The sequence below is a fragment of the Amphibalanus amphitrite genome, unplaced genomic scaffold (assembly GCF_019059575.1).
Source record: "Amphibalanus amphitrite isolate SeventyFive unplaced genomic scaffold, NRLGWU_Aamphi_draft 000416F_arrow, whole genome shotgun sequence".
Taxonomy (NCBI): Eukaryota; Metazoa; Arthropoda; class Thecostraca; order Balanomorpha; family Balanidae; genus Amphibalanus; species Amphibalanus amphitrite.
In genome coordinates this window covers 138,186-208,332 of record NW_024881910.1, presented here as the reverse complement: position 1 = coordinate 208,332, position 70,147 = coordinate 138,186, and the positions used below count along the sequence as shown (strand labels likewise).

The window sequence follows — 70,147 nt, the reverse complement described above, 5'->3', positions numbered from 1 at the left end:
ACCAAGTCACGGTGTGTTCAAATTGCCCCACCGTGGGGTAATTTGAACATACTGCCTTTAACCGGTCATAAAAACGATAGTCTCGCCAGCACCGATGTTGTTTGACCCATAAACAAATAGGCAGAACAATTCTAAACATACCTTCACTTGAAAAATCAACCTAACAGCAAAAGTAACAGTTCCAGAGTATCAATATCTGCACGCTGCACACCGGTCAGTTGACAGAATTCGCCCCTCTTCAATTAACAGAACGTCTATCATTTTTGTTCGATAAAAACTCTCCCAACCGTACTACATCTGTTAAAGTGGTGCCAATCGAAACCTGGACATTTGGAGTTCTGATTTTGTCCAATGTCCAATTCGGAATTGGTTGGACAAAGGTAGCAGACTGGACAATATTGGACGATGGCTTGCTACACTTCAGCGCTTTTTTAAAGTAATCGTGCATAGCATTGATTGGCGAATGGAAAGCTTGTTAAGCTCTCAATATAATGAACTCTTTTCGGCTGGTAAAATTACATGATAAGCAATATAAATGACGGTTTTAAGTGTTGATAGCTGCATAATTTTCGGACATACTTGGACAAATAGTTGACTTTAACATTTTTGGACGGAAAATCAACAACAATGCCGGACATAAGACGGATATTAGACGTGAATTTTCTAAAACTGGCATCACTTATCTGCTACTGCCTTGGGTCGAAAATATTGGCAAAAAAACTGGGAGCGTTGTTTTTTCGGAGCTATCCCTGTCTTCATTCAAATTCTCACACTATGTTCAAATTACCCCACGCTAAAAGTTATTTTGCCATTTTAAAAAACAGGGTTCAAAAGCAAATTTCTTGGATTGAAGGCACTGATTAGGTCATTATACAACAAAAGCCGTTGCGTATTAGGCGCTAGCAATGCAAGATTTTGCGCTGCAATGAAGTTGCAATGACGTGTTGTTCGGCGTTGTTCCTTGCGAAATTGATTTTTTACACTGTGCGTCAACATCTTCATTCCCTGAAACTTTAAACCCCGTTCATATGATAGCCCTTTTAGTTACGATAATTTCTCACATTGGTCTTATTGTCATGCCACTTATGGATTTTCCGTAATTTTCTGTTATTCACACTATGTTCAAATTGCCCCACATGTTCAAATTACCCCACCCTACCCTACCGATGGTGGCAGTTGCTGTTATTTACGTGCTAAGCCGTTCACCTTAATTAAATCTGACAATATTATTCAGACATAGCGGTAAACGAGCTGATTCTTGTGTTAGGTTAGGCTCGGTCGATTTCAGAGTGGGAAGAATGACAGGAATTAGGGGGAGACAGGGGGCCTGGGCGGGAGTCCTGGACCTCATGCTCCGCTGGGGCCGAGCCCATCACGTGGGTTGGATTGCCCTAACACATGGATAGCCCTGGGCGGTGTTTCACGGCCCCGCGTTGTAGCACGCTGCGCTGCGCTGCTGCATTGTTGCGGCGGTTGATATGAATTCGGCTCCACGCTAGCGTTGCGAGCTTCCGAGTCTGTTGATGTTTCCATGGAAATTGGAAACCCAATGCACCGGTGCGCGCAACGCACCCTGTCCAAGCAAAATTTTACCACCGATGACCTCTGGTGCCATGACCTCTGGCTCTAACCCGATCTAAAATTGGCTGAAGTATTTTTCTTCTTCTTTTTGCTACTTTTGACGCTACTTCGAATGCCACTTGACTTAAATGTCCAAAGCTGAGTTATAAGAATGATGCTCAATCCCCATTTCCCCTCCAACAGGGCGTGAGAGTCTAGGCATTCCTGTGGGGCACGGGCTAACAATGAGTATCTCATAATCATTGTGGCCATGAACATCTACTGCCATTCTTAAACACTGGTTTCGCTGCGCTGAGCGGTGGCCGTCCCGTTTGTTGGATTCTACAGCTGGCTGGCGGAAAGCGTTACCGGCCGCCCGTCCACCGCCCGCGGGTCGGACCGAGCGGTCCCGCTGACCCTACCTGACCTGAGCCCGGCGCGATATTGGACAGGCATACGGGGGTTCGGCTCAGCGGAGACAGCGCCCACTGGTGCTGGGGACTTTTTTAATAGACCTACTGTACATTGTTATTAAATCGATTATGTTCAAATAGAAGTTATACACATTATATGTTGGTATTAAGCCGCTACATAAAGGCACTTTTCTTTTGTTTTACGTGATTATTGGTGCAGACGCGTGATAAGCGCAGTTCAAACATGAATCGTAAGGACACACGTTTCTTTTGACGTGCGCATTGGTCACCGCTGCTCTGACCTGGACGGTGTGGTGGAGAATGAAGGCGATGTGGTCCTCCTTCATGACGTGTCCGCTCTCCTTCAGACGCTTCACTAGGTCCGTGACTGACCCGCCCGAGCAGTACTGGAACGCAAGCACCGGTGACCGATGTCACAGCGGAAACCGGCAAATGAAGCGACATTATTCCTAACAGTATAGGATTATAGTGCGATGTATGAGTAGCACCAATGCCCAATGTAATCATATATATTTCTTTTAATCCTGGTTTAGATGCTTTGAATGCCGACATTTACTGTTCCGATAGTCGATACATATTTATATGCATATTTGTCATGCTTTTTTAACACTGGGCGATAGTGATGAGCCTTTTATGCATGATATTCTTACGAGTTACGACCTAGCTGCTCTCACCTCCATGACCATCCATATCTGTTCGACGCCGCTGCTTGAGGTCTTTTTGAAAATGCCGTGCAGTTTGGGAATGTTCTGGTGAACTGAGAGGTCCTTCAGAATTCGGTACTCCTCCTCAATGTCAGGGAAAGTCTCCTCCGTGTTGTCCACTATCTTGATGGCCACCTTGGTACCTGAAATAGATATAAAAATTAAAATAATTAGATCTTTTATCCACAGAACTGAGCAATATCTAGCGATAAAAGATGCTTCGCAAACGCACAATGCCTATCTATGTACCGCAAATAATTAATAAATGCATACAATGACAACATTTTAACCGACGATAGGCATATTGATTGCCCCGATGAATCGCAATAATTGTTATTGATCCCACATAATAATTAAACAGTGGCGGCCACAGCACCTGAGCTGTTCTCGGTGGCGGTGAAGATTTCTCCGTAGGTGCCCTCGGCGATGCGCTCGCCCAGCTGATACAGTCCATCGGGCTGGGCCAGCTCTTCCACGCGCAGGTAGCACCCGACAGTAGACATGGCGGCTGGTGGGGCTGCCGTCCGGTCACAGGCGCAGGCCGAGACGGGTCGCTGGAACAACAGTACGCAGACGCTCAGTACTGGCCTGACGCATCGCCAGACATGTTGAATCCCTCTCCGCATTTAATCCCAATTTTTAAGCAAACGCGTCAATGATGTGCTTCCAATGACCAAAACATCCAAATGCATCCAAAGAACAAAACATAAATAAACTTCATACAGTGTAAGGTATACACGACGACAGTGAAAGATATGGGTATGCTTTTTGTGGTCAAAATCTGGTCAAGATCAATTGTTAAGGCAATAGCGCGCACAAATACAGCTGGCGGAGTGAAGTTCTGCAGCGACAGTAGAAAAAGCCGTTTACTTATTTGACACCACAAAAGAGCAATTCCACCGATAATCAGGGAATATGCTGGCACTCGCTACTAATCGTGGCCGAAAGTGGCAACGTTTCTATTTCTACGTAATCCTTCAGAGTAAAACTGGACCAGGAAAGATAAGCTAAACATCCTCATGTCGTAAAGGCCTCAGCGCTACAACTCTACGGAGCGTAGCGCAAAGGGCTGCCCACCATACGCGTCGGAGGAATCCTTCGTCGTCCAACTTTCACTGTTCTTCGGGAGGGCGGTGAAATATTGTTGTGCGGGTGGGAAATAAAGATCGTTTTGGACCATCTTGCAGTATCCACCGAGGCTCGAGCACTCTTTCGGTTAGACCTTGTTACACAGCACACAAACTCAAAGGCGTCGACGATTTCAATGTGCACGTATGTAGGATTATGCAAGCAGATACGTTTGTGTGTGTTCCTCACCTACAGCAGGTGCCCTGGACACGGAGACAGGTGGCGAGCAGCAGTCACCGGGTGCTCGCAGCAGTCCGTCAGGTCTCTCCTCTCCCCTTTGGTGACCGACGGAGTTGGGCGGTCTGAGCCGCTCTCACTGACCCGAGGGGCCTGCGTCTTTAGGTGCGACCCGTGACTGCCGACGCCGGAGCGCCTCTGCCGGCCGCCGCCTCCGTCTGCCGCCTGCTCGGCTGGGGCTTCCGTGGCACACTAAGCCTTTGAGCTTGTTAGCGAAGCCACCCATCGGCGCTGAGCCGCAACTGGGCGCCACTCGCAGTGATTCGCCTGGAAGACCGCCGCCCGATCGGGCGCCCACTGCCGACTCTGATCAGGCAGTGGTACACTTCTGTCACATGTGACATGTCAGAGTGTAGACAGACGCGGAAGCTATGCCTTTTTATGCTCTCCCTCATTCAGTCGAAAATCAATTATATGAGCGCGATGGCTTACTGCTTAGGTATTTGATAGTCACAATGTGCTATATAGTCACAATCCCAATCGCATTTCCATATAAGTTCAGGCCACCGTCGTCCTATGACTACATCAGCGTAGCCGTGTGATGTGCATGGTTCAAAAATGTCAGATGGGTATGCATTATGCAATTCTCCGTCGTCTCTCAGTGTCTGCAAACCTCGCGCAGCGAGATGACACTTTCAGAAAGCAGTAGCACAGCTCATTTATCTCCGAAGCTATTAGTATTTACAAAATAATCAATTATACCATTCCCTGAAAATGTACTGACTCTATAGCCCCACGACCCTGGAACCTGCGCCCTATTTCTCAGCCTACAAAATGTAAATACCAAAAGCTTTCCACATTTTAACCCGGCGGCCGCTGGGCCTCCGCGCCACCCGCCAGCCGCTGGGGGGGGGGGGCATATAGTTGCCCCCCCTTTACTTCGCCGACGATATCGTCGCAACGCGAAAAGATAGAAAAGCGAAACTTTGCACACATATTCCTGAATACCTAGCCGAGGTTGTGTCCAAATTTAGTGTCGATCCCATTTGAAATGACGTCACAGTGACGTCAGAAGTCCAATCGTAGATTGGCGTCTCTTAGTTTCCTCACGATATATATATCCGACATATGAGACCGAGAATATAGGACCGATAACTGGTCAGGATATAGTTAACAGTGTATTTAGATGTTTCAGAATGACAACAGGTGCTGTTTACTTCATTTACCGCCGCGTTTCATGCTCAGCGACATCGGAAACGCTCCGTATTGGAAAACGACAAAACTTTATGACGTCACTGTGACGTCATCTTAAGTGCTACAACCACCAAACTTTCCTCAAATATGGCCTAGGTATTCATTTGAAGCTATGCCAAGTTTCAGCTTCGTATCTTATCCCGTTTCGGAGATATTCCACCAAACGTAAAGGGGGGGCAACTTTATGCCCCCCCCAGCCGCTCGTGGGTTAACCCGCGCCCTGATGGGGTCTGCCGAGCAACGCGGTCTGATGGGGGGGGGGGGCATTTTGCCCCCCCCCTAAGATCTCGAGAACCACGCAACATAGCGACAAGCGGTAAACAGCGTTGGATAGCCCTAACGGGGAACTACCTTGTGACCCAATTTCATTGACCTCGGTCAAACCGATGACGTCACAGGTCAGGTCAAAGGTCGAATTTTCACCGTTTACAGGCATTTCAAGAAATGCGTTGTAAAATCGAGTAAAATGCATTTCATTGAAAATCATCGATGGGGAAATGTTCTTCAAACACATATTTTGCTATTTGAGGTCACTGATACCGGGTCAGGTCACAGAGGTCAGGTCACTGGGGGGTCACAATATGAAAGTGTCGTGTGATACATGTTTTATGGTCCATTTTACATGACAAATGCGACTATGTGGGTCAGGCAGACTTTTGGACCAGCTTAGGTCACGTTTTGGTCAAGGTCAGGTCAAGGTCAGGTCAAATTAGGTCAAATTTCAAAGTTGATATGTTTGCATAAAATGGGTATCGATTCGATGCAGCTCATCACGGGGAGTTCAATGGTGGTCTCCGTTTTGCGCTACGAGGTCTAGAATTGCTAAAAATTGAGTTCAAAAATTTGACGTCATCAATTTTTAACAGTTTTTTCGCTATAACTTGGCCAAAAAAAGAGGTATCGATCTAAAATTTGGTATGTATATCGAAGAGCGTAGGGACTATCACATATATTCCGGTTTTTTTGCGAAATTCAAAAAAAAATTGGAAATTTTTTGAACAAAAATCTTTTTTTTTATTTTTGAGGGTCAAAATTCCAAAATTTCGAAAATCCGAGATAGCAGTTTTGTAGCGCCGTCTTTTTTCTACACAACCACAAAAAGAACTTTAAAATTGCTTGTTAACTGTAGAATTGGTGAGCGTTTCAAGATGTCATGTTTTTTGCTCATTTTTACTCGAACATGACCTCAGTTTGACCTCAATAACTCCTGACCTGAGGTGACCTGTGACTTGCAATTTTGTGTGAAGGTGTCAAATTGATGCCCGGTAAGGTACCCAAAATTTGGCGTCTCGCTATTTAAGAAAAACCACAGGGGGGGGGGGGTCAAAATGCCCCCCCCCCCCATCAGGGCGCGGGTTAAAGAAAAAAAGGATAATAGCGATGTTAACCCACGCATGACTAGGGGGGGGGGGTGGCTGTATAGTCGACTACAGAATGATATTCCACTCCTCAGAAGCTATCATTTGACCGGAGCGCTAAGTTGTGCCGTTTATCACGCAATTAAGCGTGTCGATTGTGAGCGTTGGGACAAAGCTATAATTTGTGAACTCAGCCCGTGTGATGCGGCACAGCCTACCACTCCAGGCAAATATGTAATTGCCTGTGAAAAGTGGAACATCATTCTGTAGCCGACTATACAGAGCCTTCCTCCCTTTTTCTGCAAAATCTTCTAAACTGCTTGACGTATCAACACGAAACTTGCAGTACCTTCAGCCCCAGCGAAATCAGTCTGGGCCGTATCTAGTTTTACTCTGGCTAGCTCCGGCACTCTTGACACCCTTGTCCGACCTTGATCTTGGAGCAGCCTTTCATCGTAACATGAACCACAAATAGAGGACATAAACATATATGTCAATAATATTAATATGCCTATTATCTACATAATATTTCAAAACATTTTGGAAATTAGTGTGCAAGATATGCGAAAAAGTGTAAAGTTTAAGGTTAACCCGCGCCCTGCTGGGGGGGGTGTTTGAACACCCCCCCCTGTGGTTTTTCGCGAATATCTCAAAAACGGCGGCGCGGAGCGCCGCCGTTTTTGGTACACCTTATCATACATCAATTCTACACATGTTGTGAAAATTTCAGACCAAGGTCATTCAAGGTCAGGTCACCAGGTCACTCGAAGTGACCTCACCTCATAAAAAGTTTCAATGTCTGTCATAGCTACACCGAGTGACCGATCGCTTTGAAACTTTCAGCGATTGCTAAGAGCATTAGCATGTACAAAATGTATATCTCAGAATTTTGATATCGATGACCTAAGGTCAGGTCAATTTTGCGACCTCACCATTATAAGTCAATGGGAGAAAATTGAAATGCGCCTGTTTTGGACGAAAGACATTATAAACACTCCCAAACACTGAATTACAAGTGGTTTAGACACACTGAACATGAAAATGGTGTCTGTGACCCCTGTTTATGCCCTGAGGTCATCTTAGGTCACGAATGGTATCTAACAGTTTTTCGCAAATAACTTTTGATAGAGGCATGCTAGAGCGATGAAAACGTCTTAGATGTGTTCAGCTCGACGATACGGATCGACTGATATGCAACATGACCCTTTCCGGTCAGGTCATGACCTTGACCTGAGGTCAAATTTTCAAGTTGACCTTTCAAGGTCAAATTATAGTTCGTTCGATGCGTCTTGACGAGAGGAACACGATGCCGGTAAAAGTAAGCTCGTACAATGCTTGGGTCAAAAGTTATTGCAGAAAAACTGTTTCCGAAAAAATCGGCTATTTTTGCAGTTTTTGCCCCCTGCAGGCAAAACCGTTGACGTTAGGTCAAATCTGAGAAAATTACTCAGAAAGGGCGTTAATAGGGCTATCGAATGCGCTTTTCCGCGGCGCTGTAGCTCTATTGGTTCCCGAGTTATGCGTTGGCTTCTTGGAAATTTTCGACATTCGACCTGGAAATCGGCGAAAATTTGCCTTCAATGACCTCTGGTGACCTGACCTTTGACCTGACCCAAAAATTGACCGAAGTGATTTCCTCATTATTTTTGACGCTCTTTCGAACGCCGCCTTCCGCGTATCGCTACGTGGCCCAGGAGCCGAGTTAGAAGGGGGGGTGTTCAAACACCCCCCCAGCAGGGCGTGGAAATCCAGGACCCCCAGCCGGGCGCGGGTTAATTTTGAGCATGACCCTGACCTTGGCCTGGAGGTTTATGTACAGTGGGTCTATTTAAGATCTCCAGAGCCACCACGTGGCGCTACGGTCGGGGTAGGGCGAGTCCAAATCCCGAGGGAAGTGAGGTCACCGGTCATTGTGGGGGAAGGAGGGAGGGGGAGTGACGCGGTATCACGGCGCATGGGGCGTGCGTAGCGCCGGGAGTGGGCCGCCCAGGGCCGCCCGCCACTGCGCCGAGGCTGAGGGGAGGGGATGATGGTTGCGGGTGCGTTCACTCCGGTATGGTGGTATCCTGTTCATGTGGAACCGGCAAGAACGCGACTGAAGGGAATCATTATCTCAAACAAACGGGCAAGCCAGAGGCAGCGCCAGTTCCAGCCAAAATGTTGAACAATGATAATTGAAATCTAGGACGTATTCATAGCATGCAACTTTTCAGTCGATAGTTGCATGATGCTTTTCATGATGCATGATGAGGCTTTTCTAAACTGTTATTTGAGTTCGATATTTTTCATTTGGCACGTTCAGTTTTGGTGGGTTTTATCGGGTCGAGAAGAATCAGAAAAGAAAAAAAGAGTTGAAATGGCTCCAGACAAATGACCAAAAATATTTTCCTAAATAATGAAACTTAGCTAAACGTTTATAAGCGATAATTTTGACTTTTGGAGAGGATATTGGGGAAAGATGTCATCGTGCTTAGCTGTGTTGCAGTAGAAGGAAAGGGTTTGGTTGTGTCTAGCTGATAAAACCAGACCCGGGAGTGGGGCTCGAACTCACGACATCGCGTTCAGCTCACAGGTTACCCAACCTCAACGCTACGAGCACCTATCGCCCTGCGCAGCTTGCTCAGTATTTCGGCTAAAGTTCGGCCAAAGTGTCTGACGTCTGTCAATGTCACGAGGCGAAACCCCGAGGTAAATGTCCGTCCCGGTAGCTCGGTCGGTAGAGCGTTGGACTCCATGTGCCATGTGGTGAAGGCGCACGTCCCGGTTGCAAAAGTCCGGGTTCGAAACACGACGTGTGCTTGACGTTTTTTTTAGCCTCCTGACGGGTATGGTTGTGGTTGGTGGCAGGCCGCTGCCAGGCGAAGTCAGTGAGGGGACCGGCCGCGCGCGGCTATGTGCGCACGTTAAAATTTGGACTCTAAACCATAGACCATTTTGCCATAGACTAAGCCTCAAAACCATAGTCTGCAATAGACCAGGAATTGCTTGATCGGAGGGTAGATGGCAGGGTCAACGCTTAACAAGCTCAGCTTAGCGGGGACTCTGTCCTTGTGATTCCTTCCATTCAAAAGGTTCGGGCCAAATTTATATTAAAAAGGGGGAGCCGAACCAGGTTGGGCCGAGTTGAACCAGGCTGGACCGGGGTCATACATGCAATCATGGTCAGACAAAACAGAAGTTAATTTCGGGTCAAATATTTATTACTGATCTTATTGTTTTTTAGCTTACACGTATAATAACTTTTAGCTTTTTATAACTCGAGACTTCATGCACAGAAATGTGGCGTTCGTCCACTTTTCCTCATCGTCTCTTAGCGACTTGATTTCATGTGGTGGCGGAACGGGGGGGGGGGGGGCATCGGGGCACCGTGCCCCCTGATTTTTGGCATTTTAACATTAGCCCTATGGGCGTTGCATGGAAAGAATGGGACCAAAAGTCGGCAGTGCCCCCACTTCATTAAAGGTGTTCCGCCGCTGCTTGATTTGACCCTAAAGGCGTCTTACCAGCAAAAAAAAAAAAAAAAAAATCACCTGCGTTATACCTAAATATTTGCCCAAGGGCGCTCTAGGCAAGAAACGCCAGCCGGTCAAAAAACTGGCGAACGAATACGATCTTTCTAGTGCTTGAATTATATTCAATGAAAATCTCAGGAGACATAGATAATATTAATAAGTAACAGTAGGTGAACCGGCCACAGCAAAACCATGCCTCATTATCCTTTCCTTCCAAGCTGCCAAGCTAACCGGCCGCCCGGCCCACCACCGCGATATGGAACAACACTGGAGTGCGCCATTTGCCTACGGCAGTGCCCCACCGCGCCGGGGCTGTTTGACAGGTCACCCGCACCGTGACCTCGCCACCCGCCCCCCCCCCCTCCCCGCCCACCTCCCAATCGGGCCCAGCTCGGTAGTGACCTCTCCTTGAATTTGGCATGGACTCGACTAAGGCTCAACGCCATCTAGTTACGTCTGGAGATCCTAATAAGATCCACTGTACATCACGGGATTTCTCAGAGTCTCTTCGAACTGTAAGTTAGGGAAAAGTGGGATAAGACGGTAAGACGGGCACCCCTTCTGCAGACCAAACCAATAGCGCTACGAGCGAGAAAAATTAGGACCAGAATTGCCTTTCCCACTGCACACCACCATTGACGTCAGGTGAATTTGTGTTCAGTCAATAATTTTTTTTTCTTTAAAAACATTCATTTCATTGAAAACATACATAATGTATTGTGCAAGCTTTTGTGTGCAGCACTATAGAGTTAAAAACTCGCAATCACTTATGGTACACACATATGCCACCAGTGTTCATTTACCGCGGATTTGCTTTGTCTGCATCAAATTGTCCACAGAGAAAAATCGCGCTGAACTTCTGACATTGAGTTTGAGGTAAGACAGGCAACTATGGATCCAATGGGTCTGTAATGGTGAAAATATTGTTGTTGCTGTAGAAAAAAAGAGGCATTTCTGTTAAGAATATGTTCGATTTCGATACTCACAGACATGTTAGCAATATTCCTTCGGCACATTTTATTCTCGAATAATTATGAATGTGATAAACGGCTCTACAAGGCTTCTGAACTAGGGCCTAAATACGAGCAGCAAACGCCTTCTGCACGAATCTCGTATACTGCCTTTTCCGAAGCACTTGAGACCAACGAGCGACTGTATCAATGCGGCTAATCTCGGGCATTTCTTGCGAGCTGCGCTGGTCGGTGAAAGAAGCTGGCCGTCTTGCCCTACCCATGTGACCGTCTTACCCCATGGGGGTAAGACGGGTTTTTGCAAGGTTTTGCAAAAATAGCTGTAGTTTATTTGTTGAATCAGCTCTAAGTCTCAATTCTGGCAAAATGAAGAAAAATCTCTAAAAAAAAGGTTTTCACTCATTTTCCCGTTTCTATGATGTTTCCAGTTTCTAACCGGCCGAAAAATGGCTCCAAAGTTAAAGTGCCCGTCTTACCCCACTTTCCCCTACCACCCGTTTTTACCTATTTCATGCATTCTGCTGTCCTCTGGAACACATAGTTTGAGATCACTACACATGTGCCGGTTTTTTGCCTTTGACCTTGACCTCTCACCTTGAAAGTTGACCTAAAGGAGTTTAAAAGTTTAGGTCCCTAAGAATCGTCTCGTAGAGACCTTTCGTTTGTTACCGTTTTTGTTTCGTAGCTCCTATTTTTACAGAGTTAGACGCGGGGGGATAAATATTGTCCCCCCAGGCTACGGTGGTTGGGATTACCCTCCGGGCCCGGCCGGGTTATCGTTCATTCGACGCGCCTCGACAAGACAAACGCGATGCCAGTAAAATCAGCGCTATACAAGCTTGGAGTCAACTATGAAGCATGATAGAAAAACCTTTTCCGCAAAACGTCACATTTTGATATTTTTTGCTCTCTGGAGGCTAAACCGTTGACCTTAGGTCAAATCTGAGATATTCAAAAAGGCCTTTGAAAGAGCTATCGAATGCGCTTTTCCGCAGCGCTGAAAAACGTGAAAATTTTACCTTTGGTGACCTCCAGTGACCTCAGCGATGACTTGATTTAAAAATGAGCTAGATGACTCTGAATGATCTTGTAGCGAGCTACGTCGTCCACTCCAGAAGTTTTGAGACTGGCCTCGTAAAATCCATATGAACAGTGCTAGATACTTATTGTTCTCACAAGTCCTTACCACAGTTGTTATAGACGTACTTGCGTAATTTTGTTTTTCTACGTTGCAAAAGACGGCAACGGTGTCACCCTGAACATGGCAAGTCGCACGCGGCTTGTCACAGTGACCAGTGTATAGCACAGTCAGGTTGTTCATGTGAAGACAACTTGGAGGGTCGCTGTGCAATAAAAGTTTGGGATTAGCTTGGCAAAAATGCCCGAGAAACATAGTAAATTGACTCTCAAGTGACTTGAGACGAAAGCTGGATGTATTTTTACCATCATGAGACCAAGAGACAGAAGGTCCTATGAAAACACACTGACTCCTTCAGACCCAATAAAGACAGACAGCGCAGATCAACTGGGAAGCTCAAATTAATCCCTTACTTAGAACAAAAAGGCAAAAACTTCATAACCTGGGTCCCCTACACGCACAGATGGTCAACAAGGAATGATGCGTGAGGGTTCTGAGGGAGTTGAAAAAAAAGAGATTTCGCCGCAAGAGGTCGGAACTCAATTCAACTGTGGCCAGGGGCTCCTGCACCAGGACAGCGCACACACCCACAAGTCCACCATGGAGACGAACTATCTGACACAGATGCGCGTCAAAACCGTCCGAAACCCTTCCCACAGTCCTGATCTGGCCCCCTGGCTTCTGGATGTTCCCCAGACTGACAGGGAAGCTCAGGGGCCGTCTTTCGGAGGATGTGGAGGAGATGAGTGAGGCTGTGACAGAGGCCCTGGGCACCTTCACTTTAAAGGCCTATCAGCAGGCCTTCAGGCAGTGACAGGAGCGCTAAAGCAGGTGCATTGGACTCGGGAGGTTCCATTTCGAGAGTCATAGAAGTTTCATGCTTCTCTGAAACAGACAACTGTCTCTACTGAAAAAGTCTCAAAACTTCTGGAGTGCACCACGATGTATTGCTTTTACCGCGTGGTAAAACTTTCTATAGCTTGCTTGATATTTTTTAGATTTAGATGTATTCGAATGAGATCCACGCAAAACGGTGGCTTTTCGCTCAGTCACGTCATACGGTAAAACAAAAATGGAAAGTATGACATAGGTACGGGACACAATCACACGCTCGACGGCATATACCCTGCGTGGCACGATGCCAGCTGTTTAGCTGTGAACCACCCCAGCTGCCGTATAGCACCAGACACATGGTCGTACCTCCTTTAACCCGCGCCCCGTAGGGGGGGGGCCGAAACGCCCCCCCCCCCTGTCCTTTTCCGTCGATATCTCCTAAACGGCTAGAGATACGCCACCAAACTTTCAGGACCCCTCCGGGCATCAATTTTACACATTGTGACCAAAAAAAAAATCCAGAGGCTATGATAGGTTGGCCACAAATGACGTCAGAATGACGTCATGTTCTGTCATTTTCGACCGAAAAAAGACCTTCGCGAGAAGACCTGTCAGGCCTACAGCTTTGAAGATACAGAAAAATGATCAAGACATAAAAGGTGTAGAATTGACAGGGCTACAAAACTGCTATCTCGGATTTTTTAAATTTTTGAGTTGTAACCCCCAAAAATCAAAAAAGCATATTTTTATATATTAGCCAAAAAATCCAAAAAGGTTTTTGAATTTCGAAAAAACCGGAAATATGTGATAGTGCCTACGGTCTTCTATCGGTCACCGATGACGTAACAGGTCAGGTCAAAGTAAAAATTATTAGCATTTTGGCTTGTTCACATTTTGGGCTCTGGCCGTCGTCTTACAAGTCAGATCAGGCTCATTTTTAGTTTACACACTCGTGAACAGATGCTTTAGATACCCGAAGGGTACCAAACTTGTACTTTGATTTTCAGGTCAGGGTCAGGTCATCACAGGTCACGGAAATATTATATCATGCGTCGGTCACGTGACACATGTTTTATGGTCCATTTAGGCCATAGACTTCGAATTTGATGTCGTTAGTGTCATTCGAGGTCATTTTGAGTTGAACTTAGCTAGGTCAGGTCACTTTCAGGTCAAAAAAGTTCAAATTTTGAAGTTAAAAATTTTTCAACAAAAAAGTTGTCTGATGGATGCAGTTTGAGCTCTGTAGGAACACGATGGTGCTATTTATATTGGTGTACGATGTCAAATGCGTACTGAAAAATTGGTTTGAAAAATTCATAATTGTGATTTTTTTTGCAATAATGCGTATAACCTATTGGCGATCTTTGAAGATATTTGGATAAAACTTGCCAGAGTAGGTAGGTAGGGAAGTCATAAGCATGTGTTCCATTTCATATATTCCGGTTTTTCGAAAAGTCAAAAAAAGTTTTTTGAAAAAAACATAAAAATATAAATTTTGAATTTTATTATATATAAGTTTCAAAATTTTGAAAATCCGAGATAACATTTTGATAGCGCAGTCTATTCTGAGTCCTCTCATGCAAAGAAATTGGATCTAGCTTAAAAACTGAGCTCTTGGGAGCGATTGCCGTGGTTCAATGTTTTGCGTCGAAATCGGCCGAACATGACGTCACTCTGACGTCATTTCCGACCGACCGATGGTAGCTACGAAGTTCATATTTTGACACAAGGTGTCCAATTGATGCAGCCGAAGGTACTGAAAGTTTGGCGTCGATACGTCAAGCGGTTTCGGAGTTACTGCAGAAAAACGGGATGAGGGCTATAAATAGCCCCCCCCCCCGTGGGGCGCGGGTTAAGAAATAAGTGACCCGACTGACCCCTTAGAGCCCGATTGGCCTGAGCTCTGACCGAAATAAGTCTTTTACCGTTATTCGCGGGAAGGGGCAAAAAGTCCCTCATATGTTTCCTGTACAATTACCAAACAAAACAAGTTTTCCACGCAAACTCAGTGAGTGTTTCTAAAAATTTGTAGCGCATATTCCGTGAATGAAAAATTGCCGGGTCATGTCTGATGTCAGGTCAGGCTGCCAGAGCAAGAGCAAGTTTGTCACATTTCAATCGACACCTAGGTATAATGTATGCATCATGACCTTCTCGGGTGAATACCATATACAAGACATGATGACACTTTTATCATAGTCGCCGGCCGCCGCCTGCTTCTATCAAGCTCACAGACTTATGTAGCTAGTAAACCCGGTAGTTTTTCTACGCTATTGAATCACGCCGCTGATTCTAGTTTGTATCTACTACGCAACCTTCTCACTTTAATTTTATTTTTCTGCAAGTGTTTTTTTGGGGGGGGCATAAGATATGCTGCCCCCTTCCAAGTTTCGGGGGGCATGGGCATTGGGCATGGCCCCGTTGCCCCCCCCCCCCCCCCCCCGGATCCACCAGTGACCCCAGGGGAGGGAGAAAGGGATTAAAAGGGGTGGGCCCGCAGCATCCACGGACCACGGACAGTGGCACTCGTAAGTCGTAGTCGTATCTTGACGATGCTCATCAGGGGCGCAGCCAGGAAAAAATTTCGGAGGGGGCTAGAATTGGTGAGGGCGCCAATTTTGGCTCAGGAGGGCGCCAATTTCGAGTCAAGAGGGCGCCTTAATTTCGGCTTAGGAGGATGCTATCAATGCCGAGCAAGGACGACAAAATGTACACTCGTTTTTCCCTTACATGGTCATGCGACCTTATTCCACTCAAACTACGGTTTATTCTAGGTATTCCAGATGAAAACTGCCTTTACTGACGTATTTCAAACGGAAGCGAGGCGCGGCAGTCTTGCAAGCAAACACAAACGGGCAGCGAATGTCTGCATTACTGGTGTAGGTATTTTTCGACACCATGGCTCAGTTTCTCCGTCCTTCGGCTCAAATTCAGGTTTCAAATTCTGGTGTCAAGCGTCGTCTGTATACGGCCGACCCAAAAAGGACGATAGTGATAAGTGAATGAGTTGAATGAGAGTGAATAAGATGAGTGAATAGTTTGCCGGTCGGGCCAGTGGCACTGACGTGCTCGATGGATGTTTGCCGAACTAGATGCAGTGAGCTCCAAATTAACCCGGCAGTTGCTGGGGTATTTCGCCACCCACCGTTTGCTGGGGGGGGGGGGCGTTAAACGCCCCCAGCCGATAACTCGAGAACCAATAGGCGCAGCGAAACGCACGAGGCGACAAACGAAAGAACGCGACGAAACGCTTCAGATGAGTACTTCAAAGTTGAATTTTGAGGTCACAGGTCGGGTCAAGGTCAGGTCAAACACCTGAAATCGGGCTTTCAGTAGCATGGACTTCAGGACTTCGCAATGGGCGCCTCTCGTCATAAACTCTGTCAAAACGGTGCACAATCCATCATATAAGGCCTACAAGGGTGTCAGCTCCATGTAGGGGTCAGTCAAGCATAGGTCAGGGTCAAGGTCAGGTCAACCGGGTAGGCACATATCCCCGAAAATCAAAACTGATATTCGCAGCCTGTGACACATGTTTTATGGGTAATTTGGGGCGTAGAACACGATGGTGACATTCATTTTATCATATGTGTACGTGTTTGGCTAAAAAAGTTCAATTTAAGAAATGCATGTATCATGGTCGTGAAGTAGTCATGAGAAATTGTCAAGATTCAGTTCAAGATTATGGAAAATGCGGAACGATAATCAATAATCGAAGATAGCCATTTGATTGTTCATGGTATTGGCAGTCTAATGACGTTTACGGCATGTCTGTATGTCTATTCTGTGATTTTATATGATTTTTTGAACATATGCCGTTTTTGGTCGAAAACTCAGAAATCATGACGTCACTACAACCTCGATATCTCAAAAATTTTCCGACCGATTTTTTTGAAACTTTGTCACAATAAACTTCAATCAATTCCCTACAGGTACCCAAAATTTGGCGCGCCTGCGGCGTTTATGCTATGGCCCGGCGAAAAAAGTGGGGGCGTTTAACGCCCCCCCCCCAGCAACTCGCGGGTTAAGGCGCTGGAAACGTTGTCATGCCTTTATTTTCCGGAAATTGCTCTATTTCTAATTGGCGCCTAAATCGTTTTAACCCTCGCACGACCAGGCCATTTCTCATAACACGAACGACCAGGGGGGGGGGGGGTTGTTACGACCCCCCCCCCTGGCGTTTCGAAACGGAAGGTCGTAGAGCTTAGCGGAAAAAACCAACGGATTGCTCTCAACGAGATCTCGCGATTGGTGGTATATTTTTTGGTCCTAGGTCAACATTTGACCTACTTTTGACCGGTCAAAGGTCAAATTTTCGGAAAAATAGACTTTTTCAACTTTCCGCGGCGATTGCGGCAAAACGGTGAGAGATATCGACTTGCAACCTTCACTATCGTGTTCCTTGATCAATTCTCTATCGTTTGGTATGTATTTCGTTTCCCTAGCTCTAAAAATGGCGCGTTGGGAGCGCCGGAAGTCGGCAAGGTCACAGTCGGCGGCAGAAATTCGAAAAATCAAAATTTAAATTTTTGAAATCTGATTGTATTTTCGGACTTGGGAGGTCCATTTGCTCCCTATAGAAGCTAATATTGCTGCATATTCCCATTGAGGTGACAAGAATTAGCAAAATAGTGGTTCGGGCGCTTTTCAAAAATAGTACCGGACGCTGTTCCTCTTATGACGTCATAACTCCGTGACCTGACCTGACCCGGTCAATTTTCTTGCACCACACGATAGCCAATGCTTGCCCCAACATGCATGGGAAGTTTCATCATGATCCATCAAACAATGTGGGTATCACCGGCAGAAAACCTAGGGATTCGGCGCACACGTTTGGTAACTGTCGGCCGGAGGCTGTACCTCTTATGACGTCATAACTCCGTGACCTGACATGACCCGATCAATTTTTTTTCGGCAAAAGATGCGCAAAGGTTGCCCCAGAGGGTATTGAAAATTTCAGCCCGCTACGACAAGCCGTTTAGCGTGCACTTCGAAAAAACCTCAGGGGGGGGTTGTATCAACCCCTCCCTAGGCGTTCTAGGGTTAATCATTGGTTCCCACGCTTTTCTTATTGTAAATAGTTGTAAAAAACTGGATGTTTTACGTGCAAGGTAACATTTGTTATTACGCGAAGCCAAAATTTTAAACAAGACTTTAACACGCGCACCGACGGGGGGGGGGGGCGGATATCCGCCCCCCTGAGGTTTTTCGCGAATAGCGGGAAGCGCTGCGAAATTTAGTACGACTATTCTCTCAACAATTTTACACATGTTGTGCAAGTTTGAACCTCCTAACTTTTAAGGTCAGGTCACCAGGTCACTTTGAATGACCCAACCTCAAGTCACTTTTTTGCAACTTTGTCACCGTGCCAGAGCTACAGTAGATGTCGGAGACCTTTGAAAGTCGCAGGATGTTATAAGGTCATTAGTAGCTACAATTTGTGTATCTCGGAATTTTGATATCGATGACCTAAGGTCAGGTCAATTTCTCGACCTCCCCATTATAAGTCAATGGGGAAAAATCAACTCCCTGTTTTTACCACTAAAACGGGTCGGAATGGCCCCATAAACCATACGTGACCTCATATACGATCAACCTTCACTACCTTGAGGTCTGTTTTGCTGTTGGGCAGCTGTAAGGTCATGTGACGTCATCAAAGGTCACCAGCGGTTTTTTGACAATAACTCCGTACAGGAACAAGATACAGCCGCGCGGATGGTCTCATTGTGTTCAGCTCGTCAAGGCGCATCGAATGATATATATGATGACCTCGAGGTCACGTGACCTGAGGTCAAACTTTGACCTTGACCTTTCGAAGTCAACATATATATCATTCGATGCGGATTGACTAGAGGATCACGATGCTGTCCTTAGTTTGTTCCTATATTGACTAGTTCGAAAGTTATTCGAGAAAAACTCTCTCCATACCTAGCGCCGCCATTTTGACTTTTTTGACCCCTGTGACGTCATCTTTGACCTGACCTGAAAATGACCTTCGTAAAAATTGTAGACCTTGTCCGTGCGTATCCCTTGCCGTTTACCGCTTGTCGCTATCTTGCTTAGTTCTCGAGATCTCAGGGGGGTCGGTCATCCGCCCCCCCCCCCGTCGGTACGAAGTTGGCGCAGACCCCCGTCGGTGCGCGGGTTAAACAAAATGAGTTTAAATTGAGCTTGGTTCGCTTTCAAGCTCACCTGTCAAGCTCAAGCTTCTACGGCAATTCACAAAATATGACGGATCATGGAAAACCATAATAGGTACATAACTAAACGCATCACACAGTGATCAGAACTTACCACTAACCACGGTCAGTAACCAACATCGGTAAGGTGGAGAGGGCGCTGACAGGTCCGGAGTGTATGGTGAGAAGAACGATAATTATCCGTGAGGAGGGCACTGTGATGTGAGGAGGGCGCCGATCAGGATGGTGCTTTACGGTGAAAAAAACGCTGACAGGTCAGGAGGACGATGTATGGTGAGGAGAGCGCCAGCAGGTCAGGAGGGCGCTGTATGGTGTTGAGGGCGCTATACATTGCGGAGGGCGCCGACTGGTCAGGAAGGCGCTGAACGCGAAGATGTCGACGACAGGCGAGGAGGGCGCCGACAGGTGAGGAGGGCACTGCACGGTGGTGAGGGCTGCGACAGATCTGGAAGGCGCTACGTGAAGAAGGCGCCGACAAGTCAGCAGGGCGCTGTATGGTGGGGAGAGCGCCGGCAGGTCAGGAGGGCGCCGTATGGTGAGGATGATGCTATACGATGATGAGGGCACTAAACGAGTGAAGAGGGCGCTAACAAGTCAAGAGGGTACTGGCTACTGTTTAAAGAGGAGGGCGCGGACAGGTGAGGAAGGCGATGTACGGTCGGAAGGCCGCCTACAGCTCAGGAGGACCCTCTACGGTGAAAAGGGCACTGACTTGTCAGGAGGGCGCTAAACGCAAAGGGCGCCGGTCTGGAGGGCGTTGTATGGTTAGGAGGCCGCTATACAGTGAGGAGGCCGGCGACAGGTCAGGAGGGCGCTATAATAGGTATGATAAGGAGGGCGTTGACAGGTGAGGAGGGCGCCGACAAGTGTGGAGGGCGCAGACAGATCAGGAGGATGCTGTGTGGTAAGGACCATGAAGGCGCCGACTGGTCAGCCTAGAGGGCGCCGAATGTGAAAAGGGCGCCGACAGGCCAGAGCGCTGAATGGCGAGAGGGGCGCCGACAGACCAGAAGGGCGCCGAACAGACAGAAGGGCGCTGAAGATGAGGAGGGCGCTAGATGGTCAGGAGATTGGGGGTGGATATCCGGCAGTTCAGGATTGTGGGTGCATCTTCACCCACAAAGAGATAGGTATAAAATTGTAAACCTGGGCGCCAGTGCCCCATGGTGTAACGCAATGGCTTACCGTCCAGGGCGCCTAGAGTGCTGGACATTAGAAAGGCGCCTTCGGCGCCCCGAAATGATCGTGGAGGGCGCCATCCAGGGCGCCCTGGATGAGGGCGCCTGCTAGATTTGGGAGGAGCTAAAGCCCAGTGTGCCCCCCCCCCCCTTGGCTGCGCCCAAACTGCGCCCCTGATGCTCATGCTCTTAGCTCTTGACGCGTGAACTGGCAGAACCGCTGGCAGTTTGTCGGTCATCATGGGTAGCAGTCCTTGTTCTTAAGCTTTTATAGTAATGTGCTTCTAATTTGCTTTCATCATTTGTTCTGTTTACGTTATAAATAGACTGTTTTTATGATATTATTGTGATGAAAAAAATCATTTTTTGGAGATTTAGAGATACTTAAATTTAGTAATGTCCATAAAGTTAGCGTCGTATTCGTATTCGGATTCAAATTCGAGTAGTGATTTCGCTCGAAATTGGCATACAGATAGCCCATGGCACGCTGAGTTCGAAAATGGTGACCTTTTTTTCCTAGGTCAAACCGTTTGACCTTGAGAGGTCAAAATACTGCGTACCCTGTAGAATCTTTGTTTATGGTCCGATTTGAAAAATTCGACCACCAGTGTGTTGGTCTCATCCAGAGGCAGTAGCACATTCAAAAAAATCCGAGGTCAAGGTCATAGGTCAAGGTCAAGGTCACTTTAAAAATCGCCGTACCCTATAAAATCTTCATTTTTGGAGCTATCGGAAAATTTCGGCCACCACTGTGTTCGTCTCATCGAGAAGCAGTAGCACATTCGAAGAAATCAGAGGTCAAGGTCATAGGTCAAGGTCAAGGTCACTTTAAACGTTAATTTTAGTCCCCGTACCCTGTAGAATCTTTGTTTATGGTCCGATTTAAAAATTTCGGCCACCACTGTTTTCGTCTCATCGAGAAGCAGTAGCACATTCGAAAAAATCCGAGGTCAAGGTCATAGGTCAAGGTCAAAGTCACTTTAAACGTTAATTTTATTCCCGTACCCTGTAGAATCTTTGTTTATGGTCCGATTTGAAAATTTCGGCCACCACTGTGTTCGTCTCATCGAGAAGCAGTAGCACATTTGAAAAAAATCCGAGGTCAAGGTCATAGGTCAAGGTCAAGGTCACTTTAAACGTTAATTTTAGTCCCCGTACCCTGTAGAATCTTTGTTTATGGTCCGATTTGAAAATTTCGGCCACCACTGTGTTCGTCTCATCGAGAAGCAGTAGCACATTTGAAAAAATCCGAGGTCAAGGTCATAGGTCAAGGTCAAGGTCACTTTAAACGTTAATTTTAGTCCCCGTACCCTGTAGAATCTTTGTTTATGGTCCGATTTAAAAATTTCGGCCACCACTGTGTTCGTCTCATCGAGAAGCAGTAGCACATTCGAATAAATCCGAGGTCAAGGTCATAGGTCAAGGTCAAGGTCACTTTAAACGTTAGTTTTAGTCCCCGTACCCTGTAGAATCTTTGTTTATGGTCCGATTTGAAAATTTCGGCCCCCACTGTGTTCGTCTCATCGAGAAGCAGTAGCACATTTGAAAAAAATCCGAGGTCAAGGTCATAGGTCAAGGTCAAGGTCACTTTAAACGTTAATTTTAGACCCCGTACCCTGTAGAATCTTTGTTTATGGTCCGATTTGAAAATTTCGGCCACCACTGTGTTCGTCTCATCGAGAAGCAGTAGCACATTTGAAAAAATCCGAGGTCAAGGTCATAGGTCAAGGTCAAGGTCACTTTAAACGTTAATTTTAGTCCCCGTACCCTGTAGAATCTTTGTTTATGGTCAGATTTGAAAATTTCGGCCACCACTGTGTTCGTCTCATCGAGAAGCAGTAGCACATTTGAAAAAATCCGAGGTCAATGTCATAGGTCAAGGTCAAGGTCACTTTAAACGTTAATTTTAGTCCCCGTACCCTGTAGAATCTTTGTTTATGGTCCGATTTGAAAATGTCGGCCACCACTGTGTTCGTCTCATCGAGAAGCAGTAGCACATTCGAAAAAATCCGAGGTCAAGGTCATAGGTCAAGGTCAAGGTCACTTTAAACGTTAATTTTAGTCCCCGTACCCTATAAAATCTTCATTTTTGGAGCTATCGGAAAATTTCGGCCATCACTGTGTTCGTCTCATCTAGAAGCAGTAGCACATTTGAAAAAATCCGAGGTCAAGGTCATAGGTCAAGGTCAAGGTCACTTTAAACGTTAATTTTAGTCCCTGTACCCTGTAGAATCTTTGTTTATGGTCCGATTTGAAAATTTCGGCCACCACTGTGTTCGTCTTATCGAGAAGCAGTAGCACATTTGAAAAAATCCGAGGTCAATGTCATAGGTCAAGGTCAAGGTTACTTTAAACGTTAATTTTAGTCCCCGTACCCTGTAGAATCTTTGTTTATGGTCCGATTTGAAAATTTCGGCCACCACTGTGTTTGTCTCATCGAGAAGCAGTAGCACATTCGAAAAAATCCGAGGTCAAGGTCATAGGTCAAGGTCAAGGTCACTTTAAACGTTAATTTTAGTCCCCGTACCCTGTAGAATCTTTGTTTATGGTCCGATTTGAAAATTTCGGCCACCACTATGTTCGTCTCATCGAGAAGCAGTAGCACATTTGAAAAAATCCGAGGTCAAGGTCATAGGTCAAGGTCAAGGTCACTTTAAACGTTAATTTTAGTCCCCGGTCCCTGTAGAATCTTTGTTTATGGTCCGATTAAAAAATTTCGGCCACCACTGTGTTCGTCTCATCGAGAAGCAGTAGCACATTCGAAAAAATCCGAGGTCAAGGTCATAGGTAAAGGTCAAGGTCACTTTAAACGTTAATTTTAGTCCCCGTACCCTATAAAATCTTCATTTTTGGAACTATCGGAAAATTTCGGCCATCACTGTGTTCGTCTCATCGAGAAGCAGTAGCACATTCGAAAAAATCCGAGGTCAAGGTCATAGGTTAAGGTCAAGGTCACTTTAAACGTTAATTTTAGTCCCAGTACCCTGTAGAATCTTTGTTTATGGTCCGATTTGAAAATTTCGGCCACCACCGTGTTCGTCTCATCGAGAAGCAGTAGCACATTTGAAAAAATCCGAGGTCAAGGTCATAGGTCAAGGTCAAGGTCACTTTAAACGTTAATTTTAGTCCCCGTACCCTGTAGAATCTTTGTTTATGGTCCGATTTAAAAATTTCGGCCACCACTGTGTTCGTCTCATCGAGAAGCAGTAGCACATTCGAAAAAAATCCGAGGTCAAGGTCATAGGTCAAGGTCAAGGTCACTTTAAACGTTAATTTTAGTCCCCGTACCCTGTAGAATCTTTGTTTATGGTCCGATTTGAAAATTTCGGCCACCACTGTGTTCGTCTCATCGAGAAGCAGTAGCACATTTGAAAAAATCCGAGGTCAAGGTCATAGGTCAAGGTCAAGGTCACTTTAAACGTAAATTTTAGTCCCCGTACCCTGTAGAATCTTTGTTTATGGTCCGATTTGAAAATTTCGGCCACCACTGTGTTCGTCTCATCGAGAAGCAGTAGCACATTTGAAAAAATCCGAGGTCAAGGTCATAGGTCAAGGTTAAGGTCACTTTAAACGTTAATTTTAGTCCCCGTACCCTGTAGAATCTTTGTTTATGGTCCGATTTGAAAATTTCGGCCACCACTGTATTCGTCTCATCGAGAAGCAGTAGCACATTTGAAAAAAATCCGAGGCCAAGGTCATAGGTCAAGGTCAAGGTCACTTTAAACGTTAATTTTAGTCCCCGTACCCTGTAGAATCTTTGTTTATGTTCCGAGTTAAAAATTTCGGCCACCACTGTATTCGTCTCATCGAGAAGCAGTAGCACAATCGAAAAAATCCGAGGTCAAGGTCATAGGTCAAGGTCAAGGTCACTTTAAACGTTAATTTTAGTCCCCGTACCCTGTAGAATCTTTGTTTATGGTCCGATTTGAAAATTTCGGCCACCACTCTGTTCGTCTCATCGAGAAGCAGTAGCACATTCGAAAAAATCCGAGGTCAAGGTCATAGGTCAAGGTCAAGGTCACTTTAAACGTTAATTTTAGTCCCCGTATCCTGTAGAATCTTTGTTTATGGTCCGATTTGAAAATTTCGGCCACCACTGTGTTCGTCTCATCGAGAAGCAGTAGCACATTCGAAAAAATCCGAGGTCAAGGTCATAGGTCAAGGTCAAGGTCACTTTAAACGTTAATTTTAGACCCCGTACCCTGTAGAATCTTTGTTTATGGTCCCATTTAAAAATTTCGGCCACGACTGTGTTCATCTCATCGAGAAGCAGTAGCACATTTGAAAAAATTCGAGGTCAAGGTCAAGGTCATAGGTACGGGGACTAAAATTAACGTTTAAAGTGACCTTGACCTTGACCTATGACATTGACCTCGGATTTTTTCAAATGTGCTACTGCTTCTCGATGAGCCGAACACAGTGGTGGCCGAAATTTTTTAATCGGACCATAAACAAAGATTCTACAGGGTACGGGGACTAAAATTTACGTTTAAAGTGACCTTGACCTTGACCTATGACCTTGACCTCGGATTTTTTCGAATGTGCTACTGCGTCTCGATGAGACGAACACAGTGGTGGCCGAAATTTTTAAATCGGACTATAAACAAAGATTCTACATGGTACGGGGACTAAAATTAAAGTTTAAAGTGACCTTGACCTTGACCTATGACCTTGACCTCGGATTTTTTCAAATGTGCTACTGCTTCTCGATGAGACGAACACAGTGGTGGCCGAAATTTTCAAATCGGACCATAAACAAAGATTCTACAGGGTACGGGGACTAAAATTAACGTTTAAAGTGATCTTGACCTTGATCTATGACCTTGACCTCGGATTTTTTCGAATGTGCTACTGCTTCTCGATGAGACGAACACAGTGATGGCCGAAATTTTCCGATAGCTCCAAAAATGAAGATTTTATAGGGTACGGGGACTAAAATTAATGTTTAAAGTGACCTTGACCTTGAACTATGACCTTGTCCTCGGATTTTTTCGAATGTGCTACTGCTTCTCGATGAGACGAACACAGTGGTGGCCGAAATTTTCCGATAGCTCCAAAAATGAAGATTTTATAGGGTACGGCGATTTTTAAAGTGACCTTGACCTTGACCTATGACCTTGACCTCGGATTTTTTTAAATGTGCTACTACTTCTCGATGAGACGAACACAGTGGTGGCCGAAATTTTTAAATCGGACCATAAACAAAGATTCTACAGGGTACGGGGACTAAAATTAACGTTTAAAGTGACCTTGACCTTGACCTATGACCTTGACCTCGGATTTCTTCAAATGTGCTACTGCTTCTCGATGAGACGAACACAGTGGTGGCCAAAATTTTTAAATCGGACCATAAACAAAGATTCTACAGGGTACGGGGACTAAAATTAACGTTTAAAGTGACCTTGACCTTGACCTATGACCTTGACCTCGGATTTTTTCAAATGTGCTACTGCTTCTCGATAAGACGAACACAGTGGTGGCCGAAATTTTCAGATCGGACGATAAACAAAGATTCTACAGGGTACGAGGCTAAAATTAACGTTTAAAGTGACCTTGACCTTGACCTATGACCTTGACCTCGGATTTTTTCAAATGTGCTACTGCTTCTTGATGAGACGAACACAGTGGTGGCCGAAATTTTCAAGTCGGACCATAAACAAAGATTCTACAGGGTACGGGGACTAAAATTAACGTTTAAAGTGACCTTGACCTTGACCTATGACCTTGACCTCGGATTTCTTCAAATGTGCTACTGCTTCTCGATGAAACGAACACAGTGGTGGCCGAAATTTTCAAATCGGACCATAAACAAAGATTCAACAGGGTACGGGGACTAAAATTAACGTTTAAAGTGACCTTGACCTTGACCTATGACCTTGACCTCGGATTTTTACAAATGTGCTACTGCTTCTCGATGAGACGAACACAGTGGTGGCCGAAATTTTCAAATCGGACCATAAACAAAGATTCTACAGGGTACGGGGACTAAAATTAACGTTTAAAGTGACCTTGACCTTGACCTATGACCTTGACCTCGGATTTTTTCAAATGTGCTACTGCTTCTCGATGAGACAAACACAGTGGTGGCCGAAATTTTCAGATCGGACGATAAACAAAGATTCTACAGGGTACGGGGACCAAAAATTAACGTTGAAAGTGACCTTTACCTTGACCTATGACCTTGACCTCGGATTTTTTCAAATGTGCTACTGCTTCTCGATGAGACGAACACAGTGGTGGCCGAAATTTTCAGATCGGACGATAAACAAAGATTCTACAGGGTACGGGGACTAAAATTAACGTTTAAAGTGACCTTGACCTTGACCTATGACCTTGACCTCAGATTTTTTCAAATGTGCTACTGCTTCTCGATGAGACGAACACAGTGGTGGCCGAAATTTTTAAATCGGACCATAAACAAAGATTCTACAGGGTACGGGGACTAAAATTAACGTTTAAAGTGACCTTGACCTTGACCTATGACCTTGACCTCGGCTTTTTCAAATGTGCTACTGCTTCTCGATGAGACGAACACAGTGGTGGCCGAAATTTTTAAATCGGACCATAAACAAAGATTCTACAGGGTACGGGGACTAAAATTAACGTTTAAAGTGACCTTGACCTTGACCTATGACCTTGACCTCGGATTTTTTCAAATGTGCTACTGCTTCTCGATGAGACGAACACAGTGGTGGCCGAAATTTTCAAATCGGACCATAAACAAAGATTCTACAGGGTACGGGGACTAAAATTAACGTTTAAAGTGACCTTGACCTTGACCTATGACCTTCACCTCGGATTTTTTCGAATGTGCTACTGCTTCTCGATGAGACGAACACAGTGGTGGCCGAAATTTTCAAATCGGACCATAAACAAAGATTCTACAGGGTACGGGGACTAAAATTAACGTTAAAGTGACCTTGACCTTTACCTATGACCTTGACCTCGGATTTTTTCAAATGTGCTACTGCTTCTCGATGAGACGAACACAGTGGTGGCCGAAATTTTCAAATCGGACCATAAACAAAGATTCTACAGGGTACGGGGACTAAAATTAACGTTTAAAGTGACCTTGACCTTGACCTATGACCTTGACCTCGGATTTTTCCAAATGTACTACTGCTTCTCGATGAGCCGAACACAGTGGTGGCCGAAATTTTCAGATCGGACGATAAACAAAGATTCTACAGGGTACGGGGACTAAAATTAACGTTTAAAGTGACCTTGACCTTGACCTATGACCTTGACCTCGGATTTTTTCAAATGTGCTACTGCTTCTCGATGAGACGAACACAGTGGTGGCCGAAATTTTTAAATCGGACCATAAACAAAGATTCTACAGGGTACGGGGACTAAAATTAACGTTTAAAGTGACCTTGACCTTGACCTATGACTTTCACCTCGGATTTTTTCAAATGTGCTACTGCTTCTCGATGAGACGAACACAGTGGTGGCCGAAATTTTCAAATCGGACCATAAACAAAGATTCTACAGGGTACGGGGACTAAAATTAACGTTTAAAGTGACCTCGACCTTGACCTATGACCTTGACCTCGGATTTTTTCGAATGTGCTACTGCTTCTCGATGAGGCGAACACAGTGGTGGCCGAAATTTTTAAATCGGACCATAAACAAAGATTCTACAGGGTACGGGGACTAAAATTAACGTTTAAAGTGACCTTGACCTTGACCTATGACCTTGACCTCGGATTTCTTTGAATGTGCTACTGCTTCTCGATGAGACGAACACAGTGGTGGCCGAAATTTTCCGATAGCTCCAAAAATGAAGATTTTATAGGGTACGGCGATTTTTAAAGTGACCTTGACCTTGCCATATGACCTTGACCTCGGATTTTTTTAAATGTGCTACTGCTTCTGGATGAGACCAACACACTGGTGGTCGAATTTTTCAAATCGGACCATAAACAAAGATTCTACAGGGTACGCAGTATTTTGACCTCTCAAGGTCAAACGGTTTGACCTAGGAAAAAAAGGTCACCATTTTCGAACTCAGCGTGCCATGGGCTATCTGTATGCCAATTTTGAGCGAAATCATTACTCGAATTTGAATCCGAATACGAATACGACGCTAACTTTATGGACATAATTTAGTAGTCTATTCCTTTTTTGCCGGATATCACGCCGTTTTGCCTTATATTATAAATTTGTGTAGAGTATTGAAAGCGAGGTGTTTTGCTGACATGTTACTATAATTTCATATTTCAAAAAGTTATCTTTTCTTAAAAACAAATAGAAGGTCTCACAGAAAATCCTCAAAATACACTGTCCATCTTTCAGCCATCTTGCTGATGCGTGCGTGTTTGGGCGCCGGGCCTCGGGCCAGAAGGGAGCGTTTTCATGTTCCCTCGGGGTTCAGGCGCACTACATTCTTCAACATCTGCTTGAAAATAGGTAAATTTGAGCTTTTGAAATCAATGTGTGCGGAAAATAGGCTTGCAAGGGAAAGTAGAGCATTGCTTCCGGAATGCAGCTTTCGCGCCGTTTTTGCCGAAATTTATAGGCATTCATTTATTGCAAGGTTGCGATACTCTTTATTTGAATAATGCTGGTTTTTTGTGGCATCAATATTCACATATCCTACTTGTTTCTCCCAAGACTGACTTGAATTTGTTCAAATTAATTTTGTGCGCCGTATATGCCTACTTTATGTCAATTTTTGGTAGATTTTTGATTTTTGTTTGCAAATTTTGGACATCCATACAAAGCAAAATTTCAGTTTAATTGGCCTCTGCCAATGTATCTACCCAACATATCATCTTCTACATCTCCCATTTAGCATGTTTTACATGTCTGCTAAACTGCATGTGATCCTTATTTGGTTGGGTGTGGTTAAATCTTTTGTCTGTTTTGTAATGGTGAACTGCTTGGATCATCTCTACACAAAATACCACCAAAATTATATATTTCTCAAAAAGGTTCCATTATTTATGTTGCTTTGTCTTTGCATTATCTCTGATTTCTTGTTGGAAAAGTGTCTTTGCATAGGGCCTTTTCTTCCACGTCATTATACATAACACAAACATGTTTGGTCTCAGTTGAATTTCGTATTGTAAATCATTTGCAGTGCCGACATTTATATGGACTTGAAATGTGAGATGGAAAGATATGAAAGCTCTTATAAGCTCACTTTTGGCTTGATTGATTTGCCATTTTGTTTGAAAGTATGCTTGATTGTTAAGAATATGCATACTTAGTACTTATATTGTGCATAGTGTAGAGCTTAGCAAAATTGTTTTAGGATACAAACAAGCTGTAAATTTCAAGTTATGACTATAAAGTACCTACTAACCATTAATGATTGCATGGAATGCCTTTGCCACCAATACAATGATTTCAACCGTGCTGTATTGGAACTGGAGAAAAGGCTAGGTTAAATGCTGAGCTAAAATTCCAGGCTAATTATTTACGCAGTGGTATAAAATATGTCATTTTACATGGATCATTTTAAAGGTAGTGTGCCAGCTTTCCTGGACCGTATGGAGTTAATGGCCCAGATAAGGAGAACCGGATTTTTAGAACTTATCCATACCTTCAAAACTCATGGAAACGTCTCAAATTCTTCAAATTTTGAGTACCCCAGTGCGAAATTCGCCCCGACGGGTTGTCTGTCGTACCCCAACCACATTTCACACCACTATGAACAATAAATGCACACACTGAAATCGCTATTACCGATATGCTCATCCAATCAAGTTTCGATAAACCCGTTCATCATCATCTCCTGCGGTTTCGAACACGCCTGTTAGGTGGTGCGGTAGACCGCGCCCAAAGCCAGGGCCCCGGTAACGTGAGGTAGCCGAGTCGGGGCAGCGTGCGCTGACCCAAGCCGGGGCCGCGCGTCCTCCCGGTGTCATGTGATAGCCCGGGGCTGCCCGCGGGGATGCGGTAGACCGCGCCCAAAGCTGCGGCCCCGGCTTGGGTCAGCGCACGCTTCCCCGACTCGGCTACCTCACGTTACCGGGGCCCTGGCTTTGGGCGCGACTTCTGCTCATACTTTGTGGTGCGGTGGTGGTGCGTCGGGCCGCGCGCTCTGACTTCGGCCAAGAAAAATGCGTCAGCTGATCATTGTCATTTCTGCCACTTGCGTGTGGTGAAATGGGGTCATAACTTAAGAGATGCCTTTTTCATATCAATTATTTTACATAAAATCATATTTCAAACCATAAATAATGTTCGACAGCCAAATAAAAGAAACAATACCAATACAGGCTTACAGTTTAAGGCTCGACATTTTGTTGTCTACGATTAGACTCATTCCCGTACGTCGTAACTCTATAATGACCTTTGCTTATTGTCACATGTGCGCCGCATTCGCGATTGTTGCCGACGCCTGTTTGCAGGTCAGCCCACTACAGTTGTTATACATATCGCAAAACCGATAAACTTTTAGGCAAAAAAGGCACTATTCCAGGCCCATTTTTGATTTTCTTTGCGATATTAGGTAAAAACAGAAGCTTCTTATCCTAGGAAAAATAAAATGGGAAATCTTTCAAAGGTGGCACACTACCTTTAAGGGGCTTTGGCAGGACCTGAAGCACCTTGAAAGCATTTTGTGATTCTATTTCACCATTGGGTTTAACTGTGGAAAAGAAATGATATGAAACTGATTCATGCATTACCAATTTCAGCTATTGTTCTTTGGGTTCTTTGAAGAAAGCAATGCTGTGCATAAGGCTGCCCCGTTGCATGCTTTGTTGAGCATGATATTTATTTTCATTCAAATGTCTAAGGCTGTACCTACCCATTCTTGAGACTCTCATGGGCAGCTGATTATTAAAAATAGAAGGGTGTGACTGTTTAGATAACATTCAAAACTGAGGGGTGTTCACGGGCACCGCACACTGCTGCGTGCGGTGTGTGCGGTGCGTCCAGCAGGCGTGGGGGTAGGGGATGGGTGGGCGGTTCTGACGTCACGGCTGCGTGCGGTGGACGGTCCGCTGTGGCCAGTCCCGACCGGCCACAGCGATCGCTGTGTGCGGTGACGGAAGGCTGGCGTAGGGACGCAGTGGGCGGAGCTTGGAGGCTGTGTGCGGTCCGACCGCACACAGGCCCGTGAACAGCCCTCTGGCCTCAGCCAAAGGAGGGAATCTGGCCAAAAGAGACACTACTAGAGATGCAAACTATGCAACCTGATTTTGTTGGAAAGGGGCTTTTCCTTCTTCTCCATTAGACTGTTTGCCTGTTGGTCATTTTGCAAGCATTCCTAGTCATCAACTCTAATGGGCTGACTGCCATCAGTCCCTCTGACTTAGTACTTCAGTAGGTACTCATCTTTTGGGTCTTGACAAACCCTGCCTAGTGTGGTGAAAACATCCTCTTTCAATAATCTGGACCAGACATTACTCAAAACATATGCCCAGTGGAGCATATAGATTAACCTGCTATACAATTATCTGGCATTATGAGTTTTTTTGTGTGAATTCAACTTGCTGCTGACCATGATTTCAAACACATTTACCACTTTTATACACAGTTACCTTTAAATATTTGTGCCTTCATGTGAATTGTATTTGATGGCTCGGTTATTGGCCTCCAGAAATATATGCATGTCTAGTGGTACCAAAACACTATGCATCCAGGACATTCGTCATGTCAGCTCAGCTCATGACTATTCAGCTTGCTTTGTTCTATAAATCCAAGTTCCATCCTACTTCCATTCACTAATCTAACCTAACCTAGATTCCACTAGATTTGTCAAAAATAGTACTGTTAGGGCTCTGAGGAAGCTTTAACTGGTGAATTGTTGACTCGCAAGCCTTGGCCATAGTTTGATATCGTTGGTGCCTCTTTTCTGTATTTGGGACAGATTTGAGCCTGCATTCTTTTCTCTGAACCTGTATTTAAATCCAATACATAGTCTCACAGATATACCAAGGATGTCTCATGTATTTGATTATTAGCAAAAGTTTAATTGGCAGTATTTAACTAAGATGACTAACCAACATACTTTGAGCAATCACAAAACCGCTGATATATTCTAGTTGGAAACTGGAGCAGGCTCAGATCGCTTATGTAATAGCTAAAGCTTTTATTTTTCTATGCCTGTTAGTTGCTATTGCACACTAATCCCTGTGCAACAACAGCTTCAGTAGTCAATGGAAGTAGCAGAAAAGAGCAGTGTCATGATCATGGTTCTTTCTTCAATGCGCTTTGTATGGCTCTCGCGAAATTAAGCGGTAGGTTTTGCACTCTTACATTTCCAGTAATATCTCAGAAACTAATCGATCTACGATGAAGCCATTTTACACGATCATGGCCGGCTTGTTACCCAACAAGTCGATCGCATCTTCAACACTTAAAAGCTAAAGACGACGAAGATATAGCCTGAAGTACACTAAACTGTCTAGGTGCAAAACCTACCGCTTAAACCCGCGAGACCTGTACCAACCATGAATAACTTGTTATTATGATTGGGGTTACCACAAACCAGATTGACATGATATGCCATGGGGGTTGATATGATCTAAAATATTTGTTAAATAGCCTGTAAGTGCATTCATATGCAACATTTTTAAGTGTTTTTTATAGACGCGTGTTATTAATTTAGATATTCTTGTGTTTATTCATATCTCTAGCTTCTAAAAATGTGCAAAATGTATAGGGACCATTCTGCTGTGTAAAGGCAATTCCAATTACGTTCGGGTGACCTCTGACCTGACGTACTGACCTCTGATCTAACGTAATCGTTTTCCCTTTGCACGTCAGTATTATTTAGTGTGCTGCTATGAAATCGAAATATCTTTTGGTGTGCCTGTTCACTGTTGTGTGCCCGTTGTGTTGACGTGTGATGTTTTGTTTCTCAGCCGCACCATTCGGTCAGCTGTGACGGCACCCTGCCGGCAGCTGGTGACTCTCGCCGGTGTCTGGCGGCTCGCGCCCCTGCTCAGCGTCGCCGGGTGTCCGCGCGCGCGCGCGCCGCCGCCGCCCAGTGCCGGTCGGCCGCCGGCCCGTCCGGTGGCCTGCCCGCCGTCCGCCGGCGGTGACCCCTGTGTGCAGCTGACCCGGCCGACGGCCATGCCGCTCGTCAGTCGCGCGCGCGTCTATGCCGACGTGAACTCTCACCGGCCGCGCGAGTACTGGGACTACGAGTCGCACGTGGTCAACTGGGGGTGAGTGGGGGGAGGGGGACTCTCGTGTGTTGGTCAACTGGGGGTGAGTGGCGACTGGGGCGCCGGCGCGTGGCCAACTGGGGTGGATGGGGTGTCTGGGCGTCGACTTGCACTTCCCCTCTCCCAGATACTTGTCAGGGAACATTGAACCTTTTATCACGGATGTTATTTGTGGACAACTGTCGCTCATAAGTTCTTAGCACAGCCCTTAGGCTCGCATACATAAGGCAGTAACTTGTACTGGGGATTCTGATTTCTCTTTCATCCTCTGTGTCCATGTCGCCAAGAGGGCTGCTTTGATCCGATTTTGTTTGGACTCATTGTATTGCAGGGTAGAGGTCCCATGCCAGCGGTGCTTTGCATTTCTTTTGAGGCTTGGAAATCTTACTGCCCAATTTGCTCATTAATACCACAAGCACAGATTTTGAATGAATCCGATATCGTCAAAATGTGTTTGCCATGTTAACATGTCATTTTCTTTCTTTTTCAGGCAACAGGATGATTATCAGTTAGTTCGCAAGTTAGGTAGGGGCAAATATAGTGAAGTGTTCGAAGCCATCAACATAACCAATAATGAAAAATGTGTGGTAAAAATATTGAAGGTGAGTGTACTGTGAAGCTGATGAACTTCACCATGGTTCTTGTTAGAACTGAGGTTATTTTTCACACATAATGATATTGCACTCAATTGATATTCAAGTGTATGTTTCAAATCTCATCTAAGTCAGTAAGACATCGAAACCGATTGTATTTGCCGGTGATCTAACGCCACTGCCCTGCGACGACTGTCCGATGCCTCCCCCCCCTCCCCCGCCCCACCACGGCCGTCCACAGCTGTTTGACAACCTCCCCCCCCCCCCTTCCGCGCCCCCACAGCCGGTAAAAAAGAAGAAGATCAAACGAGAGATCAAGATCCTGGAGAACCTGCGCGGCGGCACGAATGTGATCAGCCTTCAGGCGGTGGTCAAAGACCCCGTGTCGCGGACGCCTGCGCTCATTTTCGAGTACGTCAACAACACAGACTTCAAGCAGCTGTACCAGACGCTCAACGACTATGACATCCGGTACTACCTCTACGAGCTGCTCAAGGTGAGGCGGTCCTGGATGACGGCCGCGGGCGGGATGTTTGGTATTGGTGGCGGCTGACTGGTGTGGGATTCCCCAGGGTGCGTTCCTTGGTCTCTAGGGTGTTTGGGGCCTTGTGCAAACAGTCATGGACGAAATATTTCGTGTTGTTTTTCTCCTGCTATTTGTCATGTTGGTCCACTGTGCTCATGCGTCTAGTCTAGTTTCATACCCAGATGTTCAGTTACTACTTCGCTTGAACAAAATATCATGCTTAGCGACATACCTACTTTGATTTGGTCAAAAGTGCGAACCATGTTTGGTTTTACCATTCATTCTTCAAAAACATAAGTTTAAGAAGACCAGTTCCCACAACCCCCGTCGCATCTATCAACTGACTGTTGAAGGCTTAGCGCGATGCCGGTCGGTTTAGTGTGGCATTGGTCATTCTCTCCTGATCAGTATATGCAATCTGCCGGATTAACCGGGGCACAAGCCGTCCGTTACTTCTGTCCTGACCCGCGGCCCGCCTCACGGACTCCGACCGACCGACCCGGCTCGGCAGCACTATCCCAAGGCCGCCGCCCGGCCAATTCGGACGGACCGCCCCGCATGTGCCCGCCCGGCGGAGGCTCACCACTTCGTCAAGGTCACGTGATGCAACGTCCCATTGTGCGGCGTTGGCCGGCCTAACGGACGGGACGGTGCGTGCGCCGCTGTGCGTGTCTGCTGGGGTGGACGTACCCGACCGGGTCCCTGCCGACGGCCGATGTCGCCAACTCTGTCCGGTTTTACCCGCCGTCCGGTCAGAGGGCTGCACAGTGCGACGGCGTCCTTGGATATGCACAGTGATACTCCTCTAAACATCCTCCGGCTAGATACGAGGGATATGTTTTATGTTGCAGTGCAGCCCGCAGTGCTTGTTTCTGCGATGGTTGGACATCCCCCGTATTCCGTCGTATTGTGCGATGTACGCCGAGAGGGACTTCCCTTATCGTGTTGTGTGTGGGTAGGGGAGTCCCCACGTCCCCGCACTCTGCGCTGTGCATCCTCTGACCATATTGTGTGCTCATGTTACCCGCAGGCGCTCGACTACTGTCACAGTATGGGCATCATGCACCGAGACGTCAAACCGCACAATGTCATGATCGACCACGAGAACCGCAAGCTGCGGCTGATCGACTGGGGCCTGGCCGAGTTCTACCACCCCGGCCAGGAGTACAACGTGCGCGTGGCGTCGCGCTACTTCAAGGGCCCTGAGCTGCTGGTCGATTACCAGGTGTGTGAGGAAGTGCCACGCCCACACGATAGACGGATTAGGGTATCAGAGGCGACTTAGATGGTCTTTGCTCTGTATTTGCACTTATTTATGGCTCTATTACACATTTTTACATTGGCATTACTTGCTCCTTGGAATATGGGAGTCGTAATTGAATGAGTAGTCGATGATAAAATGCAAGTCATTTCGGAAGTCGCTTCAAGGTCGGTCAATCGTCCGCATCAGACTGTTCTCGTGTCAATCTGTCTGTTTGTCTGTTATCTGCTTCTATGTCTGTTGTCTGTCACGTGCCCTGTCTGTGTACTGATCCAACGCTCTAAGGTTCAAAACGAATGAGAGGAATGGTGATATCCGATTGTGCTCGGTACTCATGTCCTATCATCGCCGGTCCTCTGACCTTGAGACGGCCGGCACACAAAAATACAAACAATTGTAGAGCGTCGGGCGGCCGGCCGGGGCTATGATCATCCGGCTCTGCCATGGGCCGGTCTGAAGTGGGACCTGGGTGGGTGATCATAGTAACCGGATCGCACGCACGCCGGCAGAAAAAGTGTACAGCTAGGGTAGCAGAACCAGTGGGAATCCGATCCCTAGTGCTCTGCAGACCGGGTATTGAGATATAACAAGACGGCCTGAAGGTCGAGTAGAAATCCAGCACTTCTTATCGTAGTTTTAGATAAACAATTTTTAATCTGCAATGGTATTACTGTAAGTAGATAGATACATGTTTCTGTTATTCAAAAGAGACGCAAGACGTTGATAATATTTCGACTCAATAAGCAGCTTGAGCCACGGATGTGAAACTAGTTAGGCCTAACAATTTTAACAGCTATTTTGAACTGAATGATTTTGCACCGCGGTAACTGCTGTCTGCTGCGGCTGGCTGACTAATTTGCGTTCCCCGGCAGATGTACGACTACTCTCTGGACCTGTGGTCGCTGGGCTGCATGCTGGCCTCGATGATATTCCGGAAGGAGCCGTTCTTCCACGGCCACGACAACTACGACCAGCTGGTGCGGATAGCCAAGGTGCTGGGGACGGAGGAGCTCTTCGAGTACCTGGACAAGTACCAGATCGAGCTCGACCCGCGCTTCAACGACATACTCGGCAGGTACGTCACTGGCTCTGGGTGTGGGTGGAGGGGGACTCTTCAGGGGAGGGGTCATGCCGGCATCCAGAGCACTCTGTCTGTGCGATGAAAGTTCCAATTAAAGGCTCACTTTCTATAACATTTGAATAAGCTGTTATATTTATGTTTAACGGATGATCTTTGAATTTCGAAGGTATTTCAACACACCATACCGCGCGTTGCAGTGTCATGCTCGTTCTGTCGCCGTTTGTATTTTCAAACCGTTCTGGTTTGTAACTGCCCGGTGAGGCTCGCCCTGCTGGTTCATTCAGCCCCGCTCGGCCCGGTGCTGTGTGACATCACTGGCCGGTTGATCCGCCGGCTCTCCGTGGGGTAGGCGGATTACGTGCCCGGTACGGCTGGCGGTGGGTGTACACCGTGCCGTCGGCGCTCCGCCATCCCGTCCCACCCACTACTCGACGGGCGCGGCCGGCCGGGCTCAGCTGCGCGGCCGGGACCGTTATCAGCGCGGCTATCTTTGTGGCCGTCATGGCTCTTTGGTGACTATCGGCGCCGTGGTTCTCTGATAGTGTTGAGGGATAACAACTTGGAGCTGTTGATGTGACGATGTGTGCAAAGCGTTGTTGAGGTATGCTCTTGTCTGTTGCATCGTCGATCAGGGAATCACTATCGAGTTTGACATGTGTGCGGATGATAGGGTGTTTGTTTGAAGGCATTCATTGAGTGTTGCATTTTTAAACAGAACAGCTGTCCATTTATGCCGGTCTGATGCCAATCCGCGCTTCTAAGCATGACTCTCTTTGCCCGATTTACGCTGGTTAGCTCGGCGATTACTTCTGTCTGTTGGCCTCCAGTCTGTTCTGAAACGGCGGCTGGTCCACTATGTGGTCACCTCGTCCCGTCCTCAGATAACAACCACGTCCGGAGCAGTCTGTTGGCTGCAGTACCTCTCGGGACAAGTCTTGCTATATCAGGCAATGCAACACGACGGGACGTTAATTTGTATACCTGGCGTTGTCATGAATCACTGCGATAAGATAGGCAACAATGGCTGCAATCCCTGTGCCCAAAACCCATACCACCATAAAAATGATAAGTTTCATGACAGCGTTTCCCTACCACTCCACTGTATGATATGCTTCCCGGCCCGATTCTGGCTCCCTGGCCCGTGGCCGTTCGCACTGGCCCGTCCGTTCTCGTGTATTCTGACCAGCCCCGACTCCCGGCGAGTTCAGGGGTGCGGCGGCGGCCTGCATGTCGGCTCGCGGAAACTACTACATTTCCTCCGCCCGCCGACATCTTCCCGGCGGCGACCTTGTCCTTGGGACCGACTGGCCGTTGGTCCTGCGGGCGGACCGTCCGTTTGTTCTAGAGTCGGAGATCAACGGATTCCGTCGGGGTTCGTCGGTTCTTGGGTCGACTGACTGTTGGTTCTTGGGGTGGGTTGACGGCTGATCATTGGTCCTTGGGGCGGGCAGCGTTCCAAAATTATATTTTGGCTTGGGTGTCTGAGGGGAATATTCGTCACTACAAAGAGGGCTGAAAGTGGACACTTCCCCGTCAGAATGGCACAGAAACGGAGCGGAAACAGGGATCAACAATTTATTTGTGAATTTCTGAGGATGTGTGAGCTAATTTATAAGATAGTCGAATCGAATATGGAGGGAGAAAAAAGGTACACGCAGATGTTCTTTATGGGTAAAATAGTGAGCGAAAAATTGCACTGAAAATTGGAGGCGAGAGTGGAAAATTATTTTGATTTGGATGTCACTTCCCACCCAAACTGGCAAATTTTGGGACACTGGGGGCGGGCTGTCCATGGGTCTTTGGGACGACTGCCTGTCTGCTCTTGGGTTGGCTGACCGTTAGTCTTGCGGGTTGGACTTTGGCTGGCCTTTGAAGCAGGCTGAGTGTTGTTCCGTTTTCTGACGCTTGTGGACGCAGCAGGTGGGACGAGGAGCGAAATTATTACTGACCTGCCATTAGGGTGTCCCAGAAAACATTCTATTTGAATTTTTGACCGGCTGATACTCGCCCCCATTCCACTTGGGTTGGGTGTGATGCTGACAAAATTTCAGGCGAATCTACACACTTTTAGGGGTTGCGAGCAAACTAACATTTTTTGTGTTTTTTAGATACCTAACATGGCTACTACCAGGAACAAAGATACGCTGTGGCTGTTGAACAAGTGCCCCATGAGAGAGTTATCTGGTGCAAGGCTCCCATCGCAAGAAGATGTGCTGCTACTCTATTTCCATTACCATAGGAGCCAGGGTCTTAATGTTAAAAAAGCTCACGATTGACCATTGAAGCTGTCATGCGAGTGTACGAGAGAGCAAGTATTCCAGTAATGGAGATGCGAAATGCCAAGGTGAAGATGAGCAAACTGCTGGACAGGTACAACAAGCTAAAGAAATCAAAGAATCATGTGACTGATGGAATTAAAATGAATCGCGACATCTTCCTAAGCGACATACAAGAGATATTTGACATTGCCGGTAAGTCAGAACCCGTGCTGCCTGAGGATCAGGCCTTTCTTGCTTCCCAGAGGGAAGACAGGATGTCCTCCTCAATCAGCGGTCGAGACTCCAAGCACGAGAAGGCGATCTCGAAAAAGTTGAAGAGGCAGGCCCAAGAACGGAAGCGGAAATCAAGGAGTCAGAAAGAAATGGCCCAGCTTGGCGCCACCGTCCAACCACCCTCATCCGAGGATTCATCTTCTGAGACTGGTGCTGGCACGGACACAGATTGGGAGTACAACCCTCCGAAACGGTCTCCCAATGAAAAACTGCAGTCTCCGGGCACGTCTCAGGCAACTCCACCATTCCAGAATGCAATCAGAGACAAGAATTTGTCTGCGACGTGGGACCGGGAGAATATGTCAGTGAGGCAGGCAACGGCATCTTTTGCTGCAGCCGTGACGGCGCTTGGAGAAAGCCTCGACAGCACTCCAGTTTCGGAGAGCACTGTCCATCGATACAGACAAAGGAATCGAAAGGAGCTGGCCCTGGGCATCAAAGGGCTGACGGAGACGCTTCCTGGTCGGCTAGTGCTCCATTTTGATGGGAAGCTGCTCCCGGACGTCGCCGGATACCGCGACGAGCAGGTCAACAGGATTGCTGTCGTGTCCGGGGAGGATGCAGAGTTCCTCCTCGGCGTTCCAGTCGCGGCGGATGGTTCTGGTCGGGAGGAAGCCACAGCCGTCCTGAAGGAGCTAAAGGAGCAAGGTCTGGATCACAAGATCATAGCACTCTCGTTTGACACAACGGCAGCCAACACCGGGATGATCCGAGGAGCTTGTATCCGCATCGAGCAGGGTCTAGGTCGTGACCTACTGTGGCTGGCTTGCCGGCATCACATCTTCGAGGTCATCCTCAAGAGTGCGTTCGATGCCTGCTTCGGGAAGTCATCTGGTCCCGCCATTGATATCTTCGAGAGGTTTCAGAAGAAGTGGCCATGCATCGACCAAACGGAAACCGTGACGATCCACGAGATCACGGAGGAAGCCAACAGTAGCCATGAAGAACTGGCGGAGTATTTCAAAGAAGTTCTTCGAACATCTGAACATCCTCGAGAGGACTATGAGGAACTCATTCGACTCAGCCACTTCCTGCTGACCGGTGACATGGGTGACGGAAAGAGTGGTGCCCCGAAGTTTCGTCCACCTGGAGCTCTACACCAGGCGAGGTGGATGCAGAAAGCCATATACTGCCTCAAGATGGCGATCTTCCTCCCCCAGCTGCACGACTTGCACTTCACCCACCAAGATGAGATTGGTATACGTCGCATGGCCCTCTTCGTCGCTCTCGTCTGCACCAAGTACCGGCACGACGCTGTGGTGTCGGTGTACGCACCGTCCAACGACCACCAGCTCGCCAGTGTCCTGAAGCGGTACGCGGATCGTGTTCCCGCCGATGCTGCGTTGAACGCCCTGCGCAGGCACCTATGGTACATGTCCGAAGATCTCGCTGGACTGGTCCTCTTCGATGATCGCCTCGAGGACACCGTCAAGTCAAAAATGGTGGCTAACCTTCAGAAACCTCCAAGGAAACAGCTGAAACGACTGGAGGGGAAAAGTGTGAACCTGGACGTTCCTCTCGAAGACTTCGTAACATCCAGGTCCATGGTCCTGTTGACGGCTCTGGATGTGGATCAAGGCTTTCTAACGAAAGAGACCAAGGAGTGGCAGGACGACCCAGCCTATCGCATGGCCAGTCAAAGGGCAAGGGCTCTCAGTGTCGTCAATGATGCCGCAGAACGGGGAATCTCCCTTATCCCGCGCCCCGTAGGGGGGGGGGGGCCGAAACGGCCCCCCTGTCCTTTTCGGTCGATATCTCCTAAACGGCTGGAGATATCGCCACCAAACTTTCAGGACCCCTCCGGGCATCAATTTTACACATTGTGACCAAAAATTTTCCAGAGGCTATGATAGGTTGGCCACAAATGACGTCAGAATGACGTCATGTTCTGTCATTTTCGACCGAAAAAAAGACCTTCGCGAGAAGACCTGTCAGGCCTACAGCTTTGAAGATACAGAAAAATGATCAAGACATAAAAGGTGTAGAATTGACAGGGCTACAAAACTGCTATCTCGGATTTTTGATTTTTTTTAGTTTTGATCCCCAAAAATAAAAAAAGCATTGTTTTGGATATATTAGCCAAAAAATCCAAAAAGTTTTTTGAGTTTCGAAAAACCGGAATATATGTGATAGTACCTACCGTCTTCTATCTACATACCAAATTTCAGATCGATACCTCGTTTTTTGGCCAAGTTATAGCGAAAAAAAACTTCAAAAATGATGACGTCAAATTTTCAAACTCAATTTTTGGCAATTCTAGACCTCGTAGGGCAAAACAAAGACCACCATTAGACTCCCCGTGACGAGCTGCATCGAATCGATACCCATTTTATGCAAAATATCAACTTTGATATTTGACCTAATTTGACCTGACCTTGACCTGACCTTCACCAAAACGTGACCTAGGCTGCCCCAAAGGCTGCCTAACCCACATAATCGCATTTGTCATGTAAAATGGACCATAAAACATGTATCACACGACACTTTCATATTGTGACCCCCGGTAACCTGACCTCGCTGTGACCTGACCTGGTATCAGTGACCTCAGATAGCAAAGTATGTGTTTGACGAACAATTTACCATCGATGGTTTTCAATGAATTACCAATTTACTCGATTTCACAACACATTTCTTGAAATGCCTGTGAACGGTGAAAATCTTACCTTTGACCTGACCTGTGACGTCATCGGTTTGACCTAGGTCAATGAAATTTGGTCACAAGGTAGTTCCCGGGTGGGGCTATCGAACGCCGTTTGAATTTTGAAAATCGGCCGGTAACTTTCCGAGATCTAAGGGGGGGGGGCCGAAACGCCCCCCCCCCCCCTACGGGTGGTAGGGTCCGCCGGTAGCCCTTCGGGGCGCGGGTTATCCAGCGCTACAACACCACAGCCAAGTCGGAAGAGCAGAAGCAATACCTGCTTCAGCTGGTGCATCATCATCGGCAGGCGCAGCCCAAGAAGACGAAGGCTGCCCTGATGAACAAAGTGTTCTCGTAGACGGAATAGTGAAACGATCAGCAATATAGCTTGTCATGAAAAGGATATCCCGACAAACACGTGTCGCTCAATTACTATATATTGTGATAATGATGTATCTCAGTTCAGGAAATGGCACAAGCTCGCAACCTGTAAATATACTCCGATTTTTCTGAAACTTGTCCAGAATCTTTTTTTATGATAGTGGAACCGGGGCAAAGTTAAGCACCTGAAATATTTCATGGTTTTGTTTTCCCCATGCATGCTTGGGACACCCTACCTGCCATGACTTATCTCCTCGTGTTCAACCTCGAATCCACTGTGCCTGCTATGCTATCTCCATTTGAGCTTGTGTACGTTTGTGTCAGCTCGGTTTGCTGTTATTTTCTATGACTGACGTTTCGTTACTCCGTTTCCAGACATTCCCGTAAGCGCTGGGAGCGGTTCGTTCACGGCGAGAACCAGCACCTGGTGTCAGCCGAGGCGCTCGACTTCCTGGACAAGCTGCTGCGCTACGACCACCAGGAGCGGCTGACTGCCCGAGAGGCCATGGAGCACCAGTACTTCTGTGAGTCGCACCCATCTGTCAGTCTGACTCGGCCTATTACCTGTTCTCAATATTGCCTGTGTATGTCCGTCCGTCCGTTTGTCTGTCAAGATCCATCCCTGTCTCGGTCTGTCTACCTACGTGTATTAGAGTGGCGGGTGGGGTTATCCGTTTTACAGCTGATGAAGCGGAGTAGGGGGAGAGTGCTGAAAGAACTCCGTTCTCTATACGGTGTGGGCACACACTAGCCGACGGTTGCTCTGGTCGGTTAGTTCGCCACGCCGGGGTACCACGATACCCAGCGGACCAGTTGCTCTACAACAATGAAAGGAGGAAAACACCGACGGCCGGCAGAAGCCACAGGAAAGTTGGCCCGCCCGGCCGGTATTTTTACACGGCGTCGAACCGTGTTGCCGTGGCAATGGAGCCGTGAGGACGGGCTCTTCAGACACCTGACCGATCGCGGGCACTCGGCCGCCGCACGGACGGGGACTGAGTGATGCCGACGTGGCAGCCACGCTCCATTGAATTCTGCTACGGTACGGCGCGGGTGGTCTGAAATGGTCAGCGTGTGTAGCCATCGGCTCGTCATGCACCAGTCTAAAAGTTCAACCAGGCTGTCAATTGACCCGTATGCAGCGGCTGGGGTATAGGATCGCATGTTGCCTGTCGCCGGGCGGCTCGGTAGCGGACGGTGCGGCCGCCGGTTCGCCCGCACTATCGCCGCTATCGACGACCGGCCTCCGTCGGCGCCCGTCACGGCCTGTAGGAATGTACAGCGCTATCGGCGACTGATCGCACCGCTCAGCGGACCGCCGGTCTGCCGCTCACGGCCCGTCAGACGCGTCGGTGACGCCGCAGGTGACGTCATCGGATCGCTGACGTCATACTCACCTGAATGGCCTCGTGTGGAGGTGACGTGGGCGCCTGTCGGTCCCGTTAGACGGACTGGCACCGGCTTGCGAATAGAGACGATCGCAAGGATTTCGCACTGCAGAAAGCAGCCTGGAAGCTTGAACGATGTGAATACTTAAGTTGTTGAAAATACCTACCTGTGAATTATTTTCAGAATGGTACCTTCCTCGTTGCCTTCTTGAAACGGGACATCCTGTCTATCCATGACTAATCGCCTTTCCGTCGTAATTTCGTTAGACTGCCTCGTGGCCTAACTGGAAGGCACTTACACGTGTCGCAGAGGAGGGCACTCCTTCCATTAGAAGGAAAACTGACCGTTTCCGGGCCATTACGTCGCTGAATGGGGGAGGTTTGTGCCTCATTTGTTCATTTTCCTGCTCGTCCTATGCTCTTCTTGGAATATTTGCTACATCAAAATCGTTGTGTGTGAAATATGATCACCTTAGCGACTAAATTTTGTTGATAACTGTCCCAAACGACAATGATGTGTATGTGAAGTATTTGCCTAATTCGTGTGTCATGTCTGCTGGACGTGCTTAGAGAATCCGTTGCCATTGATTGCTATGTCCTGCTGTGTTGTATCTGCGATCTGACGTGCCCTCCTGCTTTCACCCGCAGACCCGATCGTGAAGAACTCTGCGCGCCAGCAGTCGATGTCGTCCTCGCCGACGCCGATGACGGGCGCCGTGTCGGGCGCGCTGGTGGCCGACGCCGTCGGTGGCGGCATGCCCAGCTCGCCGATCGTATCGCCCGGCGCGCCGCCGCTCACCGCCGCCACCAGCAACCAGTGAGTGGCGCCCCGGCCGTCCGCCGGGACGCCCGCGCCCGCGCGCGCGCGCGCGAGCCGCTCGGACCTGACGCGCTCCGACCACCCGACCGGAGCGCGCGCCTCGCGCGGCGATCGCGCCGCAGCGGCCGCCGTCGCCGCCAGACTGTACATGTTTGCAAATATTTAACATTTTCCATCGGTTTTGTTGAAAAGTGTCCCGGGCGTCGGCAGCAGCTAATCCATGGAGACGGCAGAGTGCGACCGGCCCTGAGCGCGTGCGGCGCCAAGTGAACGTGACAGAGTAGCGAGCGCGCGCGAGAGAGAGGGAGCGAGCGATGAGGGACGGGACCAGGGCGCCGGCTGCGGCGCCGGCCGTCTTCGCGCACGTCCGCTGCCGTCGACGCCACCGGCCAGGGAGCTAGCCGCTGACACGTGTACACGGCATTGAATAAAGTGGACTATGACGGCCGACTGTGCCGAGACTGTGCGGTGTTGTGCGGCCCTCTGTTCAACCCCGGGCGGCCGGCCGAGCGCTGGACACGGCTCGGACGGAGCCAGACGCGAGCTGCAGGTCGTGTTGGTGGTTTCCGACTGTGGTTATGGAATTACGGAGCGTGTTAGGAGTTCACGGAGCTGTCAATCGTCTGGAGTGGTAGCGCTAGAATTTCTACTCATCGGCGCCCGGTACGGGGGGCCGACCCAGCGATGAATTTGGTCGATCCGCGGCGCGCGAGCGAACAGTTGGTTGGACGTGCGACCGTACGAATCCAGTCTGGTCTTTAGCTTGTTTTTACATTGAATTCGAATACCGTGCGGAGTTGTACTTTTGTTGTCAATGCTGGTCAATGAAGGCAGTCTCGGTGAACGTCATCACTTGTATTGCTCGAACAGGGGAATAGACCGCTGAACAAGTAACAAACAGCAGAAGTGGTCACAGTTTCACACATACACTCCGCCCGCACACCATGGGATTCTTAGCGGTTATCTGACCAAAACACTGCTAGTCTATTGCAAACTGATGCGCTATCCGCCGCTCCGGTACTGCCCCAGGTCGGGCAGGTCGGGCAGGTCTGAGGACTGACTGAACCCAAAACCCGCGTCACGGCGGCCAAAACTGCTCATTCCGCTGGTATCGCGGCCACGCACATCCGACCTTTGCGAGCCAGTAGGCGGCGCTACGGTCGATTTAGCACGAACGATCGCGAACCAACACATCGACACCCGACCAGTCAGCCGCCGGCTGAATGCTCGAATGGAAGCACGGGTCACACTCACAAGTGCGCACCGACAAGTCGTCCAAGGCGTCGGCGGACATGCCCTGCTCAGTGTACCCTAAAGCAGCACTGTCGTACTAAAGGCGGCACAATATGACGGCTCTTTATGAGCGCGACATAGTGCAGTGTTGTAGGTTTAAGCGCGTTCTGTCACTGAAAGCCGCTCACCGTCGCCGCTCGAGCGCCGTGGCCAGCCGCTCGTAGCCGGCTTGGAGCGCCAGTTCGGCGGGCGTCAGGCCTTCGGCGTTCCGCAGTTCGATTCTGCTCCCAGCTGAGACCAGAAGCTCGGCGCAGGTCGTGTGGCCAAACATAGCCGCCGCGTGTAGCGCCGACTCGCCGTTCTGTGGGAAGGGGATGACTGGTCAGTTCCTCTGGATCAAGCACAATCTGAGAGTACGCATGACTCATAGGCATAATGGGCTGAACGGAATACAGAACGCAGAAACGGAAAAGGGCGTGAACGCCACGTACCTATATGTCGTTTCATTTCGTAACCCGGAGAGTTGACCGACGCTCGTTAGCTCGGCGCGGACGCCGCTCCGGCCGGTGTGGGCCGTCTATCGCAGGTGCTTACCGGTAGAACTGACAGGCACGGCGAGTGGGGCAGCAGCGCGCGCACCACCTCCTCGTGACCTTTGTGGGCCGCCTTGAACAGCGCTGTGGCCCCGTCCTGTGAAGGAAACAGATTGTCACGGAGATGGTCACCGATGGCTCAGGGTGATGTTGAAGGAAGGATAGTAACTTCAGTGGAATGGAAATTTCTGTAAGCAAAGCGCCCGCATGCCTGACTATGCGGTGAACCTACCCCGTAAAGTATGCAATATCCATGCTAAGAAACATTGAAGATTCGCTTGTGCGTGGGCCAATCGAGAAGAGGACTGCTAGGCTACGTTTCGCGGGTCTGCGCCGACTGCCGGTCTGTTGCCACTCACGTGTCTGGGACTGTCGACGGCTGCCCCTGCTCTCAGCAGGTGTTCCACCACCCGGCTGTGTCCCAGCTGGGCGGCGATCCACACCGGAGTGGCCCCGTCCACCCTGTAAAGACGCGCCGGGCCGGTTAGAAGACTGTTGGGGGACGGATATATCTACAGGGCCTGGATGAGGGTCCTTGTCCCAGCTGGGCAGCGATCCACACCGGAGTGGCCCCGTCCACCCTGTAAAGACGCACCGGGTCAGTCTAGAGGTGGGGCACGAGCCGGTCCACCCGTGCATGGCCCTATCGGGGGGGGGGGGGGTATAATCTCCATAGTGTGTTCCACCGGGCCCGGCTGATGGTTTGTCCCAATCAGCATCCCATTCCGTCGCCGACTTCTACCTGGGGGTCTGTTCGTTAACCTTACCCAGATGAGGTTCTGTTCCGCCGCTTGACGTGGCTGAAAGGCTGTTCTCAATGGTCTGGCCAGGTCTGCTCGACCCGGCCTAGTGGAGGGTCTGTTCTCCCACCTGCCCTGTGTCCTGGCTGAGGATCTCTTCTACCGTCTGATCGAGTGTGCTCTCACCTGGCCTGGTCGGGGTCGGCTCCGGCGTCGGTCAGCAGTGCTGCCACCTCGTGGTGACCGTTCTGAGCTGCCAGGAAGAGAGCTGTCGACCGGTCCTGGCGGTACAAACACGCACACAAACATAAACACACAGCCTGCCACCTCGTGGTGAATGGTATTGGTGACCGTTCTGAGCTGCCAGGAACATGGCGCCATCGAGCGGTCCTATAGAGGCACACACCAGGTGATAAGCAGTGAAGCACCCTCTCAAAAACGATGATGTCATCACGAACGCACTTTGGTTGAGCTGCTGGCCATCGCAGAAAGAAGCTTACAAAGGACGGGTTATTTTATAAAACGCGGATGGACTCCCCATTATCATGGCTGCAGTGCGCATTCCGTTGGATTTATTTTGAGCCTCCCGTTCGTGAACCCCGAAAACAATGCCCGACCGGCGTGTTATCTGATTCATCACCAGCCGTTCCGCCCTGCCGTGGTTGAGTGTTGATCCGCCCTATGGGAGCGGTCTGTGTGTAGGTACAGTCCACAGCAGAAGTAATGTGCGGTTTCAGTCATGGGTATGTTCTGCTTCTGAAGCTTAGGAACGATTAACCAGACTACAATGAAACTCTGAATGTAGCTTATATGTATCGTCACCCTTGCAGCTGCAACTTTAGCTATTGACATCTTCTTTTCGATCACTCCGCATTACAGAATCGCCAGTCAAAACCAACCGTTGAGATTGGTAAAACCCTACATTACTTTAGCGGTGGGCTACTGTGTACCGCCCTGCGTGGGCCGTTCCGAGCCCCACCTTCATCCGGGCGCTGACGGCAGCTCCCGCCTGCAGCAGCTCGCGAACACAGACCGTGTGGCCGCCCTGACTGGCCACCAGCAGGGCCGTGGCGCCGTCCTGTGGGCGACGAGATTCAATATCGACATATGCATCGCTCATACCTATACAATATACATCTGAATGAGGTTGGCGCTAATCTAGCGGTGGAAACACGGTCACCCGGCCAGTTCAGGACCCGACCTCTGCCCATTTCCCTCTCCGCGTCGAGCTTTTTCCCTTCCTCTGCCTACGACCTCTGACACGCCGTCTCTGTCCCTCTGTCTTCCCGACTCTATTCCTCCCTCTCTGTCCCTCCATACAACCGCAAGACGTCGTGTCTGGTCTCTCCGTGCCGCTCTACCCCTCTGACCCCCTTTTTATCCCTTCTTCTGTCCCTCTGAGGCTAGTCTGTCTCCTTCTGTCATCTCACGTGGCCCTCCATCTAAGCATGGTAGGCGTGCCGAGCCGCCTCTAGGTACTCTTTCTACAATCTTGCTTTCTACTCCCTCTCTGTCTCATATTCGTATCCCTCTGCCCCTCCATCTCACCGTTGTGGGCGTGTCGGGCCTTCCACCTTGTCGCAGCAGAGCCCTCAGCACCTCCACGTGACCGGCCTGCGCCGCGAAAAACACCGGCGTCGCCCCCGTCTGTCGACAAAACAACAAACAAACAATGAAAAACCGCCCTCGTCTGCCAGCAAAACAACAAGCACAGTACAACCATTCCCGTCTGCCGACAAAACAACAAACATACAGCACAACCGTTCCCGTCTGCCGACAAAACAACAAACATAACACAGCAAAACTGTCTCCGTCTACCGACAAAACAACAAACATACATACAGCAAAACTGTATCCGTCTACCGACAACACAACAAACATACATACAGCAAAACTGTCTCCGTCTACCGACAAAACAACAAACATACATACAGCAAAACTGTCTCAGTCTACCGACAAAACAAAAAACATACATACAGCAAAACTGTCTCCGTCTACCGACAAAACAACAAACATACATACAGCAAAACTGTCTCCGTCTACCGACAAAACAACAAACATACATACAGCAAAACTGTCTCCGTCTACCGATAAAACAACAAACATAGGGTGTCCGGCAAATGCAACACCGGCGACGTCTCCGTCTCTCGACAAAACAACAGTGCAACCGTCTCCGTCTCTGGTCTCCGTCTCTGGACAAAACAAAAGTCCATTTGGTATCATACAAATTGGTACGTACGAGTACCTATAACCTAGGCCGTAGCCGTTGGAAGACTCGTATTTGACACAGTCGTAAGGAATATTAACCCATAATCCCCGTCAAAACAACAATGTCTGATTAAATCCGAGCTGGAAAAGCAGTAGCTGTGTTTCAAACCGCACACTAGTATGTTTTATAACAGAAAAAATACAGCTTCTGGATTCTGGAAACGCACCGACAGAGCTCTGTGTGTTTCCGGTATTTGACAAATGAGCCGAGACAGCGGTTAGCGCCTAAACTGCCGGCGGTGTGCGGACGTCTATTGTGCGCCGTCCGCCGTCCGCCGCGGGGCTGAACTAACGGCCAAAAGTGGACGTACCGCCGTCTGCCGTGGGGACTGAGTCCGAAGTAACGGCCAAAAGTGGCCGGATCGCGCTGAGCGCGCCTCCAGAAATCTGAAATCCGATGGGCGAATGACGCCGCAATCACAGTCGGTCGGCGCTGGCCGACTCACAAATCGCGCCCGTTAACGTGTTTGATCGACTGTGTGCGTTTTAGGCGCTGAGCCGTGGAAGGCGCAACGCGCAATGTTTGCGGTAACATGTGTGTCACGATATGCATGCTTAGTCCGTGGTCCGATCCCGGGACGGCTACCCGCTACCCGCGGTATGTGGATTAGCGTCGGCACGGTTTCCACATTCACGCGTCTTCCGGCACCCTGGAAAGGCACTGTCATGGTAATCGGGCCACGCTTTCTAGCCGGTCTGACGCCGGTCGCTGCGCCGTGGGAAGCGCCGACGGGTCGCGCCGAACCGCGCGCTTCAGCCACCTGTTTGGTGTCTGTCGAGGCTGGCCGTGTGGCGGCTCTGGCACCTGTCGAGGGCCTGTTGCCGGTCAGTTGTGACGGGTCTATCCCATCTGTCGGGGACCCGGACTGCGGTGTTTCATCTGTCTGGGGCCCGTTGCTGGTCAGTTGTGATGTGTCTATCCCATCTGTCGGGATCCTGTCCGGTGCCTTTTTTATCACCTGTTGGGGCCGACTGTCCGGTGTGTCTCTCGCCTGTCGAGCGCCCATTGCCGGTCAGTTGCGATGTTTCGTAACTCTATTCCATCTATCGGGACCGACTGTCCGTCTCAGTCTCACCTGTCGTCGTCTGTCGGGGTCGGCGCCCCGTCGCAGCAGCTCCTTGACGCAGGCCAGGTGTCCGTTAGCGGCCGCCAGCAGAAGAGGCGTGGTGCCATCCTGTCCAACAGACGATTAGACTAGGGTCAGACCGGTCAGACTCTGACGGACGGACCAACGGGTTACCGACTATGCTAAACAGACGGAGGACGAACCATACATAAGACTGAAGCGCATTTCAGAACCAGAGGGCAGAGATCGCTGGCAGAGTGACGGGAATGATCATTGATCAGCTGCAAGTTAGAAGAGTGGGCACCACGGGCAGGCCAACAGCCAGAAATGAAACCAAGCTGGATGACAAAAGACGGCACACCAGAGGTCCGGTCGGGACAGCAGATGGCTGAGACACGCAGCAGGCCCGCCCGTTCCCACACGGTCGTCTGAGGCGGGCCGTGCGGACCTGCTGGGACGCCCCGCGGGCACCGCCGGCCGACCGACCACCGCCATCACACCGGAACTCAGCTATCACCGCGCACAAACAGGAGCAGAAAACAAAAACAGCCCCGGACGAGCTCCCAGCGTGGGGCCGAGCTGGAAACGCACGACAAGGCGCTTAACGTTACCGCTACCAGGGAAGCTGGGAAGTGCATTATATCGACATATGGTGCCACCGGGTGCCCAGTAAATTAACTAAAGGTGCCGGTGCGAAGGGACGAATGAACGATGGGCAGAGAACGGACCTTCGGCGGATATTCTACCCCTATGGACGGTCTCACTGACCCGACATCGACTTATACACAAGGCAAGGCGCACGGGGCATGAACGGCTGCCGTGTGACGAGACAGCGTAACCGTGACCGTGTATTCCGGCAGCAGCTAAGTTATCTGCGCCTTACTGAGACGCTGTTGGGCTCAAACGTGCCAGTTTGCGGTTACCGCAGCGAGCGAAGGAGACGGCGCGGTACCGCGGCAGACGTTTGCTATTTGTATCGCGTGTTTCTTACATTACAGCCGCTACTCGGATGACCCTGTTGGCTGTTACCACTCCAGGGAAAATCGGAACCGCCAATCACACGGCTATGAAGGGTGGGAAGCTGGTGGAATGAGCTCTTCAGCCGCAACAACCATGCAGCATGAGCAGCATGACTGGTATAAAATCTATATTTGGAAGCAATGTCATGCTGTATTCAGGTCATCGTCGTGCGCCAATGTTACATGGGATGTGTGTCATTGACAGCTTCTTCAGTCGGAAGACTTATTTTTTTCTTATGACTGCTTATGTGTTTGCATGTTATGTCACTGAAAGGCATCCGCCCGCTCCACAATCAACTCTCAATGCACTAAAATCTACGCTTTCTATAACGCTGCTGTTCTCCGTCTATTTTGCCCCGCCTTCCTGGTACAATGCCCCCCCCCCCCCCCCCAGGCGGTCAAAATACCATATAAACGTATACGCAATAAAGACAGGATCCCGGCCACCGCGGTTCACTAAATCGTCCTGAGTTGTTCCGAGTCTCTCTCGGGCCTCTATGCGCCGATCTCGGCTGAGTCGCTCCGACTCCGAGCCGATCTGAGCTGAGTCGCTCAGAGTCAGAACTGCTCTGAGCGCTGAGACGTCCGTCCGCTCGGGGCCGTGGGAGTCTGTCGGCCGCTCCCACGGCGCTCGGAAGCCGTGACGGCCACCACACACGGCGGCTCCCAGCTCCCGGCTCCCGGCTCCCGACCTTCCCTGGGCCTTCTCCGGGCTCTGATCGCCTCGGACACCATGCGGATGCGTAGTCCGCCGGCCTAGCACAGTACAAACAGCACACTAACAGCTCGTTCAATGACCCCGCCCGAAATCCCACATCGTTATGGAATGTATTTTATTTATTTCTTAAAATGTGTGAGAAATCTTAACTCTTGCCAGCCGAGGGGGGTGCCGCCCCCCCCCCCATAGGGTTTTTCACGATAGCTCCGAACACGCTGGCGATAGAGAGCTGAACCTTGGCATACCTGACCTTTAATTCAAGCCGGATCTCGTGATACCAACCGCATTTTCGGGTTAGGTCAGGTCACTGACCTATGAGGTCATAAGTGAACCTCTGCACGGTCTTCAGATGTCGCAACTTCGCAACGCCCTCACTGCCAGAGTAGCTTTCACTGGGAAATGAAACTTGAAGGATTTAATATCCATTACTAGTCTCACAACTTGTACATCTCGGATTTTTCCTAAAGGTCATATGAGGTCAGGTCATTTTGGTGACCTCACCATTATAAGTCAATGGGGAAAAATGAAAACTGCTATTCTGGCGGCGGGAACGATCTCCAACTATCTCAAGCACACAGAATCGTGATTCGGTGCACTCCTTGCAAGGTTAGAAGCGTCACTTTTGCAATGTTGACCTTGCGTGACGTCATTTATGACGTCATTAGGGTCATACCTATTAGTTTTCCGTCAAGAACTCCCGATCAAATTGAGCTGGCGAGTCGGGAAAGCCACTAATGAACTCAGGAAGACCTGCCGAATCGAATGATGAGACATGACCTACTTCGACCGATTTCGTGACCTGGGGGTGCTGACCTGACCGTGACCTGAGGTCAACAACCTAACTTCACCTCACCCAAATAAGAAGCATATCATTCGACGCGCCTGAGCGAGACGAACACGATGCTGCCAAAATTGAGGCTCTGCGACCCTTTTTTGCGAAGTAATTCACCAAAAACGGAACCGTACCTTGGGGCACTTGACCTGACCTCAGAAGTCACCGGTTGACCTAGGACCTTAAAATCGGGTATCAATCTCTGCCTCTCGTAACGGCGCACACGCTCGTTTTTTCCGCGACGCGCTAGCTCCACCAGGGGCGAAACGGCGAGGGGGGTTCGTACCCCCCCCCCCCCCCTCGGCCGGCGCGTAGGTATGTAGAAAACCAATAGGTCCGGCGAGGGTTAAAACAATGGCATTCAAATGTGTCTAATCTCCCATAAAATATTCATCCGGGACAGCCTCCAAAGTAGAAACCATGAAGCGTGGTCGAGGCTAGCGGCCAAGTAGGTATTAATTTAAACAATAGGTATACGGCTACAAATGATGTGCTGAAACAATAATCCCAGGTAATTTCATGCTTAAATGGATAATTCACCTACCATGTCGGCGCAATCGACGTGGACGAGGCCGGCGTCCAGCACGGTCTGACACCGCGTGACGTCCCCGGTGATGGCGGCCCGGTGAAGCAGCAGCTCCGAGCGGGTGTCCTTCTGAAACAACAGCGGGTCAGTGAAGGACGAGATGAGTTTGAGAATACAGAGAATGAGCTGTCAAACCTGGTGGACCCGGACCCGGTGAAGCTGTAGGTCCGAGCGGCTGTCCTGTAACAGTAGCGCATAGAGGAGAACAGCGGTTAGCAAAGGAGGTCTGTGGGACTGGACTGTCAAAAGGCCCGGTTGAATTGTAGGTCCGAGCGGCCCTGAAACAGTAGCGAACAGAGAAGAACAAGGGTTCAGTGAAGAACGGGCTGGGTCTGAGGAAGGGGTAAAGAGAATGAATCATCGTCCAGAGGGAACAGCCGCGAGGACAGCCTGGGATTAAATTAGTTGAATGAAGATTTGATGCAGTGCGCACCTCTATTTGATGATTGTTACATTTTCCTAATCCTCGTCGAAACGCGGTCGTCCGCCGATGCTGACGTGAGTGGCCGTTTCAGCGCCGATTCGGCCGTCGCCTATTTCCAACTTTCCCTCACCTTATACGGCCACCTGCGTGAGGAGCCACCCGCCGGGACTCTCTGTCTCCCATTTCGTCTCTGATCTCCGTGTCTGGGTCTATCTGTCTCCCGGCCGGAGGACCGTCTTCTGTCTTCATTTCCCCCGGCCTGTCTCAATTTCCCCCGGCTCGACGTCATGTCCTCAGACCTTCGACGTCTCCGCCGTCTCAGACCTTCATCTTCCCAGGCGTATCCCCTGCCCAGCACTGCGTTCCCGATGGCTCTTCTCCGTCCAAGTCCTAACTCCAAGCCCCCCCCCCCCCCCCCGGACCCGTCTTCTCAGTTCTCTCTTCCCCGCCCCGTCTCCGCCCCAGCCACGCTCTGAGAGGGAGGGGAGGGGGCGTATGGTAGGCGGCAGACCCACAGTGCCACGCAGATTACTAATGGGCGGCGGACGGGAGAGGAGCGGCTGAATGTGGCTCAGGACTCCTCCTTCACTCGGAGGTGCGACCTCTTTATCAACACATCGATAGGCGAGGTAGGAGTCGACCTGAAACGTCTTCCTCGTCGTCTGTGATCGGTCGAAGGCCATTCAAATGAGGTGATGTGGGATCGTATTGTATCCAATCAGTCGGTAAAATATTTAAAGATTGTTGTTCAATACAATCATAAAAGCAGTTAGGTACCTATATTCGCCATTTGTCTATGGGAGCGAAACATTAGCACTGTTGTGCACGAGCACGAGTTCGACGCGTTCGACGGTCGGTAAAGGTCTGAATGAGAGGTGTTCCGAGTCATTGCCGGTTATCGACAGAAAGCTAAGTGACCATTTATTGTAGGTACGTTAACCCGCGCCCGGCTGGGGGTCCTGGATTTCCACGCCCTGCTGGGGGGGGGGGTGTTTGAACACCTTCTAACTCGGCTCCTGGGCCACGTAGCGATACGCGGAAGGCGGCGTTCGAAAGAGCGTCAAAAATATTGAGGAAATCACCTCGGTCAATTTTTTGGTCAGGTCAAAGGTCAGGTCACCAGAGGTCATTGAAGGCAAAATTTCGCCGATTTCCAGGTCGAATGTCGACAATTTCCAAGAAGCCAACGCATAACTCGGGAACCAATAGAGCTACAGCGCCGCGGAAAAGCGCATTCGATAGCCCTATTAACCCTATTAGTGGCAGGCTCCTGGCTACCCCTATTAGTGGCAGGGGGGGCTGTTTACGACCCCCCCCTGATATCTCGAGATCTAACGGGCCGATTTTCAAAATTCAAACGGCATTCGATTTCGCTCAACGTGATCTACATTTCTAAAAAAATAAAAATTAAAAAATGTCAATAGAGAGAGGGGGTAAAAACGGGCAAATTGCAGATACATTTTAGACTGTTTATCACGGCCAGGTTTCTGAACCAATCTTAACCCTCGCACGACCAGGCCATTTCTCATAACACGAACGACCAGGGGGGGGGGGGGTTGTTACGACCCCCCCCCCCTGGCGTTTCGAAACGGAAGGTCATAGAGCTTAGCGGAAAAAACCAACGGATTGCTCTCAACGAGATCTCGCGATTGGTGGTATATTTTTTGGTCCTAGGTCAACATTTGACCTACTTTTGACCGGTCAAAGGTCAAATTTTCGGAAAAATAGACTTTTTTCAACTTTCCGCGGCGATTGCGGCAAAACGGTGAGAGATATCGACTTGAAACCTTCACTATCGTGTTCCTTGATCAATTCTCTATCGTTTGGTATGTATTTCGTTTCCCTAGCTCTAAAAATGGCGCGTTGGGAGCGCCGGAAGTCGGCAAGGTCACAGTCGGCGGCAGAAATTCGAAAAATCAAAATTTAAATTTTTGAAATCTGATTGTATTTTCGGATTTGGGAGGTCCATTTGCTCCCTATAGAAGCTAATATTGCTGCATATTCCCATTGAGGTGACAAGAATTAGCAAAATAGTGGTTCGGGCGCTTTTCAAAAGTAGTACCGGACGCTGTTCCTCTTATGACGTCATAACTCCGTGACCTGACCTGACCCGGTCAATTTTCTTGCACCACACGATAGCCAATGCTTGCCCCAACATGCATGGGAAGTTTCATCATGATCCATCAAACAATGTGGGTATCACCGGCAGAAAACCTAGGGATTCGGCGCACACGTTTGGTAACTGTCGGCCGGAGGCTGTACCTCTTATGACGTCATAACTCCGTGACCTGACATGACCCGATCAATTTTTTTTCGGCAAAAGATGCGCAAAGGTTGCCCCAGAGGGTATTAAAAATTTCAGCCCGCTACGACAAGCCGTTTAGCGTGCACTTCGAAAAAACCTCAGGGGGGGGGGTTGATACAACCCCCCCCCCCCTAGGCGTTCTAGGGTTAACGCAACTTTTGCCGATCGATAGAGAATGAACAAGGAATTCACATGGATCCTAAAAATAGGGCATTTTCAAAAATCATAGGCGGATACAGATCATTGAGATTGGGGGTACACAAAAAGTAGGTATAGGTAGTAAATAAGGTTTTTGTTGGTACCTACTGTTTCTAAAAAGGGTGGCAATGGTCTTGTTATGTTACAATTTTCTTATGAGAGAACGACTACAATTGTATTGGTCATGCATAGGTGGTGTCAGGGCACCTACAGGGTGTTTCACAATAAATGTTACCTTTGAATAGCTTAAATGAGGATCTTACTTGTTCGTAAGCGCGTAAATTTTATATGCATTTTGCTGCAAATTTGTTGCGGTTTTTAGTGCTTATATTTTTTTTTTACAAACCGTCAACGGTTCCATCTGTATGGGCGTACAATGCCAACACCGTCAAAACGGGTCAATTCGCCGTGTACAGATGATGAGGCGGTATGGGTGGTCATGCATTACGGCGCTTTGCGGAGTCTGACCGTAGTGCGACGGAGTTTCGGTAGCCATTTTAAAAGGAGGAAGGATATTCCGTCAAAAATGTCTTTCAAACGGGTGGTAGAAAGGTTCCAGAAGACTGGAAACACGAGACCAGCCCCGCCTCCTGGCCGGACGGCGATCCCAGAAAATCTGGTTGAAAAAGTCAGACGGAAGGGTGGCGTAGTGGAGAACCCGTGAAGGGTGCTGAACTGAAAGTTATATCTTCATCAGTCCTTCTTTTCTGCTGTCTCATGTGGTACTACTCATGAGCCATATGTAATACATGTCACTGAAACATCGTCGTTTGAAAAGCAACATTCATTGTGAAGGACCCTGAAGCTTAACAGCGAATGGACCCGTTTTGATGGTGTGGACATTGCACGTACATAAAGAATGCAGTTGATGTAGTTTTTATAAGGATAAAAAACCCGAAAGAATTTGCAACAAAATGAATATAGAATTTATGGGCATACGAATAGTTGAGGTCATTTTAAAAGCTTATCAAAAGTAACGTTTATTGTGAAACACCCTGTATGTTGGGAGGTAAAACATAACCCCCCCTTTTTGGACGCCTGGATCCGCCTATTATAGCAAAAACGTGTCAAAAGAGGATGCACAATAACTTTGTATATGTTATCACATGATACCTTTCATTCACTGTTCGTAAAACTGGTGCATACAGTTATAATACATCAGCATCGTGATCTTCGCCCAAATGACTCGCTTCACGAATAGGACCCCCCCAATTCCCAGTGCTCTGGAGCCGCCCCTGGTAAAGTTACGAACTTGAAATTTTCAGGGAATGTGCCCAATTTAGTTTTAGGAAAAGTCAGAAAATTTCAGCATCGTAGCTTCAGCGGTTTCGGAGAAATTTCCGAAAAACCTGAGGGGTGGATGAAAACAACACCCCTGCCACTAATAGGGTTAACGCCCTTTCTGAATAATTTTCTCAGATTTGACCTAACGTCAACGGTTTTGCCTGCAGGGGGCAAAAACTGCAAAAATAGCCGATTTTTTTCGGAAACAGTTTTTCTGCAATAACTTTTGACCCAAGCCTTGTACGAGCTTACTTTTACCGGCATCGTGTTCCTCTCGTCAAGACGCATCGAATGAACTATAACTTGACCTTGAAAGGTCAACTTGGAAATTTGACCTCAGGTCAAGGTCATGACCTGACCGGAAAGGGTCATGTTGCATATCAGTCGATCCGTATCGTCGAGCTGAACACATCTAAGGCGTTTTCATCGCTCTAGCATGCCTCTATCAAAAGTTATTTCCGAAAAACTGTTAGATACCATTCGTGACCTAAGATGACCTCAGGGCATAAACAGGGGTCACGGACACCATTTTCATGTTCAGTGTGTCTAAACCACTTGTAATTCAGTGTTTGGGAGTGTTTATAATGCCTTTCGTCCGAAAGAGACGCATTTCAATTTTCTCCCATTGACTTATACCTAATGGGGAGGTCGCAAAATTGACCTGACCTTAGGTCATCGATATCAAAATTCTGAGATTAACATTTTGTACATGCTATTGCTCTTAGCAATCACTGAAAGTTTCAAAGCGATCTGTCACTCGGTGTAGCTATGACAGACATTGAAACTTTTTATGAGGTGAGGTCACTTCAAGTGACCTGGTGACCTGACGTTGAATGACCTTGGTCTGAAATTTTCACACCATGTGTAGAATTGATGTATGATAAGGTGTACCAAAAACGGCGGCGCGGAGCGCCGCCGCCTTTTTTAGATATTCGCGAAAAACCACAAGGAGGGTGTTCAAATCCCCCTCCCCAGCAGGGCGCGGGTTAAATATAATTACGGGTGGTTTTGAATTATACCTAGAGGAATCAACCGGGAAACCATAGATGTTCTCAAGCTTCCCAAAAAAATAATGAAAACGAACATGCAAAACAAGTAAGCATTAAAACAGGTCAGATATCTACCAAACACGGCGAAATAACTGGAAGGATAAAAAAAAAACGACGTTTCTGTTCAGCGGTCAGCTGCAGCATCCAGCGTGCAGGTCCCTCACCTTTACCGACATGCCGTCCGTCGTCGCTGTCCGTCTCCCGAGCATCGCCGTCACCACACCGTCTACGGGGCCGGCAGGAGCGCTTCTGACGCCGCCAGTTGCCGCCGACCCTGCGGCCCCTGACACCGGTACCGTCCCAGCTCCAGCCCGGAGTCGGCGACGGCAGCGACACCTGGCGCGACTGCCCCGCTCTCTGGCATCGGCGTCATCGGCGCCGTCTGACTCGCTCAGCCTCTCTTTATGAAAGGGCAAAATACCAACCTCAATTGGGACTGGCAGTGGGCACTTGATAACAAGCTTTATGTGTACTGTATAATGCAGACCGACTTGCTCGAATGCCTGCTTGAAGATCTGGCCCGTGTCCTCAGCTCAGATTCTGCTGGCTGAATGGTCGGTCACACGCCCGACACACATCCCAGAAACGTTGTCCGTCAGATTGTGCACACGACGGAACACGGAATCCCGATGATTTCTTAGTGCCACATCAATCAACGATTGGGGCATCACTTCAATCGTCTGCCGTCCAACGGTGTTGGTCGTAATCAAACGTCACGGCTCACGCTAAAGGTACCTACTTCTTGTGACGAACGTTCAACTGGAAAGTTTTTTTTCAGCGACAACAAAGCGTGCGCCAGATATAACAAAGCGTGCGCCAGATATATCGAAAGCTGAGCAGCAATGGATACGATAATAAGTCATAATTTACCGCACCGAGATTGTTTCAAGCCCGTGTTACTGATAGGCGATAGCTGAGATGAAAATTGACAATCCGTCCCTATTCGCCCCACCACATTATTCCTCTTTGCATAGACACGCAGCTGTTCGCAATCCACCAACACCTCAGCAGCTCCACAGCCATATTCTGTCCAAATAAGCTTCCTCTAGCTGTCCATCAGCCAATGTATTTTCCGTCACACGAACAATACATGACTGGGGTGATAGCTAGAGCACCACCATTATTTTCCGACGTAAGCAGGGCACACAATTCACTCCAGATCAGTCTGTGGCAGGGCATGTAACCAGCAGACGGGCAGGCTCGCAAAACAGGAGCGAGAACGGTATGGAATAACAGGCCGGAAAAAGAGGGCACGGTAACACCCACGTACGGGAACCCTAGGTGGTGGCATCAAAAACGATATTCAAAATAAAATAAAGATGCACTGAAGTTTAGACAGCAATGAAGTTTATAAATCACTGTAAAGTTTCGAGCAGCATCCATATCGGGGACGAGCCGTACCTACACTGTGAATCACAAAACAATCGACTCTAGTGGGACTATCTGTTGGCAACATTTCAACTCCGATAACAGTTCGCTCAACAACAGCTCTCCGCTTAGTCATAACTACTGGCCATTAAACTGGTCTAAATAACAAGCTTCAGGTTAATTCGGGTACCAAACGCTTCCTATAACAGGGTGCTTGCACGCTCAACCCCTCACAAACTTTGCAATAAATGCTACGCATAAAGGCTTCGCACCTTTTCGCTCTATTCTATCTCAGCTGCTGAATTCAAATATGTCGCAAAATCTCAACAACAATCAACAGTTGACCGATGAAAGACTGGCTATCCCGATAACACGTAGATCGAGAAAATCCTGAAGCATAAAGTATTTTCCATAAAGTCGTTGCAGGAAGACGGCAATGGTAGCTCAATATAGCACAATTCAGTCTATGGTAATAGCTCTCAATTGTAGTTATAAAACCACGAGCAGTGATTAAAACTTCTTGGGATTGGAAGGCACGGATATCAGCTGGGTCAAAGTTTCATTGGGGCTATGGGACATTCCTGTAGTCACCAGACAGCCACAATCGCCGGCAAACTCGGCTGGGCCAAAAGCGGTTCAAGGTGTGTCGCAATGTACATCACTCGGCGTCTCAACACAGCAACACAAATCAGCCTGTAACAGAGCCGAGACACTGCAAATCCAACGACAGAGCCACACACCACGGCACGCTAGAACGCACGCTGCGTCTTTACCAATATTCAGATCTCGGCACTAGTCTTCAGCGCGTCAGACTGCGCGGCAAATCATGACTAGCGGTTCCACCGCGCAGCTATCAGCATTGCACATTCCCACACAGTCTATTGTCACACCACAGGAGGAAGTTTTCTGCAGACGTTCGCCCGACGGCGGCAGGGCCGTCACCTAGCTGAAGCGGAAGGTGCCAAACTTGACGAGTCGGATAGTGTCCGAGTAGATGAGGTAGCTGATGACTGCCGGCGGCAGCGGCAGGCGGGCCAGCAGCGGCAGCCGGCGCCGGCCCAGCCAGCGGCGCACGCGCAGTCGGCACAGGTTCTGCAGCGAGTGTGGCGTGCCTGAGGACCGAGCAGAGGGGAGGGTCAGGGACCGGTACCCGACGACCGGCGCTTGGCAGTGGCAGCACACAGTGGGAACGGGGCGCATGGGGCCTACAACTGACAGTAAACAAGGCCAGTTTAACGGACTGTAGCCAGAAAAGTAACGTCGTAACATGTCTTAAACATCAAATAGCAAGGGTAGGTGCCATATTAGAGTGACAAATAGCCTGAGCTAGCATCCTTTAACCCGCACCCCACTGGGGTCTGCGTATAACGCGCCCCACTGGGGGGGGGGGGGGGGGGCTCTTCATTATCAGCATTTTGGCTTGTTCACATTTTGGGCTCTGGCCGCCGTCTTACAAGTCAGATCAGGCTCATTTTTGGTTTACACACTCGTGAACAGGTGCTTTAGATACCCTGAGGGTACCAAACTTGTACTTTGATTTTCAGGTCAGGGTCAGGTCTTCACAAGTCACGGAAATATTATATCATGCGTCGGTCATGTGACGCATGTTTTATGGTCCATTTAGGCCATAGATTTCGAATTCGATGTCGTTTGTGTCATTCGAGGTCATTTTGAGTTGAATTTAGCTTAGGTCAGGTCACTTTCAGGTAAAAAAGGTCAAATTTTGAAGTTAATTTTTTTCAACAAAAAAGGTGTCTATTGGATGCAGTTTGAGCTCAGGAACACGATGGTGCTATTTATATTGGTGTAGGGGAGAGCAGGGCCAGTTGAACCACTTTTTATATATTGACATGCACAGAGAGATCTAGTTGTCATATCGAAAAATGCACAATGCCATGAAAAAATATGCTCTTTTGGCTTTATTTTAAGATATGTAAAATTATGTTTCAAACATATTTTGCTGCCAAACGCATGCTTATAAAACAGCTCTACGCCCGTTTCAAATGACCCCGATGCGAGGGTCAATTGAACCAGCCCATGGGGTCAATTGCACCTATCCTTAACAACGGGATGTTTTCCTCTTTAAGGCCACTTTCTTAAGGAGATATTTTGTCCGGTTTACTTTTCCAAATGCTGCATTCAATAGGTCGTTGGAAAGCTAAAAGTGCAAAGTTCCTCATAATAGGTGACATAAAGAACATAGACTATGGTAAAATGGGCGGATGAGGAAAATGAGAAATATCTCAGGCTATAGTGTGTTTTCAAGCAAAAGGCTGGAGAAAAAGGGGTCAAAAATTGAGCTCTATTAAACTACTAGTTCAGTTTAAAAGCTCATTTCAAAGGTGGACTATTTCCTTTAATGTTTACAGCCCCTGAACAATAACCATTGCAAAGGTCACCGGGGTCCATTGAAACGGCCTGTGGCCCTGTTTCAACTGACCCTCAGAGAAGCGTTTCAATTGACCCCATCCGCTCCCGCCATCTCGCACGCGCCGTAAAGCACATGTCAAACGAGCTGGAGGGACGGCATCATGCTGAATGAAGGGCCAAATAAGGTGTTATTCCGGAGCCAGGAGTTCTTCTTTCAGCAAACAAAGGTATATGAGATATCACAAAATATTCATAAAAACGATTTCTCCCAAACGCCCCTCAAAACCACAAAAACAAGTGTCAAATCAAAATTACCGTCTTTTTGCCGCCCAAACGCCGTTGACAAAGGAAGTGGTCGAGCGCGGATGCGCAGTGGTGTCGGCAACGCCATATGTTGCATACTGTTGAAAATAAAGCCATGTTTCATCTGACCCCGTGTTTCAACTGGCCCCGCTCTCCCCTACGATGTCAATTACGTACTGAAAAATTGACTTGAAAAATTTATAATTGTGAATTTTTTGCAATAATGCGTATAACTTGGCTATTTTTGCAGAGTTTAGGTAAAACTTGCTAGAGTAAATCATAAGCATGTGTTTATCACATATTTTTCGTTTTTTTTTTCTCGAAAAGTCAATTTTTTTTAAAGAAAATATAAACATGAATTTTGAATTTTATTAAATATTATTTTCAAAATTTTCAAAAATTTGAAAATCCGAGATAGAAGTTTGATAGTGCAGTCTATTCTGAGTCCTCTCATGCAAAGAAATTGGATCTAGCTCAAAAACTGAGGTCTTGGGAGCGATTGCCGTGGTTCAATGTTTTGCGTCGAAATCGGCCGAAAACGGGAGGGGGGCTATGAATAGCCCCTCCCCACCCCCCACCCCCAGTGGGGCGCGGGTTAAACTCCGGGAAGGGTTTGTAATACAACAGAGATCGGCTCGTGTACCCTACCTGCAAGCTGTTTGAGCGGTTTGACGAGCAGACTGTCTGGCTCGGCCTCCCAGGCGAGCAGACCGCGACTGTTGAGCTGCCACAGGTTACCGCCAAACTCGTACAGAAGCTCGATAAACTCCACAGAACACCTGCCGGAGAGAGGCACAACAGACCGGGCTTAGCGGCTCGATAAACTCCACGGAACCCCTGTCGGAGAGAGAACAGGGTGAAGTCAGCGGATCGATAAACACTGGGCTGGCCATTGGATCGAAAAACACAGGAAGTGGGGCAATCAGATCGAAAAACGCAGCGGACTGAGGGCATTGGTTCCAGTCACTAGCAACAGCTAAGCATTAGATCAAACAAAGATGATGCTTGAATTAATGAAATGGCTACTCAATGATCCAGTGGAAAGATTGAAAACTGACCACCATAGAAATCATACCGCCATATTTCCTGCATGGTGCTAACAATGTCTGCAATACAAGGGTCACGTTAGCCGAGGACTAGCAAGTTCAACTGGCCGTCCATGGGTCACACTCATCGCCCTCGAGAGCGTGCCGGCGACTGACCTGTGTCTGAGCAGCGCGTGCGGCAGCGACACCCTGCTGACGGCGTCGGCGGGCACACGCGGGCGCCGTGCCGGGTCGGCCTGGCTGCCGGCCAGCAGCAGGGCCAGAAAGCAGTCCAGGTGGTGGTAGACGGCGGCCGTGTGCAGCGGCAGCGCCGGCACCGGGCCGCCGCGCAGCAGGCCGCGCTCCGGGTCCGCGCCGACGGCCAGCAGCAGCTGCACGCCCGGCAGCCAGCCGGACTGGCAGCACTGGCCCAGCGGCGTGGACAGGTTGTCGGCCGAGCCGTCCGGACTGGCGCCACGCCGCAGTAGCAGTCTGCGAGAGCACACGTGGTGAACTGGCCGTCACACGGCTCATCGGCAGGAGGACAATTCCCGATATGTAGGTTCATCAGTTCTTTAGCAATATCAGCTGGAAAAAACGAGGGAATCTGCGTTATCATTGAGTGAGTTCAATAATATAAATCCAGTTGGAATACAAGAATCTGTAGATATACCACAAAATATAAAGCTCTGTACGGTAGCGGATGGTGTGATCGTGACCGGCAGAGCCGCGATGTGGACCTACCTACAGGGTGTTTCACAATAAACGTTACTTTTGAAAAGCTTAAATGAAGATCTTACTTGTTCGTAAGCGCGTAAATTTTATATGCATTTTGTTGCAAATTTGTTGCGGTTTTTAGTCCTTATATTTTTTTACAAGCCGTCAACGGTTCCATCTGTATGGACGTGCAATGCCAACACCGTCAAAACGGGTCAATTCGCCGTGTACAGATGATGAGGCGGTATGGGTGGTCATGCATTACGGCGCTTTGCGAAGTCTGACCGCAGTGCGACGGAGTTTCGGTAGCTATTTTAAAATAGGAGGAAGGATATTCCGTCAAAAATGTCTTTCGAACGGGTGATAGAAAGGTTCCAGAAGACTGGAAACAAGGGACAAGCCCCGCCTCCTGGCCGGACGGCGATCCCAGAAAATCTGGTTGAAAAAGTCAGACGGAAGGGTGGCATAGTGGAGAACCCGTGAAGGGCGCTGAACTGAAAGTTATATGTTCATCAGTCCTACTGTTCTGCTGTCTCATGTGGTAATACCTACTCATGAGCCATATGTAATACATGTCACTGAAACATCGTCGTTTGAAAAGCAACATTCATTGTGAAGGACCATGAAGCTTAACAGCGAATTGACCCGTTTTGATGGTGTGGACATTGCACATACATAAAGAATGCAGTTGATGATTCGTCATAGTTTTTGTAAGGATAAAAAACCCGAAAGAATTTGCAACAAAATGAATATAGAATTTATGGGCATACGAATACTTGAGGTCATTTTAAAAGCTTATCAAAAGTAACGTTTATTGTGAAACACCCTGTACCTGGCGCACTCGAGGTGCTGGTCCTTGACGGCCACAAAGAGTGGGGTCTGACCCTTCATATCCGTCAGATCCACCTCAGCTCCGTGCTCCAGCAGGCAGCAGACGCACTCGAGCGAGTCGCCTGCGCGCAAAGACACACCCGAGAGAGTTACCTGTCGCCTGTCGCCTGCGCACAAAGTACGACGTGTATCGCATGAAATGACAGCACGGAGATTCTCACCAGAGCACAACGCCCCAGGTATCACAATTTAACTTCCAGAATACCTACTAACAAACATTCAATAAAGGCAGAATGTCTGCCCTGCGCCTGACGACGCCGCTGGGCGTTAGAAACACACACCTATCAGGGACCAGAAAAAGGGTCATTGATGGGTGTCCCAGGGACCCTTTTCCCAGGGAAAAGGGTCCCAGGGAGATGAGTCCAGAAGAACTTATACTCCCCAACAATCATATTTTCTGGCACTAAGATTTTCAAAGCCTTTCCCATAAGGTTTTACAATAAAAACAATTACTTGTCAATTTATCGAATATAACCCAATAAATGGTTTTGCGGCTGTTAGCTCGTGAGTCCGGCTCCGGTCGGTTGCTGCTCCGTGCTCATATGTTGTTTTCCGGGACCAAAACTAAAAATGAGAATTCTGGATTAAAATAAGAGAATTTCAGACAATACGAGCTCACCCCGCACCCACCCGACAATCTGAGCCTGCCCTACACCCATCCGACACTCCGAACTCTCCTGCAGGTTTGCATCCACGCGACACAAGGCCCGTCCTACACCCACCAGACACATGGTCGGCTGCACCCATTAGTGACCGTTCCAAGCTCGCGCTGCACCCACCGGAGACGGCCAGCCGGAGCGGCGTGACGCCCAGCAGCCGGAGCCGCCGGTTGATGGCCGACCGGTAGTGCGGCAGCTGCAGCAGCCGCCGCAGCTCGGCCGCGTCCCCGGCGTAGGCCGCCTGGTGCAGCCCGATGTCCTCGGCCGGCTCATCTTCGTCCAGCAGCAGACTGGAGAGGTCCATTGTGTACCAGCAGCGGCCGGTTCAGACTGCGGGCAGACACAGGATCCGTGATGTGACAGCCCAGCGCAACTGTCCACCTCAAGCAAACTAGAAATCCCAATTTACCTATGTGGGGAAAATAAGTTAAATATAAATCAGTTCAACACTTTTAAATGGCCTCCTTATAAGCAAATACCAAAGTAGAAAATGATGGAAAGTTACGTATGTTACTAATAAATAATAACACTTCATTCCATTGCCTCCAAATTCGTACATGCCCTTCATAGAGCAAACATTGCAACAAGTAAAATAGTTATGCAAGGGCAAGTCTAAAAAACTTCACAAGCAGGTTTCATGATTTACCCTTGCTGAGCACAGCATGCTGTGAGAGTACAACCCTGTGGCCTGCACTAGCCAGTGAGAAGTGTCTAAAGACACAGAATCCACACTGTGCCACAATCCACTCCATAGGTACCTATGCATTGTTCACTGCACATGGTGCACACCATAAACCTCTTTCATAGCTGGATGGACAGCCTGGAATTGGATAGATTATCACATTTCTGGTGGCAAAATCCGGGATCACTGTTTGCTGGCTGTATAATCAGTTTGCCGACATCTAGCTGGCACTTCTCCACCTCCCTTTGGAGAAGAGCATGCTGCTCACCAGTAAGAGGCAATGAAACTCTAGTAATGGGAAATTTCGAACATGGCAGAAGCCGGAAACAAGTATGCTGATAAACAGGGCCACTAAAATGCATTGTGCTAAGTCAAAGTGCTTAGGTCTTGAGATATTCAGTAGCATAGGCAATCACTCATGAAATCAGTATTTGAGATACAGATCAATATTAAGGCTGGGACCTCACGGGATTTTGAGGTCTGGAAAAAAAAATCTTATCAGATCCTAAGCACTGCAGCAGGTAATCAGTTGGCGACTTACCAAGGAAATAAGCTAGAATTAGAGCATTCTATTTAATTTAACCCTATTAGTGGCAGGGGGGGTTGTTTTTATCCACCCCTCAGGTTTTTCGGGAATATCTCCGAAACCGCTGAAGCTACGATGCTGAAATTTTCTGACTTTTCCTAAAACTAAATTGGGCACATTCCCTGAAAATTTCAAGTTCATAACTTTACCAGGGGCGGCTCCAGAGCACTGGGAATTGGGGGGTCCTATTCGTGAAGCGAGTCATTTGGGCGAAGATCACGATGCTGCACCAGTTTTACGAACAGTGAATGAAAGGTATCATGTGATAACATATACAAAGTTATTGTGCATCCTCTTTTGACACGTTTTTGCTATAATAGGCGGATCCAGGCGTCCAAAAAGGGGGGTTATGTTTTACCTCCCAACATAGGTGCCCTGACACCGCCTATGCATGACCAATACAATTGTAGTCGTTCTCTCATCATAAGAAAATTGTAACATAACAAGACCATTACCACCATTTTTAGAAACAGTACCAACAAAAACCTTATTTACTATACTTTTTGTGTACCCCCAATCTCAATGATCTGTATCCGCCTATGATTTTTGAAAATGCATATTTTTGGGATCCATGTGAATTCCTGGTTCATTCTCTTTCGATCGGCAAAAGTTGCGTTAAGATTGGTTCAGAAACCTGGCCGTGATAAACAGTCTAAAATGTATCTGCAATTTGCCCGTTTTTACCCCCCTCTACCCCCCCTATTGACATTTTTTAATTTTTATCTTTTAGAAATGTAGATCACGTTGAGCGAAATCGAATGCCGTTTGAATTTTGAAAATCGGCCCGTTAGATCTCGAGATATCAAGGGGGGGGGGTCGTAAACAGCCCCCCTGCCACTAATAGGGGGTAGCCAGGAGCCTGCCACTAATAGGGTTAAAGGGACCCTCCCACCTTAACATTAGATTTGAGTTGAGATAGCCAAAATGGGGTCCCTGGCTCACAATTACCGGTTTCGGCACTCACAACACCGAGAAATGCCTTAAATTGGAAATATTGAATATCAAAATTGCAGCATTTTGATTCAGAGGGGCTAATGCTTAGGAATACCCCTCTGAATGTGTGACGTCAGCGAAGATATCTAACGATTTTTAAATGTTTGACTAAAACGTTTTGTAGCACGCGGTGGTACCTATATGCTATTTGCGCGCAACATCTGCCGCAAACGCCGCACTTCTAAAATAAAGTCGCTAGAAACAGCGGAGATCCCAAAAAAAGTAAACAAAAGTAAAAGTCAAATATCTTGAAAACAACCGGTGAATATTTTTCGGTGAAATTTGGTAGATATTCGTTTTCGCTCTTTCTGAACCGAGCGACATCACTTTCATGCCAATTCATAAACTTTTTTGAAGGTGGGAGGGTCCCTTTAATGATCCTGCTCCAAGTTGCAGAAATACCCCAAAAGTGTGATCTTTTATCAGCCCTTACGCAGCAAGGCAACACTTCTGTGACCAGTGAATGGTATCAAGAGAAAGAGAATTCATCAACTATTATCATACACTAGTAAAAATAAAATCAAAATGCTTTTAAAGCGAGGAAATCAGTCTCAAACATATGCTTAAATGTTGATCCTATTTTGCCACCAGCATTAAAAATAGATCCCCCAATCACCACCTGAGAAGTTAAAAATAGCTGATCCTGCTACTCAGCCAGGAATATTTTTCTCAATGTTCTTATATAGCAATACCTACCTTGATTTTACTCACAATTGAATTTTGTGTACGACCTACTCAGCTACAATTATGAATTACCCCGCGTTCGATGTCTCTCGGACGACGAAGATTCTACGCCGTCCGGCCAATCACGTTCCATAACCGCAGCCGAGCCCCCGCTGACCTTGGACGGGATTGGACGGACGGCGTAGAATCTTCGTCGTCCGAGAGACATCGAACGCGGGATAAATTTACGCATTGATGTACATTTGTGTTATGTGCATCGCTGGTAGCGTCGTGTGGTCTTTTTGCGATTAGATAGTTTTTCCTTTGCATTTTGCATTTTGCATTTTGCGCTTGCCTTTTATCGCTCCTGCGATAAAAAGAGGGCTGCCCGCGCGTTTGTGAGCGTTCCAGGACTGGCCCCGTATTTAAAAAGCACTGATCTTTCCCTCGGCGTTTCGGCTTCTAGAAAATTCCTTTCGGCTAGCAACGGTAAGATAACGCTCACGTTTGGAAAAAGAGCGTTTTTCATATCTCTCACTTCTGGACCTTCAAGGCATTTTCCCTAACTTTTCCACTGCATCTGAGTTTTCAACTCCATCTCGGACTCAGGTTTAGGATAACAGCCTGTTTGTGGCTGTTCCAGTTCCTTGCCTCGTGGTTTTTGGCACCATTTTCTTGGTCAGTTAATTTATCATCTCTTGCTCTTGCTCTTCTTACTCCTGCTCTTAGGTTCAGTCTGCTGGTCAATTTTTCAAA

General features: G+C 48.3%; 4 protein-coding genes across 16 annotated transcripts in view; 1 reads left to right on the top strand and 3 right to left on the bottom strand.

The window, feature by feature from the left end:
- The window catches only part of LOC122390943 (neither inactivation nor afterpotential protein C-like), a 17,866-nt gene extending 14,617 nt beyond the window's left edge, over positions 1-3,249 (bottom strand). The window contains exons 1-3 of the mRNA XM_043384398.1: positions 3,075-3,249; positions 2,669-2,841; positions 2,276-2,380 (exon numbers count right to left, since the gene is read on the bottom strand). Coding sequence (XP_043240333.1) covers positions 2,276-2,380; positions 2,669-2,841; positions 3,075-3,201 — 405 coding nt within the window. The 5' untranslated portion in view covers positions 3,202-3,249. The remainder of the gene's footprint in view (positions 1-2,275; positions 2,381-2,668; positions 2,842-3,074) is intronic.
- Positions 3,250-28,521: 25,272 nt separating this feature from the next.
- LOC122390957 (casein kinase II subunit alpha) lies at positions 28,522-45,667 on the top strand. Of its 3 annotated transcripts, none has more exons than XM_043384426.1 (8): positions 28,522-28,860; positions 33,273-33,578; positions 34,069-34,180; positions 34,455-34,667; positions 35,728-35,922; positions 36,831-37,033; positions 42,986-43,134; positions 44,647-45,667. In XM_043384426.1, exons 2-8 carry the CDS (start codon positions 33,484-33,486, stop codon positions 44,817-44,819), a joined length of 1,140 nt encoding a protein of 379 aa, XP_043240361.1. In that variant the 5' UTR covers positions 28,522-28,860; positions 33,273-33,483; the 3' UTR covers positions 44,820-45,667. The 3 variants fall into 3 exon arrangements, with proteins under 3 accessions (XP_043240361.1, XP_043240360.1, XP_043240362.1); XM_043384425.1 differs by having other exon boundaries at positions 28,728-28,860; positions 33,313-33,578; XM_043384427.1 differs by lacking the exon at positions 28,522-28,860 and adding an exon at positions 28,944-28,987 and having other exon boundaries at positions 33,313-33,578.
- Positions 45,659-59,379, bottom strand: LOC122390958 (ankyrin repeat domain-containing protein 29-like). The gene is made up of 9 exons (XM_043384428.1): positions 59,299-59,379; positions 53,833-53,943; positions 50,729-50,827; positions 48,933-49,031; positions 48,364-48,462; positions 47,571-47,665; positions 47,004-47,106; positions 46,646-46,741; positions 45,659-46,412 (listed from the first exon to the last, which is right to left on the bottom strand). Exons 1-9 carry the CDS (start codon positions 59,341-59,343, stop codon positions 46,236-46,238), a joined length of 924 nt encoding a protein of 307 aa, XP_043240363.1. The 5' UTR covers positions 59,344-59,379; the 3' UTR covers positions 45,659-46,235.
- A 799-nt stretch (positions 59,380-60,178) lies between these two features.
- On the bottom strand, positions 60,179-69,563 carry LOC122390955 (ankyrin repeat and SOCS box protein 1-like). 11 transcript variants are annotated; one of them, XM_043384415.1, is made up of 7 exons: positions 67,691-68,786; positions 67,226-67,287; positions 66,588-66,797; positions 65,750-65,870; positions 64,378-64,692; positions 63,824-63,954; positions 60,179-61,614 (listed from the first exon to the last, which is right to left on the bottom strand). In XM_043384415.1, the coding sequence occupies exons 3-7, from the start codon at positions 66,769-66,771 to the stop codon at positions 61,445-61,447; spliced, it is 921 nt and encodes a 306-aa protein (XP_043240350.1). In that variant the 5' UTR covers positions 66,772-66,797; positions 67,226-67,287; positions 67,691-68,786; the 3' UTR covers positions 60,179-61,444. The 11 variants fall into 11 exon arrangements, with proteins under 11 accessions (XP_043240350.1, XP_043240355.1, XP_043240358.1 ...); XM_043384420.1 differs by having other exon boundaries at positions 67,114-67,287; positions 67,691-67,722; XM_043384423.1 differs by having other exon boundaries at positions 65,759-65,870; positions 67,691-67,716.
- Between the last annotated feature and the right edge of the window lie 584 nt (positions 69,564-70,147).

Excerpts from the sequence above, each read along its gene's own strand:
- LOC122390957 (XM_043384426.1), top strand. The coding sequence starts at position 33,484 with ATGCCGCTCGTCAGTCGCGCGCGCGTCTATGCCGACGTGAACTCTCAC. Across the intron at positions 34,181-34,454 it reads GTGTGGTAAAAATATTGAAG|CCGGTAAAAAAGAAGAAGAT; the intron begins GTGAGTGTACTG and ends GCGCCCCCACAG. Across the intron at positions 35,923-36,830 it reads AGCTGCTGGTCGATTACCAG|ATGTACGACTACTCTCTGGA; the intron begins GTGTGTGAGGAA and ends GTTCCCCGGCAG.
- LOC122390958 (XM_043384428.1), bottom strand. The coding sequence starts at position 59,343 with ATGCTCGGGAGACGGACAGCGACGACGGACGGCATGTCGGTAAAG. Across the intron at positions 50,828-53,832 it reads ACGTCGATTGCGCCGACATG|GATGGCACCACGCCTCTTCT; the intron begins GTAGGTGAATTA and ends TCTGTTGGACAG. Across the intron at positions 49,032-50,728 it reads ACCCCGACAGACGACGACAG|ACGGGGGCGACGCCGGTGTT; the intron begins GTGAGACTGAGA and ends TTTTGTCGACAG.
- LOC122390955 (XM_043384419.1), bottom strand. The coding sequence starts at position 66,771 with ATGGACCTCTCCAGTCTGCTGCTGGACGAAGATGAGCCGGCCGAGGAC. Across the intron at positions 65,871-66,587 it reads GCTCCGGCTGGCCGTCTCCG|GCGACTCGCTCGAGTGCGTC; the intron begins GTGGGTGCAGCG and ends CTTTGCGCGCAG. Across the intron at positions 63,955-64,377 it reads CACGCGCTGCTCAGACACAG|GTGTTCTGTGGAGTTTATCG; the intron begins GTCAGTCGCCGG and ends TCTCTCCGGCAG.